Source organism: Anguilla rostrata, chromosome 5, assembly GCF_018555375.3.
Source record: "Anguilla rostrata isolate EN2019 chromosome 5, ASM1855537v3, whole genome shotgun sequence".
NCBI lineage: Eukaryota > Metazoa > Chordata > Actinopteri > Anguilliformes > Anguillidae > Anguilla > Anguilla rostrata.
The window spans coordinates 31,676,736-31,748,824 of NC_057937.1; the positions used below are offsets into that span (position 1 = coordinate 31,676,736).

The following is a 72,089-nucleotide window of genomic DNA, read 5'->3' on the forward strand; positions in this document are numbered from 1 at the left end:
TGCAAGTAAACCGTGGAACCAAACAAGAAATTTACTTGTCTAGTTTTTGGCATGGCAGGCCACTTGTGAATTTCTTTATTAGTCTGTGTCACAGATTTTTTTCTGTCCCAGAGTTGTGGGTAATGCAGTTTTGTTATGCCCCCGCTGTGTGCCATGCTTCTTGTGCCAGCTGTCATTGTCAATGCTGTCTTATTGTGATTCCCTGTCTGCCAGCTGAATTGCTAATTAAATTAGCCATTTTACATGCACAGATTGCTATAAATAATGGGACAACGGAGCTGGCAGCATGTAGCGTACATGCTCAACTGTAACCATTAATAATGACTTTAATTAACATGCATGTTTGGCACCATTGATTATGATGTTGCCTCCCTAAATGATGACCTATCCCTGCTGTTCCATTAAGAATGGCACAGGGTGGCGGTATGGATTGTTATTAATAAATTGCAGCTCCTGTGAAGAGAACCTTATCAGTAACACAAATTAGCAGGTCCTCGATAATCGACTTAAACCTTTATAATGTGCAATAATTGATCTAATTTTTACTGACATTTCCTGTTAGGTTTATTCAAGCACACCACAGAAGAGAAATGGCCTCATTAAGAAAAGTTTAATCTGGATCATAGCTCATAGCCCTGCTTTAAGGTCATATCAGAATGTCAGAACCACTTGAAATTGACTGGAGCTAAATTGAATCAGTGTGATGTTTAGGAAAACGATATGGCGAATAGATGGGGTCGTGCTTGCCCAAAATCAACTTGTTTTTCAGGAGGCTTAAAGCGAGATGGGAAACAGCCTGGTGACGCTTGTAACTCATCATGTCTATGAGAGGAGAAATGTCAGGAACTGGGCAATTAGTTATGTCAATGACCTGTTGCTCGTTAGACCTTAAAGTGAATAAGCTGTTATCCTGGGGCGATGAACAAGGTCAGGAACAGACAGAAAATACAATTTAAGGACTTTTAATATAAAATAATTACATCTAGCTGTTGACCATGACAACATATGTATTAGAGAGTGTATGTATTAGAGAATAAAGTGAGGAGTGTAAAAGAGGATACTTCTATTGCTACAAATCAGGGGGAAATTGTAATTAATTTCAAGCACATTATTTCATTGTCAAGACGTTCATTTGAAATGCTAATTCATAATTTAACAGGATTAAGCAGAGCACAAATTAAACACAATTATAATATAAAATACTGCTCTGAACTTAGGTCTCCTGTGACCAAAGGTCATTTTAAGCCATCTTTCCATCCTTTTTCCGCATTTCTCCAGGTAACTGGGGAGATGCAAGTGGAAGAGGAGTCATATTCCAGAAAGGGACCAAATGTTATCAGTTGAGAGTTAACACTATTACAGTTGTCTTAACACTGGACATTTTACTGTATAACTGAAAACAATGGAGTTCTAGAAATAACACTGACTTAGAAACAAGAAAAAAAAAACACTCCAAAAAATCTACTCTGCTAAGGGTTAACTACACCTCCTTGAATATACTCTGCACTTTATTTCAAAATGTATGCAATCCCTTTACTTCCATCCATAAACATAAATTTGAGTCATTTTGTAAAGAGGTGGTGGGGTGGGGGTAATGATCATTTTCATTGAACAATTCATTCCCCTAAGAGGGAAATTGCTTTCAATAGGCTATAACCTTTCTCTGAAAGATATTAACAAAAAGCTAGAAATGCAAAGACATTCTCTCTGTATATGATTAGCCAGAGTCAGGTTTTCATAGAATTTCAGTCAGACAACTCATGATCTGAATTATGCTGTATTTATTGAGATTTAATGTGGATTCAACGTAGGCCTCTTATCACTCCCTGTATATAACTTATCCAAAATGATAACAGGGAGTAATCACTACAACCCCCCCAAAACTACTCGACACAGCAGAGCCTGACCCGCTATGCAATGTGAATAGTGGAGCGCCCATTGTACAACTAAGTAGATATCCTCCCTCGTTTTGAGAGGGTATGACAAAATACAAAGGTATTGGATTTCTAGATCAACCTATTTATTCAGATTTTTTGTGAACCCTGCCATGTGAAGCCAGGCTGCTCTATGACTGTACGGATTTACTTAAGATGTGAGCTATTGGTGTTGACTTTGGTGTTAGAATTTTATTGCCATTGAATGCTTAGCGATTAATTCTTTGTCATTAGAAATGCTTGGCTGCTACAATAAGCGATTAACCCTGCAGTCCACCAGACATGCAATATGAAGCAGCAGGCTTTACAATAGCCTACATGGGCTCATGAGCCTTTGAGCATGCATGACTTCATTTTTGTTCATTCGAACACAGCATTAGACTTGCATGTGGAAGGCAGGGTTAACAAACCAGGCAATAATGGAGGGAACTATTTAACGAGAGTTGGGTTTGCTTTTGACAGGCCGTAAAATCACAAAAAAACAAGAAAGTTGCAGAATTAGCTAACTGCTTAAAGGAGGAAAAGTGGAAAATTCCCTCTCAGTCCCTTAATGGCAACATCTTAGGAGAAAATCCATCTTTGCTTGCTTATATATTGGATTTACAAACTCTAGAGCAGCAATTCTTTGTGCAGCAGCTGTTTTTTTTAGCAGCAATTCTTTGCGCAGCAGCAGCAAATTTTTTGAGCAGCAACAGCAGTAGCAATAGCCAGAGGAGTAATAGCAATTCTTTGAGCAGCAGAAGTAGCAGCAGCAATTCCTCTTTGGGCAGCAGCAACAGCAACAGCTGCAATTCTTCAGCAATTTCCACAAGTTGACTGCATAGCTTATTCCGATGTCAGAAATACAAAATGTTTAACATGAAATACTAAGTCTGCTAACAGTAGTAATGTGTGCGGTACAGTGTGAATGCAATTATACTAATAGCAGTATGCACCAAATTCAGTGCCATAAATACCTGTTAGCAGTAGTAGTCTCTACGTATACACATATCAAATACAAAATATGCAATCAGTAGTAATGCACAAATCCATGCCAAACTACAATTTGGCCAAAATAATGTACAAAATACAATACGCATATTCAACCTGTTAACTGTATTTGTGTACATATGTGTAGTCCCAGAGCAATTTTCTTGGCAATAACGTGCAAAATAACATGCGAGTCACAATCAAGCTAACAGTAATGAGTAAGATGTAAAATGCAGCTGGTCATCTTTGAGCAGCTGAAGTTCTTTGTACAGAAGCAATTCCTTCAAGCAGCAGCAGTTTTGATCATATACAGTAAACATCAGCAACACTGATAAGTTCACAAACGTCCCTCTCATTAAGCAGATCAGGCACTGCACTAAGGACTGCACCTTCTTGCCCAGAGCCCCGTCTTCCTTCTTGTCTTCCTTTTGCAGCAGAAGCATCAGAAGGTGCCAATATTTTGGGTGGGCCCCCAAATTATTTTTTTGCCAAGGGCCCCAAAAAGTCTAGGGAGGGCTCCGGATAGTTGACTAAGAGAGTTGGCGTCACTTAGCTTTGCACAGCAATTGCAGGATTCTGCTTCTGGAAAAATCTGAGAACCTCCACCTTGACAAGCATAAGACACAGAACAGGAACGCCATGCTCAACTACCCAACATGTACACAGGTTTTTAGAGCAGCAGTAAATAAAGCACAAAAAACTTTTCTGAAAGGGATAAATATGGAAGTAAGCAGAGCGAGCCTTGAAAATATCCCTCCAATTAGGCGTAAGCATTATGGCACCTGACGGTGATTTGGCACGCTTCTCGAGTTGTCTGCCCGAACTAGCTCCGCAAGCTTTGCATCATATTACTGGTGGCGGGAGTATCTTTAACAAATTGAGTCATGCTATATTGCTGCAAGTGAATGTTTTGATAGCAACAAATGAATTGCGCTTTGAACATTACAGGCTGCATTGTCTGAAAATGACTGTGGAACACAGCTCTTGTCAGATATTTTCTTGCTATCTTGATCTCTGATTGTCATTTATTATTTACTGTGCCTTCATGTGTCAGTTGCTGCTGACTGATTATATTGATTTCTGAGTATAGGGAAACAAAGGTCACTTTGATCGGCGCTATATGAAATGCAGGAATCACACCAATGTGACAGTCCACAATCTGGAAAAAAAGCTTCAACATAAATTAATATATGTTTGGGGAGACAAGGTTACAATATGGCAATATGACTATAATTAACCACAGAAATACTTGGTTTTGAATGTTGAATGCCCCAGATGTTGAATGCTCCAGTCCCTGTCTTCTCCCTTGTACCACTGCTTGCAGTAACCAAGTGTGATGTTCCTCCAATATTATATGGTTGACCTTTCTGGCCCTCCTTCCCCTTGCTGCTGTTGCAGGCTGAATTTATTGCTCCTTCAAATCAAATACACTTCTCTTCAGGGCTCAGAAAACTGAATGTGATTGGATGCATCGCAACTTAGAGGGTGGTCCAATGAAAATGCTTTGTTTTGTGTATTGTTCACTTTTATGATTCAAAATCATTTGATTCCTACAGGGGGATTTTGACCCACTAACAATGCAAATATTTTGTGTTCAAGCCTTTTTTTAATGTATCGACTAACAAATTGTAAAAAATTAATTAAGAGCACATTGCTTGAAAAAGCTTGCATTTTTGTTTGACACAAGAGATTGATTTTTTCTTTCTGTTGGACAAATAATCCAAACTCCTGCTGAAGTACGACATCATCTTGGATCAAACTGTCTCTGGAATTTTTTAAAATCACCATTAGATTAAAAAAAAATTAAGATAAAGTTATACTTCAATTCCAAACAGTTATAAAACAACAGTTCCATAAGAAACACACTGACAGGCTTAGCATATCATATCACTCTGTGCCGTTTGTGCTTCAGCTCTCTGGTGAACATGGTAATTTTTTGTTTTCCTGTAGTGTAGCCTAATGCAGTTATGAAAGTTGGCTGAGCAAAACATACACATTGTTGGACTTTTGCTAAACTGACATACTTCCATTTTGGTTGATTGATGATGCGGATTGAATCAACATTTGTGGTTAACTCTGAATAACAATTAACTGCAAGCAATAGTTCTTTGTGAAAAGAAACATTGTTTGGCTAGTTATTTTTAAGTGAAAGGACAAATGTTGATTGTATCGAGGTCAAATTGTAGAATACTATTGTATAAATAAATTTTCCCATAAAACCCGGAAGGTGTGCTGATGTCACCATATTTGCACATTATTTATCATGGCAGAAAAAAACTGTGCACAGAATGGGAAGAAATAGCACTCATATGGCAGTATGCCAAGTGTTTACTGCAAAGGATCACTTCTCAGCTTATCTAGGCACAGTAGGTCTTTCAGAAAGGAGTGACAGCAAAATTCCTGAGATGATGCTGAATAATGTATTCTTTGTGTTTCTTTTATTGGAATATATCTGCCTGACTTAATGTGTTTGTCATGCATGTCGGGAAAGAGACATTGCTGCTTGGTTTAGCTGTCCTGTCTGAATTAAGTGTGTGTCTTTGGAGCAGAAAGAAACAGTCTTTTATAAACAGTAGTTTATTAGTGGTGGCTATGGCTCCGTCTGTCGTGTTTGAAAAGATCACTTCATCATCATCTGTCTATGGGCTGTGTGTCACAGAGCAGACCTCATTTTTCTATAGGGCTGTGTCTGACATCCCCCCCCCCCCCAAACTTAATCCAGCCCAGTAGACTGATGCCTTCACTGTCCTAGAATACGACGGGTTCATCAGCACACTCCCACAGAAATGTGTGCCAATATGTGAGTCTTGTCTACCTTTTGGCATCTTAATAGCTATACTGTCTTTTGAGACCATTGTACTGCATTGTAGGGGCTTAATGAGTAATATTCTGCTCCTGGTTTGAAACTGTCCTGGACTTAATAATGTCGGTGTCTTTAAACAATAGATTTGAAGCAAGGACCAGACTAGGCTAGATATGGTGCAGTGCCTGTATTAGCATGTGTGTGTGCGTGTGTCCAAACATATATATGGAAAAACAAACAAACCAAAACCAAACAAACAAAACAAAAAAACAGACCAAAAAATTAAAATGACTGAACTTATATGTCATGATTTCATGATTTCTAGAAAAGGTGATTTTTAAATTTCTTTTTCTCCTCATATAATGATGTAGTAATTTCACAATCAAATGTATTCAAATAAAATAATTAATTTCACAATAATTGTAACACCACTGCTGATCATTTCCTTGCAGCATTTTGTTACCACTGGTGCACGATCTTGATACAAGATCAGATTTTTGTTGGTTACACAACACACAAGTATTCAGGAAAAAAGTCTTGAAAACAATTCCTTAGTCAATTCAAAGAGTATGAGTAAGAGCACCTAGCTGAATACCAAAAAAGGAAATCATATCAATTTCTTGACTAGATGACACATACCTACATTCAGTTAACAAGCAGTGATACAATTTTTATTAATAAATTATTGCAAATATTTATTTTTTCCAAGCAATTTAGAAAGTTAATTTTGGCTATCACTGAACTCTGTTTTGGATGAAAAGAATGCTTCCATTTATTTATGTATCAAAGTTAAAGACATTTTTGTTTAATTCAGGTGACAGTCACACACTGTAATTTTTAGATTTTTAAACCCCCCACTGGATATAATGCTTTACCACACAGCCAAAATAAGCTATACAATTCTTCAGTCCTTTACAACCAGAAGTGATAGCTTTTTAAATGAAAATTATTTATTTATTTATTTATTTAGACAAGAAACCAGAGCTGAGAGTTAATGTACCACCATTTCCCACTGAAAAATAAGCTTTTTGTTAGGTCTTCACGTCACCAACCAGAAAGGTGTTTTACAAAGTTGCTACAAAAAGTAAGATCCATTGTGATTAGCATTTATACAAATTAATTTGGTGAAAACATGTATAGAAAACATTACACTCTTCAGAACTTAGCACAGTGGGTTTATCACTACCTTTATTATTATTTTTATTATTATTATTATTATCATTATTTTATTATTATTACATGCATCCAAAATAATCTTCAGAACAAGTTTGAAAGTGGGGATTCTGTATTTTTTATGGTATGGTATGGTAGCATATGATTTCTTTGCTGAGCCAAATCTTTATATGAGTTTAAAAACAGTATGATTTTGTGATCAACCACAAAAATGATTAACATTTGGCTTTAGACTGACACATTAATGTTTGGCTAAAATTTCAGTTCAGATGAATACTATGCAATCCATAGCTGTGGCTATGTATCTTAGATTACAAGTTGAAAAAGTAAGAAAGTAAGAACAGCAAGTGAAGCAGTAAGAGCAATGAAAATAGTTTCAAATAAGTATCATTTCATCTTTAAAACACTATTAACTATAAATATGAGAAACATAAAAAAAACAAATAGCAAAATAATTTAATTCTGTGTTTTACTAAACTAGTCAATTGTTTCTTGTCTATGAGTATACTAGATCTGCTCATTTTTATAACCAAAACTGTAATTGCATACACTTTTTGGGTAGCAGGTGAGTCACTTGAGATACTGCTGCTTAGATAGAAAGGGGGAGGGGGAGGTGGTTGTGGTGGCAGTTACTGGACTTATACTCAAGAGTACAATATCTGCTTTATGTCCTTTATTCGTTGGAAAATAATGAAGGTTAAAATTGTATGCCTATGATAATTCTGAAGTTGTTTTGTTATTGAGGCTGCACACATATTTTGCAAAAACTAATGCCTCACTGACCTACACTTTAAAGTCACATTGCTAGTTAGCTAGATCAAAATCAAATCAGATTAGCTTGCTAAATTAAATGAATGTGACTCATCACAATGCATCCTGAAACACAAAATTGAACATTAAAAACTAATGAGCTGCATCTCTTAGCTGCTTAATTCTACTTAGCTACTTAATTATTTGCCATCTTTCTCTTGCGCCTTTGGGGATACAGCAAGTTAACTGATCATCTCAATGAGATGAAGACGACACAATCAACTTCAAAACTGCCATTATCTGTGAATGTCTTTACGATGTACCCAGCAGACCTGGATCAAATACGTATTTGTTTTCGATTCAAATACTTTTCTGTGCTTTATTGTTCTTGTTTGGTGTACTGAAACCAAAGAAATACTCTCAAAAACGGCAAACCCTGCCTTCTGGTCATATTGGCAGTCTCAATTACACCAGGCAAAATCAATAGAGCACAGAAAAGTATTTGAATCCAAAACAGATATGTATTTGACCCAGGTCTGGTGCGCAGGTAGCACACCTTTCTATATATTTTTTTCTTAGACGAATTATATGCTTTTTTCCACTTCTTTTAAATGTCATATTTCTTTTTTTTTTCCAACAGAATTCTCCAAAAATGGCTGTATGATAGTTACATTTTTATATCTTAGTTGGCAAACATTTATTAAATGCCTCCTGGCAGTAAGACAGAAGGGGGCCCAGTTAAGGATTATCAGACTTAACAGGGTTATGCTTACCAACAAATTGGACATCAGCATTACATAGTGATAATATGTACCACAATGTACCGTGTTTTTGCTTACTCGTCTAAGCTCAGCAGCTTAGTTTGTATTTAGATGGAAAATCTGCGGAAAGTACGATGCTGCTGGAAATAGTGTTGGTGGTCCAGTAGGAGCAGTCTACCCTCCGAACCAAAGAAACTCCAACATCCCACTCCAGTGATGGGCACACTGTAGACCTGACTCACTGTGTACATTAAAGATACCATGGCATTTATTGCTCAGATCGGCACAGGGCAAGAAGACCTCATCACATACCAGGGTTTTAAAAAAAAACATTTTTGCTACATATTAAACAGCTTTTTGTCTTTATAAAAACATTAGCACATATTATGGCTGTATTAGAGCTTTTCAGAGCTGTCCTTCTCTGAAAGGAAATAGAGATGATGATGAATTAAGGACCAATAAATTGACAATAAACAATGACTATGGACATAAAGGAACCATTACTTCAGTTCAGGGTAAATAGAAGAGACAGAAGCCAATTTGTAGAATTTATGTATTTTTCTGGCCTGGAAGATGAATAAAGAGTGCACAGATCCACAGTGATGATAGCGCTCAATCTAATCAGAGAGTGAAAAATTATTGTTAAAAGGCTTGGTATCATTTTAAGCTTATACAACGCCATCCCTCATTCTGAATCAAATCCTTTCCTTGGGAAAGCTGAAGCTTACTTGTATCTTATGAAGGGGCCCTTTGAAAAGTGTTTTTTTCCCTCTCTGCAGCTCGACTGAGAGAATTATGCTCTGTGACTATAATAAACAATGCAGAAATTGCATTATGGTTTCCCACAAAAATTGGGTTAAAGGAAAAATGCAAGCAACATAATAATAAACCATAAAAAAATGGATTGAAAGCAGTATGCTAGTCATTGGTGGAACAGAGTGTGGCCTGTGAGACTGTCTCTGTTATACGCTTTAGGGTGGGGCTCACTAAATCACTCACAGGCTGCCACGCACATGCTTATACAAACACAAAAACATACTCATACCTAAAACCACATATAAAGATACATGCCCAAACACAAACACACACACACACACTGGCATAGACACACAGACTGATTCATACACAGACTAAATATGGCAACAGTTAATTCACTTCATTAATGACGTTTAACGATGTTAAAAACATAAAAAGTTCTTGGAAATCATCCCTTTAAAGTAATCCTCCAATTACTAAAAGCATTTTCTTTTCTTTCTTATCTATATTGGCACTTTTTTAAAGCAAGTTAAGGCTTTCTTTCTGGGAAGAAATCTTTCTTTTTGTCAAATTTGAACTTATAACCTGGATCACATTGGGCCTCATTCACAAAACTTTTCTTAAATTATTCTTACTTTTGTTCATAAAATTTTTCCTACGAAAAACTAATATGGAGTTCATGACGCTTGTGTAGACCTTTATTTTGCGCACATCCCAGGTGTATGAGAGGATGAATGCTGACAGTAAATTTTATGCACAAACCTGTTCATGTGATTAGCATAAGGAAACAGCCATGAACACAGATGATGAATGATGAATGCCGTGGAAACGTTCTTACACACAGTTAAAATGTGATTGTACGCATGTTTCGCCAATGAGGCCCATTGATTGCTTAGGACTCTACTTTCTGGAATCACTGTCACATGGTGTATGGGCGCAGTCAGTGGTGCAGCATGCGGACACACTGGGCGTGGATAGTGAATGTTGGTATTTTCATGACCAGAGGCAAGGAGCACAAATCTCTGTGGGCACACTGGGCATGGCTAGTGAATGCTGCCATTTTCCTGACCAGAGGTGAGGAGCACATAGCTCAAAACGTGCGGCACAGGTGGCAAATGGGCTGGATTATTCTGAATATATTATCTGTGGTTGTGTTGCAGCTGGATAATAGAGTCCGTGCTCTGAGCAGGTGGGAGACAAGGGTGCAAATTGCAGACTAGACCAACACCAAAATTGCAATGCACCAAAATTCCAGTTCTCTTCTCAATCTTGACTGATACACCCCTAGCAGTGGCTCTCCTCCCACTTCAGTACATGGTAGGTCACAAAATTATCAAATGGCTCAGGTGTGTCAAAATCCATGAAGAAAACACCACCGACGGCTCGGAACACCCATGTGCCAACCAAAAAGTAGAGCAATGTTTCTTTATAGTGGCTTTGAATTCTAAATAAATATGATATGCATCTTGCAAAGACAGAAAATATGAGTAGTATATAATTAACAATATCTTCCATACAATAAATATTCAACCTTTCACTCTCTGTTCAGTATCTAATTTTATTTGTTGGACCTTTAGTAAAGACTGAGAATGGGAAACAAGCTTTTATGCACATTGATCATGGAACAAATTACAGAACACTCTTAAACTAGATAAACTGGTTTCTTCAAAGTCTTTTAAAATTCTTAAATGGTCAGATTGTGGATGATTGCAAGTGCTTCTGAAACTCTGAGAATATTTGGTATTGTAATACTCTATGTACTGTGTGTGGTGTGAATTTATATTAAATGTTGTGAAATTGTTCCGCTGCTCATCACGCCATGTCCCCCTTGCAAAAGACAATTTTTGTCAATGAAACTAACCTGGTAAAATAAAGGTTAAATAAAATAAAATATGCTTGTAGACTAGCACTAAATATGGAATTTTCAATTCAATCATTACAACCATTCAGTTTCAAGCATTGTGAGAGAATAAATCGATAGTGCAAACAGATTGCAACAGAAGCAATTAAATTACTTAACAGGATATTAAGTTGAGAAATGGTCAACACATTTGAAATGGCATAGCTGCCAACACATTTTACACTTACTAGACATGTGAGTGATATGAATTGATGCTGATTGAACTTTTACAAACAATTAAATATTCTAAAATGCCACAGAGCTCCAGCAGGATCTGCAGGTGCTCTCAGAATAGAATTACAAGGCTCACAAAATGGTGTGAGACAGCTGTGCTGTGTGCATCAGGAACAACTGCATTCTTGAAATCGGGGAAGGGTGGGGGACGGGGGTGAGGTTGCATGATCACTGCTAAACAAGAATTTCTTTTGTAAACAGTTGTGAATGAAACCCACTCTAAACATGCTCTCATAACCACACACACACACATGCACACAAACCCACAGACACCCAAGCATGTATAAGGACTGACCTTGTGCATTGGCGGTGGGTAGCAGCAGTCAATGGACTGGCGTGGAGGACATGCTCTACTTTGTTGTGTGTGGTGTAATGTGATAATATTAATCATAATTGTGTTAAATGAAATCTATCTGACTCTGTGCACTGGGGTCAGGGAAGAAGGCAATGCCCTACTTGCCATCAATTACCCAAAAAAAAGAGAGTGCTGGATTGAACTTCCCCTTTTAAAGTGTGCCTCTATAAATAATATTAAGAGGCCCAGGGCCGGCGATCGATGCAATACAGTTCTACTGTCGTGGCTTTAATGGCAGCTGGCTTTCTCAGGAGGCAGATCAATAGCGTGTCTCCTCGGCATGAGACAGGCTCCAGGTCAGCCTGGTGACACGGCCTAAAACGACACCTCTCGTGACTGAGAAACCACACACCACCTTTTTTGTTACGCGTTCATACTCCTAGCTGCCCTGTCCCCCAGCTCAGATCAGACCCTGTGTCAGAAACAGTCCCAACACCTCTTCTGAATAACTGATTGAATGGAGAACAGCATCTGATGAACATTCATGATTTTACATGTACTGCTGAGGCAAGTCTGCGTGAATGGGGTGTGAAAATAAGAACTCACAATGGATGAGTCACTGATTTTTCCAGGTGCCAAATAATGCTGCATAGAAAAAAAATTCCTTCATATCTGAAGAAATCCACAGGTGTTTCTGCAAATCCTTCCACTGTGAGAAGACAACTGAATGCTTTGGGTCTGAAAGGATGCATAGCTGTCAAAAAAAAAAAAAACAATACTGAGAATACAAAATAAACAAAAGAGAGAATATCATTTTCACTAGTACCCCAAAACTGGACACCTGAGATGTAAGGGATAATCTCCTCAGAGGCAGTAAGTTATTGGGTAAAAATGACCACCTGCGGAGGAAAAGAACCTCCGAGAAGGTCGCTATTTCCTGATAGCTGGAGGAGATTACCCTACTTATTACAAGGGTAATTACTTTATACAATGGTTACCAAGAATGATTATATATTAGTTACTTTTACCTTTATTGATTTTTATTGATTTAATCAGCTGAAATTGAAATATTTTTCTATGGCCCTTCGGACATATTGTTTTAGTGTTGTTAAGCAAAAGTCAAAAACCTCTGGTCGTTAATTCTATGATTCCATGAAAACAATGATTCTATCAAGAAAAAAATGTTCCTTCTCATTATACAAGCAACAATTTTGGTTATTTTTGTCATGAAATTATTTTTTTTAAACGGCATAACTCAATAAAATTTTGTAGTAAGCTACTTGGAAGTTTTGTTACATTTTATTACAAGAAAAACTGCAAAATGTTTTAGTTGTTAATTGTTATTTATCAGCTATTTAAAAACCCAGTTGGAACAACGGCAATTTTACATGTACATCTTCACAAAGATCTTGTCTACAGTGTGGTATCTAGGTGTCTACATTTTTACTTCAGGGGGTAATATTCAGGGAAATTATGACAATGTCATTTTCTTTATCACCGATCATGACATTCACCCACCAAAGTTATTCTTGTAAGTTACCCAAACCCCAACTAACAATTATAGCCTACCGTTTGACTTGTATGTATTTAATTATCTTTTGGTTCATACATTTACAGAGGTTACTGGTTTAATTTGGCGCTTCTGCCTCGAGAGATCTTCCCGGCAGAGTGAAATTTGCATATATTTTCTTTGTATTTCCACAGGAACTACTTTTGTTTGCAAAACCACCACCAGGCGGGAAATGTGAGCACTCAAAACCATATCTGACAGTTAATACTTAAACTGTGGGACTCATGAGCAAAGTAGAATAGTGTTACCACTGATCTTATTTTAACAGGAAAGGAGAGGACAATACATTTTAAAGACAAGCTAACAATAGGGACATGCTTGTTATTCATTGCTTTTTTTGCGTGTATTTGAGTGAAATGTACATCTATGAACAGTTATTAAACTACCTTTGTGGTCAGACTGTGAAACTTAAAAATAGTCAGATAGTTTTGAGCACAGTCTAACGTCATCCATGTTAGTTTCACTTAGGATATAGAGGATAAATGTAATGCATCATAAATGTAACACAGTAAATTACTTTTTGTTCACTGCTGCTACAGTCATCATTTGAGGATTGCATAGGTGCAATTCTGTCCTATACCAAATTATTAATGGAAAAGAAACAGCATTTATCATATGCATTTATTATAAGAAAACACCAGATTGGTCTGTATTAGTAGGCTTTTGCTATTTGGTTTTGTGTTTGTTTTTAATGCAAAATGAATTGTTTTAAATTAGAATTTATTCAAGGCAAATTAAGTGTTACAGTGATTATGTCTTTTTGTAGGCCAACTCGGGAGTTAGGGTTTCCTCAGCAAATTTCCCATTCATTTTTCCCATAGGCATTTAGTTTTCTGTCGAAAATAAGGTCTGTGGTTAACGTATGTCAAAGAGAGTTTCACGTTTTGTTCTACGAGATAAATTAATATCTCATGAATTTAGAAGCAGTTATGTGCTTTAAAAAAGTTGCTAACAAGTTCCTATGTTGAAATGAGACCAAGTTACAACATAAAATATCTTATAGCTATATAGCTCATACAAATTAAACAACCTCTAATCTGAAGCAATGCTACCCAATTTTTCCTCAAATATTTAATGTAACTAATTAATTGATTAATTATAAATATAATAATACAATAAATTAATTGTAACTTTTCTAATTAATGAATTGAATAATAATTAAAATATGTGCTTTTTGTTTGCTTTTTGTTTTTTTTGTTTACCTTTTGTCTGATATTACATTTTGTCTAAAGATCTGAAACCATTCTGTGTAACAAATATGCAATAATTGAATAAATCAGGAAGGGGGCAAATACTTTTTCACAGCTCTGTATTTTTTTGAGTGTAGATGTGACACTGTGAAAAACTACATTCAGTGTGCTATTTATTTATGCTAGTTTATTGGCAAGCTATGGGCTTGTAATGTCCAGTCCTAGTCTTTGATGGGAGAAATTTGGTTTGTAATGAATTTGCATGTGAATGCTTCCTGGTTCTGACGGTCAACCCTATATTACATTGAACCCGATATGAACCAATATCACCAATATACTACAGTAGTTGTGCTAGCCATTGAAAAAGTAGAATCGTGGGCACCCCTGATACAGACCGTATGGGGTTCTGTTTTTAAGTGGTGCTTCAAGAAAATCAAGGCAATTTGCTCCTGCCTCCCTGTCTGTGAGGGAGGCCTGGTGCTCCAGTGAGGCTCCAGGCCACACAGGCCTGGTCTTGCTCTGGAACTAATCGGGCCTCCCCTGGCTCTCTTTTCCCCTCATATGGGCACAGCTGGGGGGGCTCTGCCACCCAGCACAAGACTTTCATCCTCTACCCCACCCCCTGCCACATCATCCTGACTCCACATCATCAGAGCTCCTTCCCCTTTCCCTCATCTCCGCTCCCCCCCCCCGGCCCTGACTCCTTCCCAAGCCCACCACCACCAGCAGGCCTATTAACACCCAGACTGGGGTGGGGGGTGGACCAGTGCTCTAAATCAACAGACCACCGCAGTGAATTGACGTCTTTTGGTCAAAGAGGTGATTAAGGGCTCTTTATGAGTGTTTCCTCCTGAAATATCCTACAGTACACAAGCACAGCAAAGAGTGCCCCCAGGGGTACAGAGCCAGGTATGCTTTAATAACTGAATGATGGTTTAATAATTGAAGGCTGAAGAGGCCCAATAAAGGTGATTCAAATGGTCCACCTTCGAGCATAATTTCCCGCCATTGCATTTAAAAGGTAAGATAAGTTAAAGGTCGGGCATTTTTATTTCTACAGTTTATGTTCATGCGCAGGCAAACAAGGGTCTGACAAATAGCATTTCATGTCCCCAGACCCAGAATCCACAATCTTCATTTAACTCAGGTGGATATACAATTTACATCTCTTTGATTTTCATCATCAGCCCAACATTTAAAAATTGCAACAGATGCAAGTCAAACAAAACACACAAATCCTTCTCTTTGATTCACTTGCCCAAAAGTACACTCATGAGTAACATCCGTGATGCATAAGTTAAAACACTTATTTAATTATCCACAGTATTTCTGTGAATATATTTGAATACCATTGTATTTCCTTAAAATATATTAAAAGGTGATATATTAAAAGGCCAACTATTTAAGATGCAGTCTCCAAGGGGAATGACAGAACCGTGTGTCTGATGATTATGTGTTAAAATTAAAAAATCAGATTTCCAGGTCATGCAACACTTCAGACAAACCTCCAGGTTTTGTCTTGTGATGTGTTAGTGGTTCTAAAAATGCTTCCTCCTACTGTTGTTTGATGAGGTGTATGACAGTGAGTTTGACATACCACTTAAGAACAGCAGGATTTTATAAAACATTGCAACCTACATAATTGCTGCAGCCAAACAGCAGTTTTACATTAGCACTCTTATCTACTAATTATATTCCTTACACATCTGCATTCCACAGTCTAAGGCCGCTGTCTTTTTAGCATAACGAGCTCTTGAATTAAAAAGATTGCTCTGTAACTGAACCTCTTCACGGGTCCCTTGGCAAAGAAAATATGCTACGTTACCGGTGTATTAACAAAGCATCAATCATATTTGATCAAACTGTAAACACAGCCAATGATCTCCGGTGATTCTTTGTTACTCTGAGTAAACGGAGAATTAATTGCCCTAGAAGGGCAGGAGACTGATTGAGAAGGCAGGGCCTGGTGTGTTGTGGAGGCACATATTGAGAAGGCAAGGCCTAGTGTCTTGTGGAGGCTAGCATTTGGAACTCATGACCTGGCCATGTTTTGGATGCTTGTATAGGGCCACTATGGGGCACTGTGCTCCAATTCACAATCTCTCTCTTTCCCATGGCAGTGCAATTTCGACATATACCCTGCTGACAAGCCAAACAACCAGTGAAAATGTTCCCTCTGGCTGATGGCAAGAAAAGGAAGCAAAACAACTTAGGTGGATGTAATGACATGTCAAAATTCAAATCTAACGCACAGATGAGTTTCTCAAACGAAGGTTATTGATAATCACTTGAGCAGACCTTGACACGGAATGCCTAAATTAGGAAAATCAAATAAATGGAACACCAGCCCCTTTTGTGCTTTACTCATTGTTTATGAATGTCACCGCACAAGGACTTGTTCTGCCATCACCGGATTTCTCTTCTTTTTGCTAGCATGAACCACAAGGTGCACATTCTTATGCCTCTCTTAGTACCTTCCTTGTATTCATAAAGCATCTTGGAGTAGGAAAGGTTAGTTTTGCTGATACTTTATAAATACAGGCCAAGTTATACATTGAAGATTGTCCTAAGGTGTTTGCGTAGGGCTACTTAACAGTACCTACTTGGCTTTTGTTTTTATTTAATTACCAGTGTCCCAGTATATAGGCTCTATTTTCCGGCTGGCGTTAGGCCTATTGCAAGCCATCGCACTGGCAATATGGTCTTTATATTATGGAATTTAACTTGCCTGAGCCATTGCTAATTTTGTGACTTGCCCTGCACTGAAGTGGGAGGGGAGCCTCTGCTGGGAGTGTGCCAGTCAATATTGCATAATGCAGTGTAATTTTGGTGCGGCTAATTGGAATTTTCAGGTCAGTCAAGTCTGCCATTTGCAGCATTCACCGTGCACCTGCTCAGACCGCATCTACAGTGTAAGGCGCAGGCCATTATACAGTGAATTGTTAATTTTGGGAATTTCCCATGCAATGGGCCACATGATCATAGCCTATTCAAAAGCCAATCAAAGGTTTCTGTGGATCATATGCTGTCCAATTTGACTTTGATGTAAATCCCAGAAGCTGGAAAAATGTATATTCATTGTCTTCTCGCATTAAGTTTGAGGCCATCACAAATGGTTTGTGTGAAATTTAAACAAACATTAACATAGTTAAAGATGTTTACATCTGCAAAGTATTTGCGGGACCGTTGAAACAGAGGTGCGGTACCATTGTAACAATGAAAAATAACTGCATAGATCTGCAATATGTATGGGACAAAACACAGTTGGTTCAAATGAGCATACTTTGCTTGGATGGTTTTATTGCCAAAAACGGTGCATATGCAAAATTGGAGTTATGGTTTCATCAAGTTATAAATTCACTTATTTTGTCCAATCTTGATTTGCTGTAGGCTTTACGACATTTGTTGGCAAGTTACTAATCATATGAGGTGCAAATCACCTCTTCTATACCTGTCTATATGTATGTTCTATTTACAGTCTATATGTACATGTTAAAACCATGCTGCGTGGGAATAGACTTGATATTTTGTTGCTTAACAATGTCTGTGAGTAAGCAATACAAGTCAAACCTATGCTCATTTGGAACCGGGAGATAAATCATTTGCAATCATGTATTAAAACTAGGGCTGTCAATCGATTTAAATATTTAATCGCGATTAATCGCATGATTGTCCATAGTTAATCGTGATTAATCACAAATTAATCGCACATTTTTTATATGTTCAAAATGTACCTTAAAAGGATATTTTGCAAGTGTTTAATACTCTTATCAACATGGGAGTGGACAAATATGCTTGCTTTATGCAAATGTATGTTTATTTATTATTGGAAATCAATTAACAACCCAAAACAATGACAAATATTGTCCAGAAACCCTCAAAGGTACTGCATTTAGCATAACAAAATATACTCAAATCATAACATGGCAAACTCAAGCCCAACAGGCAACAACAGATGGGCATATTGACCTGCTAAATTTGAAGTAATAATCTCAAAAATTTTCATAAAAACAAATGTCTGTTAAGTCACTACTATCGCCGAATTAGGGAACACAATGTTGATTGAGCCTATTATTATATTAATTTATATTATTATTATTATTATTATTTATGATTAAAGAACTGGGTGTCTGTGGCGACATTCCCGGGAAAAAATCACAAGCGGCGCATAGTTAGTGACGCGTTTTCCATCACCCATCAGTGGTTGGTCCGCCTGAGAGGGTAGGCGGAACTAACGCAACAGGCTCGCTCTTCAACTCACTTGTGTGTGAGTGGTGTATTGTTTTTTCCGGTGTCTGCATGTGTTACAATAACAGAGAAGGGGGGGGGGGGAGGGGGTTATGGAACCCTAAAATGTTTTTGTGTAACATGAGAGGTCATATTATTTGTTGATGTAGATTTCGTATTACATTTAATGACAATGTAACTTTACTAAATTACATAGCTATTTGCACAGCTAACGCCAGCTACCGGACCATGTCTAGAAAGACACAACATTAGTTCAGACAACGTTGCACACAGTATCCATCTCTCATATCAGGTAACGTTGCGTTAGCTAGCTAGCTAATGTAATTAACACAATCTAATGTCAGCAAACAATTAGAAAAAACGCTAGCTAACGCTAGCGACCGGTACCGACCTCGCAAACCATCTCTCGAATGCAGTGCTACCTTGTTGCAATGTAGCTAACTAAAGGCCAGTTCAGATCAATGATTCGCAACGAGACTGGATGCAACTTGCAAAATTCCAAGACGTCTGATTGTAAACGTTCTAAAACTGCACTTGGCGATTTAACAAGGTCGGTCTTTTAAAACCTCAGGGCAGGCAATGGCTCTGCTACTAGCCAGTTCACACCGCTGCAATTTTCTCTGCAACATTCTAAAACCGTTTCGCCTCACTGTGAATCATTGATCTGAACTGGCCTTAACGTTACCGTTATTTACATTGCCATTGAGTTCATCAATATATTATAATGATCGGAATAAAGTTGGGGTATGTGGAGCAGAGCCGGGTCTGATTTCTGAAGACGTCACGCAGGAGAAAACTAAATAAAAGAATATGGCAGTATGGATTAGCATTATTATTTTATTACGCTTCCTCATATGTTCCATCAGCCTTAATTTAACACCCAGCTCAGCTTTATTCTCGAACAGTTTAACTAGCAAAACCAGAAACACCAGGGGTAACATTTTGCAAGGCAGTTGTTTCAAAAATACCACACAACAATCATTCACGAGAAAGACTGCTTATTGTGCACGAGATACATAATTGCACGAGCCACAGTGGATCCCGCAAATTCTTCTCTGCAGTGTAAAGATGTTCATACCGGGCAAAAGGTGGATAAAGAACGTTCGCAGAAATTGATCATCACTAATTCTACCCCAGGTTTGCTATGGCATTTTAACCCGGCCCGGCAGTGTAAAGACATCTTAAGTTATCCTAATGTTAGACAACGAATGAGTATGTACATAACGTTACTTTTATGACAACTGTTTTTTATTCAGTAAATAGTAAGTTGGCGTGCCAACTGACTGACGTCACACAGGCGACACTGGTTGGATCCGGTTGGATCTATGGGAAGTGAGGTCCAAAAACACACCTGCAATTACCGCTTCTCGCCATTGGTACCGCCAAAGAGAACGAAACGGAAATCTTTGAGATTGTAACTTTAACATTACTTAGTAATATGAGTACTCACACAATGCAGTGTGTCCAACTTTACGCTTATAAAGGTTCACTAAAACATCCCATTTGTTTAAGCATTAACACAAAACGATGGAACTCAATGCATCACAACCACTGACACATTGTACAACAGGTAAATTGGTCAGCCAAATTTTCCATTACTCAAAGATCATTCCCTGGATCCCTCGCACTTCTAAAGCAAATCACACAACATAATTGTTTCCAACCTCACATGGGGAAAATAAAGGCTCACAAAAACATCCCCTTCTACTATGTGTGATCAAAACAGGATGATACAAAATAAAACAAACAATAAATAAAGTGAGCATGAAACAGTGGAAAGGGAGTATAATACAGAACTAGGACTCGAACTAGGATATTGCAGTTAGGCTATACTTCCATTTCTTTGGATACAACAGTTAGGCTATACTTCTATTTCTTTGCACCGAGCCAGTTGCAACAGACAAGCCTGTTTACATTGTCGGATGACAGGGCAGCTCAATTCTTCTGAACAATATGCCCAGACAATTAAAAACTGCGTTTACGCTGTTTTATTCGGGAAAACATGGTTTCCCACAGAAAATGCTGCTTTATTTTATTGTTAAGGAGTGTATTAAATGAGTAAATAGAGTGAAAACGCGAAACTAGTTAGGCTGCAGTAGTACTGAAATGTAAATATGGTATCACTGTCAGGTGTTTTGTTATATCATTTGCAGCATTTATTTCTGAGCAAAATAACGTTTTCTAGCTAAGCTGGCTAGCGAAAAAAGTTTCTGATGGATATCGTAACTTTTAAATTTCACATATTGCTATAATGAATGGGAAACATAAACGATACTAACGCATATCACATAATCACACACCCAAATGAAAATGCATGAAAAGCCTAAATTTTTCTTTCTTACCACAAACTACAAATGTCGCCATTTATCTTAATGTGACGTCACCAATCCGGAAATCGGAAAAGTCGGAACTCAGAAATGATGCTCGAATTTCCGACCTGTAATTCCGAGTTCTATGACCCTTCAGTTGCTTTTTTCACAAGTCGGACCTCGTTTTTTTACTAGTTCCGAGTTGTCTTGAATGCAGCATAAGGGCCGGGAAAACGTTCATCATAACAGAATGTGCGTTAACTTGCGTTAAAAAAATGAGTGGTGTTAAAACGAATTTGCGTTAACGCGTTATTATCGCGTTAACTTTTACAACCCTAATTAAAACATAACAAAACCACAACTCATCCAATCCCGCTCAGTTCAGTTAAACCATGCCATTGTTATGAATAAATGACGCACTCGTGTGTTTTTATTTTTCATTCATTTGATCAACACCTGGTCATTTTACTGCTGTGAATAGGATCACTGACATTGTATGATCTTCTCTGGTTTTATTTTTTAATAAAACTACAAAATATTGTTTTTCTTATTTCTCATTTACAGCATGGTGCATTTAAGCTATTTAGCTACAGGTTTAACAGGAAATTGGCTCACAATAAACATTTAGCCAGTGTTTTCTTCTGATGTAAGAAAATTCAAACAAATGTCAACCAAATATCTCTTATATATGAGATTTGTTTGAACTCTAGAAAGATTTTCTCTGCGGGGTGCGTGGCCCTCTTTTCTGTGGTGGGAGGATCCTAAACGGCCAAAATCCTAAATGGCGAAGTACGGGAGAATATGGAAAAGGGACTGCCGTATTAGGCTGAGGTTAGCTATGTCTACCCAATCCCAGTGCACCTGGCTATCCTACATATACATGTTCATATATCTAATTGGCTGGACAATAGTGCAGGAGATTTTACATGCACAGATCTCAGTTAAAAGAAAGGTGGATATATATAGCAAACTAACAAGTAATGTGAAATGATCTAAACACAACATTAAATACAATCTATAACATACTTCTTTTTAAACAAAAAAACAAAGTTTCTTATGTCATGTTTCTTCTAGATGGCAAGCAGCAAAGAGAAGTGTATTTCAACCTGCTACTCTGACTAATCTTCTTATTATTATCTATGTATGATTTGGTCACCGCCATTTTGAATTGGTGGCCAGTTGGATTTTTTCACCTGGCTGATTTGCATACAAATTGCCACACTGATACATGGTACGTCCAGACCACTACTCATCAAATTGGTGCAGATTGCCCACATGCTGGCACTAAATTTGTCTCATAGACCCATTAACCTAGGACTGTGGATTTGCTGCCATTTTGAATAAATGAAAAAAAACAAAACATGAAAAACATCTCCTCCTAGATGGTTTGACAGATTTGTGCTATAATAACTTGAATTATAGCATGTACTCCCAAATATATTTATTAATCCTTCTATTCCAAGAGTCATTCAAGAGTATTAAAATACCAGAAAGTGAATGCACTGTACTGCATTCACTTCCATTGTGTTTAAAGCTTTCGTCATAAATATGATTTGATAATTAGCTAATGTAACCAGTATAATTAGTAACAACAAGAACCTGCATAGACACCAGCCTTGCAGGAATGGATTTGACCACCCCTGGTGTCTGCTTGGACACTGTGCAGCGCTGCTTATAGCTATTATTATTATTATTACTATTATTATTATTATCCCTAGCCTACTTTGAACTTTTACTCTTATAGCTTATCCTTCTAGTGCTTTTCCTTGTCAGTAGGCTTCATTCTTCATAACATTAACTTTGTTAATGTAACAAAATTGTGTTTTTAAGAATTCAAGATGAATGGCTGTTTTGTTTTACTTTTTGCTTAACTGTCAAATATAGACAAATTATTAGTATGCTGCGTCTTATTATACTGCCTCTTTTCAAATGCCTACATTGAAAAAAGAATGTTCAAATCAGCTTGTTTGATTGTTTGTTATTAATCGATCATTTGTAGCAACAAAATAATAGCAGCAAAATGGAAGAAACTATTCTAATGAATGTCTCAGATTAAAATTGGGTACTTCACTTTAAATGTTACAAATGATACTCATTCCCAAAGGGTCCATATCTCTGACATTATCTTTCAACATGTGTATTTCTAAAGGAGTCTTTCTTCCAGACTTTAAGCTATGGCCATAATGTATTCATTAAATTTGATGTCTGAGATTTTGAACTATAGAGTAACGCATAGGTTCCCCGTGGTGGTGCTGAGCACTGATTGCTGTTTACTGAGGGCAGCCTAAACAATCATGAAAATAATAATAATTACTGTCCACCTAATTATAACATGCTACCTTGTTCATTCTTACACATAACAACGCAACAGGGTGGTATGCTTGCTGCATTGCTACAGGGAAAGAAAGATTATCCACTGTGTTACAGAACTGATTGAGTCTGTTTCCTCCACCCTCAAATTATCTTCTCAAATTATTAGAGCCATTTCACAGGCTTATAATAATCATCAGATATGTTCAAGAAAAAATAAAAACAAACCCACAATGTCTGTTGACACCAAAAGGTTTTAAGATTGTCATACTGCCGTTCATGATTGCAAAGCATTGTACGTCCAGTTAGGAATTTTAGCAGCTTCTGCATATGGGGCAACATTTCATTACATTACATTACATTACAGGCATTTAGCAGACGCTCTTATCCAGAGCGACGTACAACAAGTGCATTAGTTCAAGGTGCAGAGGTGCAAAAGAAACACACTAGAGTGAAGTAAAGATCGTAGTGCCAGAAGTGACCACATAGATCAGGACTCCAACCCTGTAGAGTAACCTGTTCAGCAAACAACAATCCTGCCAAGTACAAACTAGCACTGAAATCACATTTGCCTAATCAGAATCAGACAAAAACAAAAACAATCCTGCCAAATAAAAACTAACATAATCGTATTAGCCTAACTAGGTACATTGAGCTAAACTATAGGCTAGGGAGGGGTGGGGAGAGGTGCAGCCTGAAGAGAAGAGTCTTTAGTCTGCGTTTGAAGGTAGTCAGGTTCTCTGCTGTTCTGACCGCCACAGGGAGGTCATTCCACCAGCGAGGGGCCAGGACAGACAGCAGACGGGAGCAGACTTTTCAACAAAGTTCTAAAACATAAGTAAAGTTGCTTATTTACTGGGGGCAAAAATGTATAAAACATGAAAGAACTATCACTATACTGACCTATTAATATCGCAAGTGATAGTAAGTACCATCATGCTTAGCTTGAATGTAGTATTAAATGCCATGGTAAATAAATGTTTGAGGATATAGTGCTTTAAGTAGTATGATTTTTGAGCCTCTTCCCTCTTGGGTTTGGTTATACACTTCGTTGTACGTCACTCTGGATGAGTGTCTGCCAAATGCCTGTAATGTAATGTAATGTTTTACCTACAGTTGAGGCCAAAAATGTAGATACACCTAGGCTAAAGATATTCAAACTTTACAACTCTGCACATTTCATGTTACCATACATTTCTTTTGGCAAGTAAGTTAGGGCATCTTCTTTATTCACATCAGAGGTAATTTTAAAACAATCAGTTAGAGACAGATTTATTTCAGCTTTAATTCACTATATCAGAATTCCAGTGGGTCAAAATTTTACATACACCAAGTTGACTGTCTCTTTAAACAGTCTGGAAGATTCCAGAAATTGATGTAATGACTTTTTAGAATCTACTGATTGACTAATTGTCATAATTAGGAGTTAATTGGGAGTTAATTGGCACATCTGGCTGTATTTAAGGGCCTACCTTTAGAGCTACTGCCTTTTTGCCCTTGATACCATGGGGAAATCCAAGAAACTCAGCCAAGACTGAGTCCAGTTCCTCCTAAGGAGCAATTTCCAAACAACTAAGGTTACCACAAGCATCTGTACAAACAACTGTATGCAAATATAAAAATCTTGGGACCGCACAGACACTGCATCGTTCAGGAAGGAGCCACAAATTAACTCCCAGGGCTCTACGACCTTTGGAAGGTTCAACTGAACCCCAAGACAACAGCAAAGGAACTGGTGAAGGAGTTGGAGGCATCAAGTACCAAAATATCTACATCCGCCATTAAGAGAATCCTACATCGCCATGGCCTGAAAGGCTGTTGTGCAAGGATGAAGCCCCTACTGCAAGACAGGCATACACAAGCCAGAATGAAGTTTGCATGTGATCACCAGAACAAAGACCTAGCCTTTTGAAGGAGTGTTCTTCAGTCAGATCAAACAAAAATGTAACTATTTGGCCATAATGATAGCGCTATGTATGGAGGAAAAAGGGTGAGGCTTTTAATCCGAAGAACACCATTTCAACCGTGAAGCATGGTGGGGGCAGAATCCTGTTATGGGGGTGTTTTGCTGGAAAAGGGACTGGTGCAATTCAGAAAATAGATGGTATCATGAGGAAGGAGGATTATCTAGAAATACTGAAGCAACACCTCATGACATCAATTAGAAATTTTAAACTTGGTAGCAACTGGGTCTTCCAGCAGGACAATGATCCTAAGCATACCTCCAAAGTTGAAACAAAATGGCTTAAAGACAACAAAGTGAAAGTACTGGAGTGGTGATCGCAAAGCCCAGACCTGAATCCCATAGACAATTTGTGGACTGAACTGAAAAAGCATGTCCGAGCAAGGAGACCCTCAAACCTGACTGAGTTACACCAGTTTTATCAGGAGGAGTGGGCAAAAATTCAAGAAAAGTATTGTGAGACGCTTGTGGAAGGCTACCCCAAGCATTTGATTCAAGTTAAGCAATTAAAAGGCAATGCCACCAAATACTAACAAGGTGTATGTAAACTTTTGACCGACTGAAAATCTGATATAGTACATAAAAGCTGAAATAAATCTGTCTCTTAGCTATTACTTTGAAATGACCTCTTATGGAAATAAAGTTGATACCCTAATTGGCTTGACACAAAAAATGCATGCTAACATAAAATGTGTGGAGAAATGAGTTTGAGAAATTGAGTTTGAATGTCTTTAGTTAATGTAACTTTTGGCCTCAACTGTAAGTCTGAAATGAGGTGTGAAATTGATTTGACTTCTGGTTGGTTGAAGACCATACCTTAGATGTTACAGCAGGGGCGTGTCTACGGATGGGCTGGGGTGGACACTGCCCACCCAGAGATAAGCCTTGCCCACCCAGGGGAATCATCTGCCCATCCAATGAAAAAAACACCGTTATACCTATTTTTTAGCGTCCATTGAGCTTGTAAGTCAAATTGCCTCCAGGGGGCGCCTGGTTCGTGACGTCACAGCCCAATGTTAAAATCCTATTGACTTTTAAAAAATCGTTGATTGTAAAATATCTATAGCGATTAAAAATAAAAGATTTCTCATGTTTTTTGGGAGTCTTTCTACGTAGCAATCTTGGTAGCTATATTTATTCAATCCTGGAGAAACAGATTTGCATTACGGTGCGTGGTCTGACTACACTAAATCAATCAGTCGCACGATCCCGCACAACCACATTCTACGCAAAGTGCGGTGCTGGCCTAACTGCTGGTCTGGGATCAGAATTCCCTTCCCAGGTCCTAACTTTAACCATTAGTAGGAGAAGAAAATAACTGACTCTGGACCAGTAGATAGGGCCAACTGCACCCAACACCGGTGGCCAGCGCTATACCCACGACAAATGCGGCGTCACTGGTTAGCTTAATGCATTTTTTCAATGATCAGGACAATAATGTTAAGAAAGGAGAAAATCATTCCAAATCCAACCATGTAGAGCAGGTCATATACAGCCAGGGTAGATTAGCGGGTCTGTCAGTGCCAGCATGAAAGATATCGTTTATAAAGTTTTGGTTAGCTAACGTTAACGTTAGGAAGGGCTGGATCAGCAGGTAGCTAGCTAGCTGTCAAAGTCAGGTTTATTTGTCATTACAAACCATATGCTGTACAGTACACGATGTAACGATACTTCGTTTCGCAAGGCTTCGGTGTAACATAGACTTTCAGTCTGCTCACAAAACTTACAAAGGAACACACACATTGTGAAAATCAGAATCACAGTGCACTTAGGCAAGACAGGTGCAGTAGGCAAGAGATAGACAATTTCTATTAAATAGTTTTATTAAAACATAGTAAGTAGTAAATATATTGTCGGTAATTTATCGAAAACCATGCTGGCTAGCTATATTGTTGTTGTGTTGTTATAAAAATATATATGACGTTATATTCCATTTGAAATTATGTCTTAAGTTAGTTAGGTTAGGTTGTACTCTTTTATATGGTCTATGGTTGTACTTTATAGATCCCTGAAAGGAAATCCTGTTGTCATCACGACCGTACAATTATGATGTGAAATAAACAATATAACTTAATAGTAACAAATCTGTTATTTCCAGTAATTTTAAATTGAAATACGATATCAAAGTGACACTAGAAGTAGAAGGGCGCAAGCGTGTTCCAGCTGAGCTGTGACGATTTAAGCGTGCGTCGTGAGCACAGTACCGGTATGTGTAGTTCCTAAGCGTACTAAACGTACACAACGTTGTACCTTGTACATCTCATGGGTCAATCGTGCTGCTGATATTATATTTCATGAGTCATATATGTCATGAGTACCGCATAGCAATAGCTAACTGGTTCCCGACTTGTAACTAAAAATATTTCTTATTGAAAATTGCCCCATTCATTTTCCCATTGACAAATTTGCGGGAAAACGAGGGGAGTGGCTTGGTGACATTTTCACTTACAGGCGCTATAGTTTTCTGTAATTTTGTCATTGGTCATCAAAAATGCACTGCTTTCCTATTGGCTATTTTGAAGGTGTGGGTGTGCTTAGTCAATGCTGCTCCTTTACATTATCGCCAAACCACGCCACTTCTTCGCACATGTGGTACAGACATGATTGAGTGAACTGAAAAACCTGTTTGTAGCTAGCTGCTATCAGAAATCCAATTAAAACTGTTAATACCTTTTTATTTCTTGTTTATTATTTTCTCTGATTCTTATAAGTTATATTAGTGTTCTTGTATTGTTTCACAGATGAGTTTGCACGTTTTGCAAGCTGCGTATTTCTTCAAGTTACCAGCTCACTTGGTGGCTGGTTTAGTGATTAGCCAGCTTGCTAGCCAGCATTTTTGTATAGCCGTTTCCGTGGATAAAATCGCATTTATAATTGTTATTTTCTGTTAAAAACATTTAATTCATATTCAGGGAGATAGCCAACTACTCGCAAGTTAGATGACACCTGTAGCCGTTTACTAATACCATCGCCCGGTTTCAGACTGGAAAATAACCCGTTAAACCTGAGAATTTGCCGAGTTGTCTTAGCATCTTTATGGCAGCAGAATGCAGCAGGGCTGGGAGCGTCGGCATAGGAACGGACGCCGCAATGAAACTTCAAGCATGTCACAACGGGCGCAACAGCTGTTTTAGAATGTCATTGCATAGTTTTTGCAGCCCGGATCAAAATCGGCGTAACAGTAACAAATGAGACATTTGCATTGGCGTAGGAACCAGGTGGGACGTGTCTCCCTCAATGTTTATAAAGAATCGAATTGTCCCCTCCAGCCATAACTCATAATCCCTCTCTCATGTAAAGCTTTCATAAAATAAAGGCTGCAACAGCAATAAAAGACTACTTCAAAATTATGCGGAAAGGTCTGTAACGCCTGTAAACATAACATGAATTATTGACTCCCCTCTTCACACAGTAGCAATGGTTTACCCCACGAAAAGTTTGAGTTTACGAAAGCACTAATGGGATATGTAGTCAACAATTAGAGATGGTTGCTCAAGTCGATCATATTATGGACTTCACTTCCCATAACCCTTATAGAAATAAAAATGGTAGGAAGAAATTTTTGCTTGTGCCGAAAGTTCTGCCACTGAAACAGCGATAGATTTACCCTCTAGCATCTGTCCAAAATGTAAACAAGCCAGGCAGTTTTCATGGTCGGGAAAACTTTTATGACAACGTCAGTTAAAGTCAGTGACTCACAGCGGTTGAAAAGAATGGTACCGGTAATCTTATATTTGTAACGTTACCTATCAATATGCCAGCTAACACCAATGTTAGCTATCAAATTGTCAATGAATAAACTATGATATCTGATAGTATGATAAGTAGCTAGCTAGTTAATAGCTGTCGGTACACTGACTGAATGTGATGTTCACTTAACTTACAAAACTAGGCTACCTGGCGATAGCTGCACTCGGTTGCTAAAAGCAGGGAATTAACGTGACTCCCCATGTTGCAGTGTTAGTATTTTAGCCAATGTTTTGTGTAACGTGGACACGTCTTGTAAAATTACAAGTTTGTTTTAGCGATCGATATCTCTTTTTAACGTTAGCTCCCCCTCATTACATGTGCATTTGTCCCCCTGAATTTTGTGTTTTCCTTTACATTTTCACCATAAATTGATGCAGAAAAGGCACAAATTGGTGAATAAAAATTCACCAGAAATGCAGGAAATGAAGTGTTTGACACTCAAAATGTCCTGGGGAAGAACCCCGAGACCCCCGCTTTTTGTCCCCCCCCCCCCCCCTTTCCTCAAAATTAAACTACAGCCTTGTAGTTTCCCTATAGGAAAAGCAACATTTCCGTTGTTGCCCGGCCAAATAATCCAAATGCCCACCCAAAGATGACATCCTAGTAACACCTCTGTGTTACAGTCTCCTTCCAGGTCAACCAAGTCATATTTACCAAACAACTAAAAATCTTAATGTTTAAAAAAACAATATGGGTTATTATGAGTTAAATAATGTCAAATGTATCGCCCATTATTTCTAATTTGAGCACACATTATAAAAAAATTGAGGAAATGCCTACAGTATGCCGATAGTATACTACTATACCTCTGAATCCAGTGTTCCGAGTTCAAATCTCGGTGGACCCTGGGCTTTAAAAACTTTTGATGCACAAATGAAATACTTTGATGAGTTGTATTGTGATGTCACTATGTCGCTGAGCAATGTGCATGTATGTCACAGTATGAAGTCCTTCTTGGGTACTAATATACAGGCAATATCTTCCTGTATCGTTATGTGTGAGGAGAGGTTATAAGAAGGCCCGTATTTGTGCGCCCAGGCCCATTTCTTCTCAGAGTCTCCGTTTGAAGCACATTGGTTGCTATGGGTGTTTCAGGCCTCAAACTCTGCTTGTGGCTAACATTTTTGGGATCCAGGTTTTTTTTCTTTAATCGGTTATGCGAAGTCTACTCTAAAATGAAACTATTGATATTTTCATTCTAGTTTGTTTCAGGTGCTCTGCATGGTCATCACCACCTCCATACATGACATTGTCTTTGAAATTGTTGATCATAGAAACACGGATCATAAACAAATGCTGCTCTTGGAAAACACTAATCCTTCGAGCCGGAGTCGAAGCCAGCGACCTAAGGATTTCAACACGGTTTCCTACAGTCCTCCGCTCTTCCAACTGAGCTATCGAAGGGTACAAGCAAGGTTGTAAGCGCTGCTTTTCACAGCACCCTCCATTAGTATCCAATCCTGTCCATTCCGATTGTTCGCTGTTGACGTAGCGCAGTCTTGCTATTTATATGTCATGCGAAGAGGCCATTTTGTGACCGGTCAGATGACTGGGGAATGGTTTTAGGAAGGCCCATATTTGAGTGCCCTGACCTGTTTCTGTTAGAGATTCAGTTAGGAGCACATTGGGTGCTTTGGTTGTACAGGCCTCAAATGTTGCTTGGAAGCTAACAATTTTTGGCATTGGGATTGCTTTTTCCTTAAGACCAACGACTAATTCAGACCCTGGAAAACAGGTGAACTGAGTTAACTCTGTAATCTAGTGCTGTAACTGATCAATTGCTGTGCTACTCAAGTGTATACAAATTGTTTCTTGTTGGCATCAGTTGTTTAATTGGGTATGTAATATGTATGCTAAAATGGCTGTTGTTTCAGTGTCTAGTGTCTTTTGAACAGAATAGGGTAAAGTAACTTCTTTATCTAGCTACAGTTCCACAGATATTTGTGAACAAATCTCCCTCTGCCACTCTTGTCAATTTAGGCAGATGTGGGGTTCCATGGTGTAATGGTTAGCACTCTGGGCTCTGAATCCAGCGATCTGATTTCAAATCTCGGTGGGACCTGAGCTTTAAGAACTTGTTGATGCACAAATGAAATACTTTGATGAGTTGTATTGTGATGTCACTATGTCGCTGAGCAATGTGCATGTATGTCACAGTATGAAGTCCTTCTTGGGTACTAATATACAGGCAATATCTTCCTGTATCGTTATGTGTGAGGAGAGGTTATAAGAAGGCCCGTATTTGAGCGCCCAGGCCCATTTCTTCTCAGAGTCTCCGTTTGAAGCACATTGGTTGCTATGGGTGCTTCAGGCCTCAAACTCCGCTTGTGGCTAACATTTTTGGGATCCAGGTTTTTTTTCTTTAATCGGTTATGCGAAGTCTACTCTAAAATGAAACTATTGATATTTTCATTCTAGTTTGTTTCAGGTGCTCTGCATGGTCATCACCACCTCCATACATGACATTGTCTTTGAAATTGTTGATCATAGAAACACGGATCATAAACAAATGCTGCTCTTGGAAAACACTAATCCTTCGAGCCGGAGTCGAACCAGCGACCTAAGGATTTCAACACGGGTTTCCTACAGTCCTCCGCTCTTCCAACTGAGCTATCGAAGGGTACGAAGCAAGGTTTAAGCGCTGCTTTTCACAGCACCCTCCATTAGTATCCAATCCTGTCCATTCCGATTGTTCGCTGTTGACGTAGCGCAGTCTTGCTATTTATATGTCATGCGAAGAGGCCATTTTGTGACCGGTCAGGTGACTGGGGAATGGTTTTAGGAAGGCCCATATTTGAGTGCCCTGACCTGTTTCTGTTAGAGATTCAGTTAGGAGCACATTGGGTGCTTTGGTTGTACAGGCCTCAAATGTTGCTTGGAAGCTAACAATTTTTGGCATTGGGATTGCTTTTTCCTTAAGACCAACGACTAATTCAGACCCTGGAAAACAGGTGAACTGAGTTAACTCTGTAATCTAGTGCTGTAACTGATCAATTGCTGTGCTACTCAAGTGTATACAAATTGTTTCTTGTTGGCATCAGTTGTTTAATTGGGTATGTAATATGTATGCTAAAATGGCTGTTGTTTCAGTGTCTAGTGTCTTTAGAACAGAATCGGATAAAGTAACTTCTTTATCTAGCTACAGTTCCACAGATATTTGTGAACAAATCTCCCTCTGCCACTCTTGTCAATTTAGGCAGATGTGGGGTTCCATGGTGTAATGGTTAGCACTCTGGGCTCTGAATCCAGCGATCCGAGTTCAAATCTCGTGGGACCTGAGCTTTAGAACTTGTTGATGCACAAATGAAATACTTTGATGAGTTGTATTGTGATGTCACTATGTCGCTGAGCAATGTGCATGTATGTCACAGTATGAAGTCCTTCTTGGGTACTAATATACAGGCAATATCTTCCTGTATCGTTATGTGTGAGGAGAGGTTATAAGAAGGCCCGTATTTGAGCGCCCAGGCCCATTTCTTCTCAGAGTCTCCGTTTGAAGCACATTGGTTGCTATGGGTGCTTCAGGCCTCAAACTCCGCTTGTGGCTAACATTTTTGGGATCCAGGTTTTTTTTCTTTAATCGGTTATGCGAAGTCTACTCTAAAATGAATCTATTGATATTTTCATTCTAGTTTGTTTCAGGTGCTCTGCATGGTCATCACCACCTCCATACATGACATTGTCTTTGAAATTGTTGATCATAGAAACACGGATCATAAACAAATGCTGCTCTTGGAAAACACTAATCCTTCGAGCCGGAGTCGAACCAGCGACCTAAGGATTTCAACACGGGTTTCCTACAGTCCTCCGCTCTTCCAACTGAGCTATCGAAGGGTACGAAGCAAGGTTTAGCTAAGCGCTGCTTTTCACAGCACCCTCCATTAGTATCCAATCCTGTCCATTCCGATTGTTCGCTGTTGACGTAGCGCAGTCTTGCTATTTATATGTCATGCGAAGAGGCCATTTTGTGACCGGTCAGGTGACTGGGGAATGGTTTTAGGAAGGCCCATATTTGAGTGCCCTGACCTGTTTCTGTTAGAGATTCAGTTAGGAGCACATTGGGTGCTTTGGTTGTACAGGCCTCAAATGTTGCTTGGAAGCTAACAATTTTTGGCATTGGGATTGCTTTTTCCTTAAGACCAACGACTAATTCAGACCCTGGAAAACAGGTGAACTGAGTTAACTCTGTAATCTAGTGCTGTAACTGATCAATTGCTGTGCTACTCAAGTGTATACAAATTGTTTCTTGTTGGCATCAGTTGTTTAATTGGGTATGTAATATGTATGCTAAAATGGCTGTTGTTTCAGTGTCTAGTGTCTTTTGAACAGAATAGGATAAAGTAACTTCTTTATCTAGCTACAGTTCCACAGATATTTGTGAACAAATCTCCCTCTGCCACTCTTGTCAATTTAGGCAGATGTGGGGTTCCATGGTGTAATGGTTAGCACTCTGGGCTCTGAATCCAGCGATCCGAGTTCAAATCTCGGTGGGACCTGAGCTTTAAGAACTTGTTGATGCACAAATGAAATACTTTGATGAGTTGTATTGTGATGTCACTATGTCGCTGAGCAATGTGCATGTATGTCACAGTATGAAGTCCTTTTGGGTACTAATATACAGGCAATATCTTCCTGTATCGTTATGTGTGAGGAGAGGTTATAAGAAGGCCCGTATTTGAGCGCCCAGGCCCATTTCTTCTCAGAGTCTCCGTTTGAAGCACATTGGTTGCTATGGGTGCTTCAGGCCTCAAACTCCGCTTGTGGCTAACATTTTTGGGATCCAGGTTTTTTTTCTTTAATCGGTTATGCGAAGTCTACTCTAAAATGAAACTATTGATATTTTCATTCTAGTTTGTTTCAGGTGCTCTGCATGTCATCACCCCTCCATACATGACATTGTCTTTGAAATTGTTGATCATAGAAACACGGATCATAAAAATGCTGCTCTTGGAAAACACTAATCCTTCGAGCCGAGTCGAACCAGCGACCTAAGGATTTCAACACGGGTTTCCTACAGTCCTCCGCTCTTCCAACTGAGCTATCGAAGGGTACGAAGCAAGGTTTAAGCGCTGCTTTTCACAGCACCCTCCATTAGTATCCAATCCTGTCCATTCCGATTGTTCGCTGTTGACGTAGCGCAGTCTTGCTATTTATATGTCATGCGAAGAGGCCATTTTGTGACCGGTCAGGTGACTGGGGAATGGTTTTAGGAAGGCCCATATTTGAGTGCCCTGACCTGTTTCTGTTAGAGATTCAGTTAGGAGCACATTGGGTGCTTTGGTTGTACAGGCCTCATGTGTTGCTTGGAAGCTAACAATTTTTGGCATTGGGATTGCTTTTTCCTTTAGACCAACGACTAATTCAGACCCTGGAAAACAGGTGAACTGAGTTAACTCTGTAATCTAGTGCTGTAACTGATCAATTGCTGTGCTACTCAAGTGTATACAAATTGTTTCTTGTTGGCATCAGTTGTTTAATTGGGTATGTAATATGTATGCTAAAATGGCTGTTGTTTCAGTGTCTAGTGTCTTTTGAACAGAATAGGATAAAGTAACTTCTTTATCTAGCTACAGTTCCACAGATATTTGTGAACAAATCTCCCTCTGCCACTCTTGTCAATTTAGGCAGATGTGGGGTTCCATGGTGTAATGGTTAGCACTCTGGGCTCTGAATCCAGCGATCCGAGTTCAAATCTCGGTGGGACCTGAGCTTTAAGAACTTGTTGATGCACAAATGAAATACTTTGATGAGTTGTATTGTGATGTCACTATGTCGTGAGCAATGTGCATGTATGTCACAGTATGAAGTCCTTTTGGGTACTAATATACAGGCAATATCTTCCTGTATCGTTATGTGTGAGGAGAGGTTATAAGAAGGCCCGTATTTGAGCGCCCAGGCCCATTTCTTCTCAGAGTCTCCGTTTGAAGCACATTGGTTGCTATGGGTGCTTCAGGCCTCAAACTCCGCTTGTGGCTAACATTTTTGGGATCCAGGTTTTTTTTCTTTAATCGGTTATGCGAAGTCTACTCTAAAATGAAACTATTGATATTTCATTCTAGTTTGTTTCAGGTGCTCTGCATGGTCATCACCACCTCCATACATGACATTGTCTTTGAAATTGTTGATCATAGAAACACGGATCATAAACAAATGCTGCTCTTGGAAAACACTAATCCTTCGAGCCGGAGTCGAACCAGCGACCTAAGGATTCAACACGGTTTCCTACAGTCCTCCGCTCTTCCAACTGAGCTATCGAAGTGTACGAAGCAAGGTTTAAGCGCTGCTTTTCACAGCACCCTCCATTAGTATCCAATCCTGTCCATTCCGATTGTTCGCTGTTGACGTAGCGCAGTCTTGCTATTTATATGTCATGCGAAGAGGCCATTTTGTGACCGGTCAGGTGACTGGGGAATGGTTTTAGGAAGGCCCATATTTGAGTGCCCTGACCTGTTTCTGTTAGAGATTCAGTTAGGAGCACATTGGGTGCTTTGGTTGTACAGGCCTCAAATGTTGCTTGGAAGCTAACAATTTTTGGCATTGGGATTGCTTTTTCCTTAAGACCAACGACTAATTCAGACCCTGGAAAACAGGTGAACTGAGTTAACTCTGTAATCTAGTGCTGTAACTGATCAATTGCTGTGCTACTCAAGTGTATACAAATTGTTTCTTGTTGGCATCAGTTGTTTAATTGGGTATGTAATATGTATGCTAAAATGGCTGTTGTTTCAGTGTCTAGTGTCTTTTGAACAGAATAGGATAAAGTAACTTCTTTATCTAGCTACAGTTCCACAGATATTTGTGAACAAATCTCCCTCTGCCACTCTTGTCAATTTAGGCAGATGTGGGGTTCCATGGTGTAATGGTTAGCACTCTGGGCTCTGAATCCAGCGATCCGAGTTCAAATCTCGGTGGGACCTGAGCTTTAAGAACTTGTTGATGCACAAATGAAATACTTTGATGAGTTGTATTGTGATGTCACTATGTCGCTGAGCAATGTGCATGTATGTCACAGTATGAAGTCCTTCTTGGGTACTAATATACAGGCAATATCTTCCTGTATCGTTATGTGTGAGGAGAGGTTATAAGAAGGCCCGTATTTGAGCGCCCAGGCCCATTTCTTCTCAGAGTCTCCGTTTGAAGCACATTGGTTGCTATGGGTGTTTCAGGCCTCAAACTCTGCTTGTGGCTAACATTTTTGGGATCCAGGTTTTTTTTCTTTAATCGGTTATGCGAAGTCTACTCTAAAATGAAACTATTGATATTTTCATTCTAGTTTGTTTCAGGTGCTCTGCATGGTCATCACCACCTCCATACATGACATTGTCTTTGAAATTGTTGATCATAGAAACACGGATCATAAACAAATGCTGCTCTTGGAAAACACTAATCCTTCGAGCCGGAGTCGAACCAGCGACCTAAGGATTTCAACACGGGTTTCCTACAGTCCTCCGCTCTTCCAACTGAGCTATCGAAGGGTATGAAGCAAGGTTTAGCTAAGCGCTGCTTTTCACAGCACCCTCCATTAGTATCCAATCCTGTCCATTCCGATTGTTCGCTGTTGACGTAGCGCAGTCTTGCTATTTATATGTCATGCGAAGAGGCTATTTTGTGACCGGTCAGGTGACTTGGGAATGGTTTTAGGAAGGCCCATATTTGAGTGCCCTGACCTGTTTCTGTTAGAGATTCAGTTAGGAGCACATTGGGTGCTTTGGTTGTACAGGCCTCAAATGTTGCTTGGAAGCTAACAATTTCTGGCATTGGGATTGCTTTTTCCTTAAGACCAACGACTAATTCAGACCCTGGAAAACAGGTGAACTGAGTTAACTCTGTAATCTAGTGCTGTAACTGATCAATTGCTGTGCTACTCAAGTGTATACAAATTGTTTCTTGTTGGCATCAGTTGTTTAATTGGGTATGTAATATGTATGCTAAAATGGCTGTTGTTTCAGTGTCTAGTGTCTTTTGAACAGAATAGGATAAAGTAACTTCTTTATCTAGCTACAGTTCCACAGATATTTGTGAACAAATCTCCCTCTGCCACTCTTGTCAATTTAGGCAGATGTGGGGATCCATGGTGTAATGGTTAGCACTCTGGGCTCTGAATCCAGCGATCTGATTTCAAATCTCCGTGGGACCTGAGCTTTAAGAACTTGTTGATGCACAAATGAAATACTTTGATGAGTTGTATTGTGATGTCACTATGTCGCTGAGCAATGTGCATGTATGTCACAGTATGAAGTCCTTCTTGGGTACTAATATACAGGCAATATCTTCCTGTATCGTTATGTGTGAGGAGAGGTTATAAGAAGGCCCGTATTTGAGCGCCCAGGCCCATTTCTTCTCAGAGTCTCCGTTTGAAGCACATTGGTTGCTATGGGTGCTTCAGGCCTCAAACTCCGCTTGTGGCTAACATTTTTGGGATCCAGGTTTTTTTTCTTTAATCGGTTATGCGAAGTCTACTCTAAAATGAAACTATTGATATTTTCATTCTAGTTTGTTTCAGGTGCTCTGCATGGTCATCACCACCTCCATACATGACATTGTCTTTGAAATTGTTGATCATAGAAACACGGATCATAAACAAATGCTGCTCTTGGAAAACACTAATCCTTCGAGCCGGAGTCGAACCAGCGACCTAAGGATTTCATTACATTACATTACATTATAGGCATTTAGCTGACGCTCTTATCCAGAGCGACTTACAACAGTGTAACCAAACTCAGGATCAAGTCCACTTAAGTCCATTGAACAACATGCAGATAAAAAGCCTTTACTATGATGCATACATTAAGGAGAAACAAGATAGTCTGAACCAAAAATTTTTTTTTTTTTTTTTTTTTATAGTTATGGGAGGGGGTTTAGGGAAGAGGAGAGAGGTACACAGAGAAGAGGTGCGTCTTGAGTTTCCGTTTGAAGGTGCTCAGACACTCTGCTGTTCTGACCTCCACTGGAAGATCGTTCCACCATCGTGGGGCCAGAACTGCAAAGAGTCGAGACCTTGTTGCTGCTCGTGTTGGGGGAGGAATCAGCCGCCCTGTAGTAGCCGATCGGAGCGATCTGGCCGGCTTGTAGGGTCTGATCATCTTCTGCAGATAACCAGGAGCTGACCCCTTGACTGCTTGGAAAGCAAGCACCAGTGTCTTAAACCGGGTGCGAGCTTGCACTGGTAGCCAGTGGAGGGAGATGAGGAGGGGAGTGACGTGGGAGTCACGAGGGAGGTTGTAAACCACGCTGCTGCTGCATTCTGGATGAGCTGAAGGGGTCTGGTGGCTGATGCTGGGAGGCCAGCCAGGAGGGAGTTGCAGTAGTCCAGACGTGACAGTATCATGGCCTGGACCAGGAGCTGTGTGGAATAATTGGTGAGGAGTGGTCTTATTCTGCGGATATTGTACAGGATGAACCTGCACGACCGGGTGGTTGCCGCGATATTCTCAGAGAGTGACAGCCTGTTGTCCAGCACAACTCCAAGATTTCGGGCACTCTGTGAAGGGTGTAGGGGAGTGTCTCCTAAAGAAATGGGCAGATGAGAAGTGGGAGAGGTAAGAGAAGGAATATGGAGAAGTTCCGTTTTGCTTGTGTTGAGCTTGAGCTGGTGTTTGGTCATCCAGCTCTGGATGTCACTCAGGCAGGCGGATATGCGATCGGAGACCTGAGTGTCTGTGGGAGAGAAAGTGTAGAAAAGTTGAATATCATCTGCATAGAGATGATATGACATGCCATGGGCGGCAATAACAGGGCCAAGGGACCTAGTATACAGAGAAAAGAGGAGGGGACCAAGGACAGAGCCCTGAGGGACCCCAGTTGTGAGGGGACGAGGAGCTGATACTGCACCGGCCCAGGCAACCTGGAAGGAGCGGCCGGAGAGATAGGACGCAATCCAGTTGAGGGCTGGTCCGCAAATTCCCAATTCTGTCAGGGAAGACAGAAGTGTAGGATGGTCAACGGTGTCGAAGGCAGCTGAGAGGTCAAGAAGAATTAGGACAGATGAACGGGATGCTGCGTGTGCTGCGTGGAGAGACTCAGTGACCTGAGGGTTTCCTACAGTCCTCCGCTCTTCCAACTGAGCTATCGAAGGGTACGAAGCAAGGTTTAAGCGCTGCTTTTCACAGCACCCGCCATTAGTATCCAATCCTGTCCATTCCGATTGTTCACTGTTGACGTAGCGCAGTCTTGCTATTTATATGTCATGCGAAGAGGCCATTTTGTGACCGGTCAGGTGACTGGGGAATGGTTTTAGGAAGGCCCATATTTGAGTGCCCTGACCTGTTTCTGTTAGAGATTCAGTTAGTAGCACATTGGGTGCTTTGGTTGTACAGGCCTCAAATGTTGCTTGGAAGCTAACAATTTTTGGCATTGGGATTGCTTTTTCCTTAAGACCAACGACTAATTCAGACCCTGGAAAACAGGTGAACATAGTTAACTCTGTAATCTAGTGCTGTAACTGATCAATTGCTGTGCTACTCAAGTGTATACAAATTGTTTCTTGTTGGCATCAGTTGTTTAATTGGGTATGCAATATGTATGCTAAAATGGCTGTTGTTTCAGTGTCTAGTGTCTTTTGAACAGAATAGGGTAAAGTAACTTCTTTATCTAGCTACTAGCTACAGCTACAGCTACAGTACGGGGGCGACATAGCTCAGGAGGTAAGACCGATTGTCTGGCAGTTGGAGGGTTGCTGGTTCAAACCCCGCCCTGGGCATGTCGAAGTGTTCTTGAGCAAGACACCTAACCCCTAACTGCTCTGGCGAATGAGAGGCATCAATTGTAAAGTGCTTTGGATAAAAGCGCTATATAAATGCAGTCCATTTGCCATTTACCATTTACAGTTCCACAGATATTTGTGAACAAATCTCCCTCTGCCACTCTTGTCAATTTAGGCAGATGTGGGGTTCCATGGTGTAATGGTTAGCACTCTGGGCTCTGAATCCAGCGATTCGAGTTCAAATCTCGGTGGGACCTGAGCTTTAAGAACTTGTTGATGCACAAATGAAATACTTTGATGAGTTGTATTGTGATGTCACTATGTCGCTGAGCAATGTGCATGTATGTCACAGTATGAAGTCCTTCTTGGGTACTAATATACAGGCAATATCTTCCTGTATCGTTATGTGTGAGGAGAGGTTATAAGAAGGCCCGTATTTGAGCGCCCAGGCCCATTTCTTCTCAGAGTCTCCGTTTGAAGCACATTGGTTGCTATGGGTGCTTCAGGCCTCAAACTCCGCTTGTGGCTAACATTTTTGGGATCCAGGTTTTTTTTCTTTAATCGGTTATGCGAAGTCTACTCTAAAATGAAACTATTGATATTTTCATTCTAGTTTGTTTCAGGTGCTCTGCATGGTCATCACCACCTCCATACATGACATTGTCTTTGAAATTGTTGATCATAGAAACACGGATCATAAACAAATGCTGCTCTTGGAAAACACTAATCCTTCGAGCCGGAGTCGAACCAGCGACCTAAGGATTTCAACACGGGTTTCCTACAGTCCTCCGCTCTTCCAACTGAGCTATCGAAGGGTACGAAGCAAGTTTTAAGCGCTGCTTTTCACAGCACCCATTATTAGTATCCAATCCTGTCCATTCCGATTGTTCACTGTTGACGTAGCGCAGTCTTGCTATTTATATGTCATGCGAAGAGGCCATTTTGTGACCGGTCAGGTGACTGGGGAATGGTTTTAGGAAGGCCCATATTTGAGTGCCCTGACCTGTTTCTGTTAGAGATTCAGTTAGTAGCACATTGGGTGCTTTGGTTGTACAGGCCTCAAATGTTGCTTGGAAGCTAACAATTTTTGGCATTGGGATTGCTTTTTCCTTAAGACCAACGACTAATTCAGACCCTGGAAAACAGGTGAACTGAGTTAACTCTGTAATCTAGTGCTGTAACTGATCAATTGCTGTGCTACTCAAGTGTATACAAATTGTTTCTTGTTGGCATCAGTTGTTTAATTGGGTATGTAATATGTATGCTAAAATGGCTGTTGTTTCAGTGTCTAGTGTCTTTTGAACAGAATAGGATAAAGTAACTTCTTTATCTAGCTACAGTTCCACAGATATTTGTGAACAAATCTCCCTCTGCCACTCTTGTCAATTTAGGCAGATGTGGGGTTCCATGGTGTAATGGTTAGCACTCTGGGCTCTGAATCCAGCGATCCGAGTTCAAATCTCGGTGGGACCTGAGCTTTAAGAACTTGTTGATGCACAAATGAAATACTTTGATGAGTTGTATTGTGATGTCACTATGTCGCTGAGCAATGTGCATGTATGTCACAGTATGAAGTCCTTCTTGGGTACTAATATACAGGCAATATCTTCCTGTATCATTATGTGTGAGGAGAGGTTATAAGAAGGCCCGTATTTGAGCGCCCAGGCCCATTTCTTCTCAGAGTCTCCGTTTGAAGCACATTGGTTGCTATGGGTGTTTCAGGCCTCAAACTCCGCTTGTGGCTAACATTTTTGGGATCCAGGTTTTTTTTCTTTAATCGGTTATGCGAAGTCTACTCTAAAATGAAACTATTGATATTTTCATTCTAGTTTGTTTCAGGTGCTCTGCATGGTCATCACCACCTCCATACATGACATTGTCTTTGAAATTGTTGATCATAGAAACACGGATCATAAACAAATGCTGCTCTTGGAAAACACTAATCCTTCGAGCCGGAGTCGAACCAGCGACCTAAGGATTTCAACACGGGTTTCCTACAGTCCTCCGCTCTTCCAACTGAGCTATCGAAGGGTACGAAGCAAGGTTTAAGCGCTGCTTTTCACAGCACCCTCCATTAGTATCCAATCCTGTCCATTCCGATTGTTCGCTGTTGACGTAGCGCAGTCTTGCTATTTATATGTCATGCGAAGAGGCCATTTTGTGACCGGTCAGGTGACTGGGGAATGGTTTTAGGAAGGCCCATATTTGAGTGCCCTGACCTGTTTCTGTTAGAGATTCAGTTAGGAGCACATTGGGTGCTTTGGTTGTACAGGCCTCAAATGTTGCTTGGAAGCTAACAATTTTTGGTATTGGGATTGTTTTTTCCTCAAGACCAACGACTAATTCAGACCCTGGAAAACAGGTGAACTGAGTTAACTCTGTAATCTAGTGCTGTAACTGATCAATTGCTGTGCTACTCAAGTGTATACAAATTGTTTCTTGTTGGCATCAGTTGTTTAATTGGGTATGTAATATGTATGCTAAAATGGCTGTTGTTTCAGTGTCTAGTGTCTTTTGAACAGAATAGGATAAAGTAACTTCTTTATCTAGCTACAGTTCCACAGATATTTGTGAACAAATCTCCCTCTGCCACTCTTGTCAATTTAGGCAGATGTGGGGTTCCATGGTGTAATGGTTAGCACTCTGGGCTCTGAATCCAGCGATCCGAGTTCAAATCTCGGTGGGACCTGAGCTTTAAGAACTTGTTGATGCACAAATGAAATACTTTTGGTTGTTTTCAGACCACTATCAGCTGGAAAGGACATTACTCTAATGCGACGACAATTTGCTCTAGATAATGTTTTGGCATTTTTATGTATGATTCAAGTTTATTATGTCTTACGAGATACTCTTTGTACTCATTTGAATTCCCTCCCTTGTCATTGAATGTGGTCAGTGTAGTACCGGGTGATCGCGTCAGTTCAACGTGGCTGCTAGATTGTTATCATGATCTTCATGTGTTGGAAGCTACAATTTGATTGGGATTGTTTTCCTAGACCAGACTATTCAGACCCTGGAAACGGTGAAGAGTTAACCTGTATTAGTGCAACGATCATTGCTGTCTCTCAAGTTTAATTGTTCTTTGGCTCATTGTTTGGTATGTTATGTATGCAGGTGTTGTTTCAGGTTAGGTCTTTTAAAGAAGGATAGTACTTCTTATTTCAGTTCCACATATTGACATCTCCCTCTGCCACTCTTGTCAATTTAGCAGATGTGGGGTTCATGGTGAATGTTGCACTCTGGGCTAATCAGCGATCCGAGTCAATCTCGTGGGACCGAGTTTAAGAACTTGTTTCCAAATGAATACTTGGAGTTTATGGTGTCAATTCCGAGCATCATGTAGCAATGTCCTCTTGGGTAATATACAGCATTCTCTTATGTTATGGTGAGGAGAGGTTTAAAAGGGTATTTGAGGCCCGGCCCATTCTTTCAGAGTTCCGTTGAAGCACATTGGTGCTTGGTGTAGGCCTCAAATCGCTTGGGCTAACATTTGGATCCGGTTTTTTTCTTAACGGTTATGCAATCATAAATGAACTATGTATTTTCATCTATTGTTCAGGTGCTCTGCAGTATCACCACCTCATACACATTGTCTTTGAAATTGTTGATATAGAAACGGATCATAACAATGCTGTTTGAACTAATCTTCGAGCCGAGTGAACCAGCACTAAGATTTCAAAGGTTCCTCCAGTCCTCGCTTTCCACTGAGTTCGAAGGTCGACAAGGTTTAGCACGCTGCTTTTCAGCACTCCGGGTAGTTAAATCCTTCCTTGATGTTCGCTGTTGATACGCATCGTTGTAGTATATGTCTGCGGTAAGGCCATTTGTGACCGGGTACTTTGGGAGTTTTTTAGAGGCCCATATTTGAGTGCCCTGACCTGTTTCTGTTAGAGATTCAGTTAGGAGCACATTGGGTGCTTTGGTTGTACAGGCCTCAAATGTTGCTTGGAAGCTAACAGTTTTTGGTATTGGGATTGTTTTTTCCTCAAGACCAACGACTAATTCAGACCCTGGAAAACAGGTGAACTGAGTTAACTCTGTAATCTAGTGCTGTAACTGATCAATTGCTGTGCTACTCAAGTGTATAAAATTGTTTCTTTTTGGCATCAGTTGTTTAATTGGGTATGTAATATGTATGCTGAAATGGCTGTTGTTTCAGTGTCTAGTGTCTTTTGAACAGAATAGGATAAAGTAACTTCTTTATCTAGCTACAGTTCCACAGATATTTGTGAACAAATCTCCCTCTGCCACTCTTGTCAATTTAGGCAGATGTGGGGTTCCATGGTGTAATGGTTAGCACTCTGGGCTCTGAATCCAGCGATCCGAGTTCAAATCTCGGTGGGACCTGAGCTTTAAGAACTTGTTGATGCACAAATGAAATACTTTGATGAGTTGTATTGTGATGTCACTATGTCGCTGAGCAATGTGCATGTATGTCACAGTATGAAGTCCTGCTTGGGTACTAATATACAGGCAATATCTTCTTGTATTGTTATGTGTGAGGAGAGGTTATAAGAAGGCCCGTATTTGAGCGCCCAGGCCCATTTCTTCTCAGAGTCTCCGTTTGAAGCACATTGGTTGCTATGGGTGCTTCAGGCCTCAAACTCCGCTTGTGGCTAACATTTTTGGGATCCAGGTTTTTTTTCTTTAATCGGTTATGCGAAGTCTACTCTAAAATGAAACTATTGATATTTTCATTCTAGTTTGTTTCAGGTGCTCTGCATGGTCATCACCACCTCCATACATGACATTGTCTTTGAAATTGTTGATCATAGAAACACGGATCATAAACAAATGCTGCTCTTGGAAAACACTAATCCTTCGAGCCGGAGTCGAACCAGCGACCTAAGGATTTCAACACGGGTTTCCTACAGTCCTCCGCTCTTCCAACTGAGCTATCGAAGGGTACGAAGCAAGGTTTAGCTAAGCGCTGCTTTTCACAGCACCCTCCATTAGTATCCAATCCTGTCCATTCCGATTGTTCGCTGTTGACGTAGCGCAGTCTTGCTATTTATATGTCATGCGAAGAGGCCATTTTGTGACCGGTCAGGTGACTGGGGAATGGTTTTAGGAAGGCCCATATTTGAGTGCCCTGACCTGTTTCTGTTAGAGATTCAGTTAGGAGCACATTGGGTGCTTTGGTTGTACAGGCCTCAAATGTTGCTTGGAAGCTAACAATTTTTGGTATTGGGATTGTTTTTTCCTCAAGACCAACGACTAATTCAGACCCTGGAAAACAGGTGACCTGAGTTAACTCTGTAATCTAGTGCTGTAACTGATCAATTGCTGTGCTACTCAAGTGTATAAAATTGTTTCTTTTTGGCATCAGTTGTTTAATTGGGTATGTAATATGTATGCTAAAATGGCTGTTGTTTCAGTGTCTAGTGTCTTTTGAACAGAATAGGATAAAGTAACTTCTTTATCTAGCTACAGTTCCACAGATATTTGTGAACAAATCTCCCTCTGCCACTCTTGTCAATTTAGGCAGATGTGGGGTTCCATGGTGTAATGGTTAGCACTCTGGGCTCTGAATCCAGCGATCCAAGTTCAAATCTCGGTGGGACCTGAGCTTTAAGAACTTGTTGATGCACAAATGAAATACTTTGATGAGTTGTATTGTGATGTCACTATGTCGCTGAGCAATGTGCATGTATGTCACAGTATGAAGTCCTTCTTGGGTACTAATATACAGGCAATATCTTCCTGTATCGTTATGTGTGAGGAGAGGTTATAAGAAGGCCCGTATTTGAGCGCCCAGGCACATTTCTTCTCAGTGTCTCCGTTTGAAGCACATTGGGTGCTGAAGCATATTTCTCTATTTTAACATTTAACTATGGAATCTCAAAAAACGTATGATAGCCAAAATGATCTGTAAACGATAATGGATAATCTGTATTGCTCAATTTTTGAATTATGGCGGTAAATTGGGAATACACAGTAGAAACGGAAATAATGAACAGTTACGTGCATTAGGCTAGATGAATCTTGGCGGTTTTTCTCTTATGACAAGGACCTTCAGACGTGGTCACGTCATCTCATGCTGGGCAGATATAAGAATCAGCAGTGTGAACTCAGCCTTTTATACACTCCTACCACTTACAGGGATAGGAATACAACTGTGATACACTGTCTGTTAAGCAAGACCTTGGCTCCCGCACATACTAGCCAAGAGTGGGATGCTGGATTTTGGCATCAAACTCATGCTATACCTTTGAGAGTTTGCCAAACCAAAGCCCACCTCTCAAGTTCTGGGGACTGAAAGTGTCATGTTTAATCCTGGATTTGTTTTCTTTCATTCAAACAGATGAATCCAGACCACAGTGGAGACACTTTTGGTGGGGAGTCGGGTGCAAAGCTATTTGTTGTGTATATGTGTGACTTTGCCTAATCACAATATCGATGGCACACATAAAAGTGTGGACACCAGTCAGAGGTGCCCTCAAGCTCCTGATTATAAAATATTGTGTGAAGCACATTTTCACTGCTTCTTTTTATAACATCATGCCGTTCTGCATGTTTATTCCCGTCTCCTTGCTTCAAGGGTGACTAATATTTTTCTCTGATATATTACATATATTTTGATATGTCTTCTGTTGTGGGGCCATCTATTTACTAATGCTGAATAATAAATATAAGCAAACAAACAATGGTAAATTGATTGTTGTGAAAAAGGAGGATACCTGCCCTGATCAAATGCTATCACAAGCAGCATCCTTTCAATCAGAGGAATGCCATTTAGCATGCAAAGTTAATGGAAATGCAAGCCTTCTTCCAAATGGCATGCTAAACAAATAGCATTTGGGTAAAGGAAAGATTCAGCCACATTCAATTCTCTGACGGAGGTATTCCTGAATGGAGGTTTGTTTGTAATCCATAAACAGAATAGGCATGGCTTTTCGGAATGCAGATGGCACTTGGTGTTCTCAGTGCAGAGGGATACTGCTGTTTAAATGACATATTTTCCTGTAACTTGAGAGGTGACATGACATAATAGAATTGCCATTAAAACCTATTAAAGTCAGAAGCAGTGGCACTTACAATGGCACGAACACAACGATATGCAAGTAGAAGAGAAACCTTTGGGGAAACTGAGTAAGTTAGGACATGCTCACCGATCGCCATTATCTGTTCAATTATAATTGTAAGGGATTACCATATTGTCAGATAGCATTGTGAAGTCAAAGGGCGGCTGCAACTTTGAAATGTCAGGGTAAATCATTCAATACTGGATTAAAGTAAATCCCAGCTGTAGGAGAGTGCTGCAGTCTGGTTTAGGGAGATGATGTCTTTAAAATGCTACCCACTGAAGAATGGAAGATGTGGTTATTTAAATAAATGTTGGTGCGCTTCACGTGCGCCCAGTTACGGTATGCATGTTGCGTTGTGCTTGATGTTCTTTATCAGTGACCTGTAATGGTGAAGTGCTACAAGAATAATACCCGTGGACTGGTGGCTGATGGACAGAGACATGGTCTCTCTGTCACCTTATACCTGTCAACACCAGGGTGAGGCACATACCTGATAATCATTAAATTAAACACATAGAACCTTTTTACTTATTTCTGGTCTCTTGGGACCCATTTGTTCATGAAAAGAAAGGAAGGGAGGAAAAAAGGAAAACATCACACCTCACTGGCTTCCAGTACCTCACAGATTCTTAAGAGAGCCAGAGTGAGAGGATACAATTTCATCCAATGAGGCAGGTGGCAGAGGCAGCAATGAAATCAGTCAGCTATTGCAATCTGCGGGTCATTGACACTGTTCCTGCTATTACAGATACACTTCCTTTAGAACATTTCCTAATAAACTTCCCACTCCCCCCTACCCTTCCCACATTTATAAATTAGTATGAGCAATGGAACTATTGTGCAAGCAATGACTCACTTCATTAACACAAGGTCAGGCTTTCAAAAGAGGAGCCCAAGTTCAGGCACCTTACCATGTCCTGAATGGAAGACGTTATTTGGTCTACATCTCTGTCACTCAAGCTACCCTCATAGACTGGGTGAAGCAAGCTGTTAAAACTCAGGTAGCATGAAGCAACATTCTGTCAAGGGTTCAAATTCATTAAAGTGAACATTGTTTCATCGGGGCATGGGCCACCCTCTTGAATACGTGCACTGTTTTTGGTTGGGTGAAAGACAAATCTTGACACCCTCACAGACACAGACCAGGCCAAGAACACTCAGCCGGGTACAGAGTGCCCCCCTTGCCTTGGAGCTGTGAAATGGTTCCTGGCTGGGCAATCCTGCATGGTTAGTTCATGCTTTAATGTGGATTTTTCTGCATACCTCCAAGCCACAAGGCCTCAAGCTTGAATTTAGACCTCACTGCATTCATAGAGCATCCAGGATCTGATACCTGATGTACAGTATTTGACTTGGGCCAACCATTTTTGCTACCTCTATTTCTAATTCAGTTATTGTGTTTTGTAATTTTCATTTATGTTTCAAAAACACTATTAAAATCCTGTCTGTGAATGTGTGTGTTTATTTTTCTTGCTATGATTTATTGAAATTGTTTTATTTTTTTCTTTCTTTTGAATACCAGGTAAAATCACATGTATGACACCACTTTCACTCAGGAAGGAAAAAGTACTTTACTGTAGTTCTTCATTTTTCTGAAATTGTAAACCAACAATATTCAAGAGGGATGTATGGCAACATCATTCACTTATGTGTAAGGTGTAAACTTAATGTAATCTAAACGCTCCATTACTTGTTTTAGATAACAAAAAGTAACTAACTAAACAATTTTGTTATTTTTAGCTCACTTTAGCAAAGATGTATGATTGATGTTTTTCATCCAGGGCATTTATGTAGCATGCTGTGTTTAGTTGAAACTGTGTTTCTTTGGGTTAGACACCAAAATACAGAATGCTTTGTGAGCTTGGAACTAGTAATATTCTGTAATGCTCAGTTAAGTAATAGGCTTATAGATTCCAGCTGACATTTCTCATTCATTACAGATTATTTTAAATATACATTTTTTAATTATAAAGAAAAATAAAATTGATTTTTGGAAATGCCAGATGTCCTGACAAAATGCACTTCCCGACCAAATTAGTTTTACTGTTCAGATTAGAGATTATGCAACATGCGCCCATGTACATTGTCATACCCACACCTTTGGTGAGAGTCTGTGGGCACCAAATTACTACTGTCCAACAGATGATGCAGCTGCACATAGCACTGTAGTGCATGGATGTTTATTTGTGATTACCCAACACACAAAAAAACAAACATACATGCAACAAAAATAACAAACAACAGGAGCCAAACATTTCACTGGGTTCAGACAGACTGCCACCTACTCTATGGCTCTATCTGAACCACATTAGCTCTACAGAAGCACATAGGCGGTTTTACCATAGGCCATAGGTAGGCAATTGCTTGGGGCCTCGTCCGCCGAAGCGGCCTCATGAATTTGTGTTTCTTTTTTTTTTAATTTATAAAACATTTTTCTTTTCTTGTCACTCCAAATGAATGATAATCTGTAATAGATAAAAATAAGTCTGTCTACATGTAAATGTGGGCCTATCCAATTAAATGTCTATATTTGCCAATATTTATTATCACCCACATTTTACATTTAATGGACTATTCCACCTTGACCTTCCTGCATTTGTGCCTACTCAATGACGTAGAAATTCGAGTTGCCATAAGAGACAGAGAGTCACGATGTTTGTTACCATAAAGCGTTTTCAAAATGGATTTGAGAAGAGCAAGAGGAAGAAGGAAGATGCCCAGTTTAAAGAAAGTTTGCCTAAAGTTTAACGAAATTCTTTAATAAAACAGCCAGAGACTCCATGACTGAGGAGCAACAAGTAGAATGAGAGCACCTATTATCGACCACCCTAACCGCTAGTGTGTTTACTTAGTATTTATTAAAGAGGACTGGACATTGTTACCTATTTAAATGTAAGTCCTGTAAAAATACACATAGTAAATTGTCTAAATGTAAAAAACTAACTTCATACATATACATTTAGTTAGATTTTGATATAGTAATACAGCCTTATTTACTACATCAACTTTAAGACAAGCAACACGCTCGAAATTATCTCATCGCGACCCATTAAATCCAATGGCGCAGACGTTGCTTCATAATTTCATACTGCTTTCCTAACGGTTATTTTGCATCCTGCGACTTGGGTTACACCAGTGAATATGTACGGATTCCTAGACATGCTGATAGTGACCACCCTTTCTCATATTAACCTCAAATACGCAAGACAGGACACTTATACAGTATGCTAGCAAATTTATGTCAAGTTGCATTCGTTTATATGGGGTGGTCAATACACGTCCCCTTAGCAACCAACATCTAGCGCTGGGCCACCTCTGAGTTATTTGCACATAAAAAAATTGCAAAATTACTTTAAAAAAATAACTACTGGAGGATAACGAGGACATTTTTCCTACATAACTAGGTACAGGTTGTTAACGATATTTTGCCTATTTTTTCATATATAGTTGCAAATCAGTTTACGTTTTCCTGTCTGTCGAACGAAGTTGGTTGATAATAGGTGCTCACTCTAGCTGATGTTAAAACAGGTGTAACATTAGTTGAAGAAGCTGAGCTAGCTAACGTTAGCAGCCTTACTGGTGCCTCAGCCTGTTGTGCACCAACCGCACCTACTACAACTTCTAGCGTTACTGCCTCTGCTCGTTGAAGTGAACCAGCTACAGTGTGGGAGGAAAGTGTCAGAGGCGACACAGACAGACAGCAGCAGCCCACCACAAACCAGACACCCGCTCCGACCGGGACTTTTACCCCTAGAGAATAGTGGATGTTCAAATGCTTTATCAAAAAGCATGTACTATACTTTTGTCTCGAAAGAATGAAAGATTATATACTTATAATCTTTTTCTTGCCATATTGTCTTCTTCTAACTGACTGAAGGTCATTTGAAGTTCTTCAGTTAGAATTCTCATTTGGGTCTGTCCTTTAGTTCTGTGGCTTTGTTAACTGAAAAGAGCTGCCTTCAAATAGTGTTTGTCCACTAGCTATGATCGCGTTAAGCAAAATGGAGAGGGGCCGCACATTGGTCTTTGCCTGGGGCCTCCAAATCACTAAAACCGCCCCTGCAGAAGCAGAGACCCTTTTGGCAATGCCTATTTCTCATTTTCATTAATTAACAGTTTGCCTGGACTAAACCATCCCTGGTTTCTTCTGTGATGTTATTATATTTTTCCCTATCACATAATATACAGTCAGAATATTGTCCACCTTCCTGTATATTTACATTTACTTATTACAATTACAAATAGATGCTCCTTACCACGGAGCAACTGTGAAACTGAGAGTTTCGGGCATTTTGAAAGTCACCTAAGGGCTTGTCCTCGGTATGGATCCTTGCACTGAGGAAATCCGCAAGTTGCAGAGAAATACGGAACATGTGGAATGTAGGCAACAAACAACACCACTGCCCAGGACAAACAAAACCCTTTGCTGTGATAAGTAAAGTAAAATGTGAACTTGAGTTAAATAGTGTGCATATTTTGTTTCTAAGATGGTGACTTGTGATATGGTTATTATGTGTGGAAACTATACTGTAGACAAATGAGCCCAGGATGTGTTTTTGTGTTAGTTAGTGTGTCCATATACTAACTAAAGCAAACACAGCATCACAGCTAAATAAACTAAAATGAAATAAAATTTAAATAACCCACGGCCACTGTCCACACACACACACACACACCACACACACACACTACATTCGTGCTGTATGTGTGTATGTAAGTATTCATGCGAGTGTTGCTAGTGGATTATGCATGCTTAAGAGTGCTGCTGGAGGCCAGCGTCCAAGGCCTCGGTCACATCACGCTCCTCTTCTTCCAGATTAACTGAGTTGGTACCACTAGTCCCAGTTTACCTCCTAAACATTTGTCCTCTGTTTTGAGTTATGCTTAATTATAAGTGTCACTTAAGGGCCACTGACAAGCAAGGGCAGGCATCAAGGTGATTGGGAGCAATAAAAGCAGTGCGGGATGCACTTTTGGTCTGCTCTGACAAATCTGAATTTACAGCTCAAAATTTACAAAGAATTTGTCCCAAATATTACGGTGCCCTGAAATGGGGCGACTACATCTAAAATGTTATGCAATTTCTACATGGTGAAACCAAAATGTATTTAAAAAATACCCTTTAATATATAAATAATAGTTGACAATCTGCATTTTAACCAAATGTGAATTGTTTGATTACAAATTTTTAATTGTGGAGTGAAATCAAGAGCCAAATCAAGATTTCCTTGAAGATGAATCAATTGCCATATTATAGTGAGAACGCGCAAGGTCCCTTGATGTTGCCAAACACCTCGCCAGCACTTCATAGCTGTCCACCGGCATTGATGCTGAGATTGATCACTAAAAGGAAGTGACTGGAAAAAGAAAGGGATTACACTTGTCAAATGCGGTCAATAAATGTGGACCGGGTGATCAAATGTTTGCAGTAAATCTTACACAGTGTCTGTCTAGCTGCAGCAGAAAACAGAGTAATGAAAAGTGCCCCTGATGGAAGAGGGCTGTGAGCTGGAATCTCTTTTGGCATCAATTCTGGGCTTAAAGGACCAGAAGTACCTTTTCTGCAGTGTTGTTTTATCATTTTAAGAGATCAGCAATATTTTCAACAGTATTTTTTCCCCCAAGCTTCTACACACTACAAAGATATGTTCAATTTAGATGCTCAATCCAAGATATCTTTGCAGATATGTTCAAACATGTGGAATTGCTAATTACTGTGTGTTTAATTATAAAATTAACTTGATATAGAGAGCAAAGTTAATTATTTCTTTTAAAGACATATTGCCTTGCTATTCAACATATTTTAAGTTATTACTTTGAAAAACTTACCTGTGCTCTTTGCAAAAGAAAAAAATACTATACATATTTATCTGTCAAATACCCAGAAGTGCAGAATTCTTCAGAGAGTGATGAACCTTTCAGTCCTTCACCTACAAATGCCACACACGTTCCAGTCATGCATCCCATTGTTGCTGGAATGTACTAGTAGTGAGTAATAAATAGAGACAAGGTGAAGCCCGGTGGAGATATTACAGAGGTTTATGTTATCCGTCTGCTAACAGCAGAGTGTTATTTACAGCTGAGTTTTCCTTTATGGAAAAATCATGCCGTGATTGATTTGGGATAATGTGATGCTGTGGTAGTTTGAAGCTGCTGTTGAGGGTTCAGGTTAACAGAAAAACACTAACTTCTATAAACCATGATGGAGATAAATCATAGTTTTGCCGATGACTCTGACAGCAGCTTAAGCAGTGGCAATCATCAAAAGCTCCTTGGGATATTCTGTGCCACGCACCAAGCATGGGGTAAGAGGGCATTTTCGGTGGGGGATGGGAGGGGGTGGTTATGTGGGTTGTCTGGAGGCATGCGGAATCAGCCATATGAACGACCCATCAGTAGGCAGGTGTTTTACATAAATATGTGAGAGTAAATTCTATTGACAAAAAATGCAATAAACCAGACTTTCAAACGTGACTGCACCCCTACACGTTCATTTGGCATGCGCCACTTGCTTATGCTGTCTAGTGATATTATAATGTTTGCTTTTGTCTGTAAGAAGATTGATGTTTCAAATGTCCGATGAAAAGGAAGAGGAAATTGAACTGGGAATAGCCTGAAGTGCTGTAAAAAGTACCAGGCACAATTATTAAAAAACACTTAAAGAGTCAAATAGGATGCACATATAAAAAATGTTCAAAAGAGCGTCTGCAAGCCGTAATGAGATCTTTTTCTTCTGTCTTCTTTGATGCCATTTGATCACTGCGCAATGCCCACTGAACAGTGGTTCTGTGGTCAATATGCTTTGCAATATACATGAAGCCTAGTACATTAACACAGCAGTATTTTGCATGATGGGTTGATTTGCATTATTGGTATACACTCAGCAGTGGACCCAAATGGCTTTTATCCTGAAGGCAAAAACAAGACACAATGAAATCTGCAAGAAAAGGTAGATTAAAAAAACCCTTCCTTTTCAGTTTTTCTGGTTTCGCTGTCTTCAGAACCACAACCTCTTACTCTCCCTCTTATCTCCTTCGTAGTCCCCATGACCCTACTCTTCCTATACCTTTCCTTCACCCACCAGCTGGGAACAGTGCAGCAGAAGCTTTCTCATCACATCCAAACTTGTCTGATTATATCCTCAAGGCTCACATTAACTCAGCAGACTTCTTTTCTGCGTATTTGATTTACCTTCAGCAGCTATTTCATGACAGTGGTGAATACAATAATGAGTGCCTCTATGCAACTTTAGTTATTTGGTCTTTCTGTTATAAGAACAGTAAGAAAAAGCAGTACTATTGTTTGAACTACATAAAGTTCCTGTTGCTCTGTCTTGGTGTGTCATCCGAAAGTTTCTGTAAAATCATTATTTACTGTAATTGTTAATAGCTTAAGTTGAAGGAAAGGTGATCTGACCAATCAAATGGGATCTTTTGATGTTGCCACAGTTTCAAATACAATAAATATTATTTATAATAGGTTTCAAAATTCTTGATTTACAACAAACATGTGGTTTATAATACATGTACTGTATTACAGGGTTTATGGGTTGGCAAATTTAGAAAATTTCCTGGTGTAAGTTTCAGAAGTAAAATATTTGAGTTATTGGTACTGTTGATGGTACTGAGGGAGGGAAAGGAGGGGGGGATGGAGGGCCCTTAAAAATTTGTTGCGGGGGCAATACATGTTTTGATAAATTCTGGAGTTCAATTAAATTACATTTAAATATTTCATAACTGAATTGTTCCATTTAGTGTCCCTCATAGGCAGTGGATAAACATTGTAGTCAAAGATCTGAGAGATGAAAGCTTAAACAGGGCTGTGGCCTTTGTACTGTGATAGGTACCTATGACATGCCTTTACAAGTCAGCATCTAGGAACTCAGCCAGTTAAAATTTCACATCTCCAATTCCAGTGCCTTTATTGAAACATGTAGGGTGTGTCATAGAAACTAGGAAGAAACTATGAAAAACAGTGCCGCCTTGCAGTGCTACTAAAAAACACTGGGGAAACTGCACTATGACTATGGTCAGCACACTCAGCAGGGAACATGGTGGCAGAATCTAAGCACATTTCAGGACGAAGGGGAGAGACAGCTGGCTATCGCTATTCTACTGAGGCTGCTCATTAGTTAATGAGATGAGCTGTTTTTCCACTGGGAGCGGGCAGAAAGAAGGCAGGGTGTGGCATAGAGAGGTGAGAGCCCCTCCCCTTCTCCCAGCCCTGTCACTCCAGGGAACTGCTGGTCGACCAGCCCCCCAGCAGAGTTATTCAGGATGTTCGCCAAACCCTGTGCAGGTTAAGCGGGGCTGTATTACACCTGCTTCTCCAGAGATCATGTTCAGTGAGGCGAACAGCCACCGGACAACCCCAGCAGCCGCTGTACTGTGTGCAGGCTGTCAGCACTTCCCACCCCCTGGAGAGGCTCCCGGGCGGGCTTCTGCTGACAGAGATCCATTCTCCATGGCCACACAGGCATATCCCCGCGCTTACTGTCGGATGCTGTGCTTAATAATGCCAACTACATTCACTCTTCTGGGAAAACAATGAACCCACACACACACAAACACAAAACAATTTATTTTGAAGCAATGCTCACTTTATATTGTAAAAGCAATATAAAATCAAATCCTTTATATGTCCTTATTTTGATGAACAATCCATCAATATAATTAGAAAAGGTAATAACATCACACAAAACTTAAATTTCACTCAAGCAATTAAGAAACAAAATCTGAACATGGACCACTGTCTCAGTGCCCTGGGGTACTTTTATGTCAATGAGAGACATGAAAGTGACATAAAAGTGCACGCGTCTGGGAAGGGCCTCAATATGCGGCATCTTCTTAGAGGCTAACACCATGTTTCCCAGTGTCCTAATTACTGCTTTTCTCATTAGATGTGTCAAACCTGAGCCTCCCGCAAAGAGACGTGGACCAGCAAAACCAATCCTCAGAGGCATGCCAGGACTGCTGGGAAATGAAGAGAAAAAGAGAATTGCTAATAGCGCATCTTATGTAGTTCCAAATGGAAGGCTGGGCCCTGGAACAAAAGTGACTGCACTTTTGTCCTCTCCCCATTATTATTTTCAGCCACTTATTGATTATTGTCTTGGCAGCATGGGAGCAAGGTTACGTTTAAATAAAATATAATGGTACAATGGTACCTGTTTATGGAAGCTTCTTTATTGAGTCACCTCTCTTTTTTTAAAGATAAATGACACAATATTGCATCAAATCTTAGTCTAGTTCATTTATTCATTCCAGATTACTCCAGAGAATCTTTTAACCTCTTCGCGTAAGCCCTCTAGTAGCCAGGATGTCGGTATCCTGAGATTGCTCAACTCAGACATTCTGTGCTCCTGCAACCAAAATGTGAGTAGAAACAAACCCTGTGTTCTAATTTTATTAGTTGACAGTACACGACAACTATGCCAAATATGAAGTTTCTAAGTCCCACCATTGTTGCGTAGGTCATCCATTTAACAAGCAGCCCCTACCTCGCTCGCAGCCATACCACCACACACTCTGATCCTGCTGTCTGGCTGAAGCTAAGCAGGTGTCGGCTTGGTTAGTATGTGGATGGGAGACCACCAGGGAATACTGAGTTGCTGTTGGAAGTGCTTTTGGTGGGCCAGCAGGGGGAAATCTTCCCTCTGGTCAAATAAACCCCAATTCCCCAGTCCAGTGAGGGGGACACTGTGCTGTAGGAGATGCCGTCTTTCGGATGAGACGTTAAACTGTGGTCATTAAAGATCCCATGACACTATTCGCAAAGAGTAGGGGGGTTCCCCGGTGTCCTGGCTAAAATCCCAGATCTGGCTCTCACAAAAACTCGCCACCTAATCATCCTCTGATTTAATTGGCTAAAAAAAATGTTCTCTCCCTCCAGTGGAGCTGCTCAGTGGCCAAAAATAGAGGGTTGTGGTTGTACTGGGCAGCTCCCAGGTATGAGTGTGAAGCAGGGCGTTCCTGCAAAAGAGCATCTGTGCTCAGTGAACCTACCCTGGGTAAATAAAGGTTAAATAATAAATAAATAAAACCTGCAGTCTCATCTGCAACTACCGTCTCTAAGCATGACACAGTGGACAATACTGTCTATCTGGATGTTCCACCACCAAAAATTTGTATTCTGTCACACCAACAGTCCAAAGGTATGCCAACATATTAGTGAAAAACACGCTGACAGAATAGTGAAATAAACGAGTAATTTTTGTTAAATTATCCCATGTCATTCTACTAGCAATATATGCAACTAAATATGGAATAAATATACAATCATACGATTGGTTTTACATGTAAACATGTCCCTTTCAACATTCAGTGGTCATTCATAGTCCTGAACAATCAAATTGAGAAATAAATATGCACATAGAAAGCAGGGGTAAGTATTTACAACGGTCACAGCAAAAGACAACTCACAATTTATACCAGTGTACCTCAGTAATTGTCTTTTCCTTTGGTTTGTAGAAGATTGTACTTGTTTTGCCAACTCATCCGGGTGGCTAAGCAAATTCCCTGGGGTGTGGGTCAAAAGAGGAGGAATCATGAAATCTAGACGAACATATTACTGCATGTAACATTTCAATGATTTATGTTGTGTCATATTTTGAATATTGGGATGGCAGGTATATTGTACCATCCTGCCAAGTTATGCCTTGCCAGGGTGGGATGCCCCACACCTATACAGCACAAAGAGTTTGGCACTTTTCAGGGTGTCCTACTGAAATAACAACAATGACCACAGACCCTTAAAAACACAAATTTATCTACCTTCTGACTTCACGTCAACAGGCAGAATTCACTAAGAACTTCACACATCCACACAATAAAGCCCCAAATTTAGGGGATTTCACATTCTTCCTCCTTTTTGCTGCTGATGACATCATCATAAATGCTCTCTCCCATTGTACATTTAACTACATCAACCAATAAAAACATTGAATACACTAACAAAATGGACATATATATAGACATGCACACATTTTTAAAAACAAAAACTACTTCACTAGTGGCATGCTGGGTAGCGCATTTGCGTGTACGCAATACCCCTTTAAAACACTTCCATTTAAAAATATAACACTTTTAATTCATTTGTCATTCATGGTAAAGGAAAAATGACTGATTCCATGCCTATGTATTTCTTTCAGCTAGAACGTGTGAGTGTTTGCTTGTATTTGTGTATGCACATCTCTCTCGTAGCCTGCATGTCTATGCATTACTATTATAACTTAGTCATAACACAGTACAAAAATAAATTGTATCTGAAGAAAAACATGTCTTCAATGACAAAATGCAATACAAAATAAGCACTGTCTTATAACTGATACTAGAAATGACCAGACAAAAGCCACTGTACAATATTTATGTGTAACGCATGCTGGAGTTAGCTAGCTATATTGTGTAGTTGCTTGGTGTTGTCGTAGAGAAATGCAGTTAGCCCAGGAGCCATGAATAATCTCTCATGAACTCTTCCACGTATATGTCTGTTACAAAAACATGGAATACAACGGATTCCTCCGGTCAATCATGCACATTAGTTTGAGCTCCTCTCCCATGTAGCACAATAAATGAAAAGCGGGAAGCGGGGAGGGACGGAGACAAGGCGAAAGAAAGAAAAAGCGCGCAAGCTGTATTACAAGGAGCCATAGAAAAACAGAAACATACCTGTTCAAAAATATAATAACGGATTCCTCCAGTCAATCATGCACATTAGTTTGAGCTCCTACACAAATTAAATGACACAGGAAAAATATTAGCATACTACACAGTGCATTTAGCTAACACATAACCTTATACATATCATTTAATAAAGAGACCATAATGTTGCTTACCTCTCCCATGCAGTACAATAAATGAAAAGGGAGAGGTAGAAGCGGAAGACCTCATTTATAGGGGGAAGTGCACGTAGGAGCACAGAAACCGAGTCTCAGTCATTCCACATGTTGACTCTGGAGGCTTAACATCAGATAACTATTTACACAAATTTTATTTTTGTAATAATGTACATTTGAGATATTACTGCTGTACAATTTACCCTGTTACATTCAATTTAACAAGTCATTAATTCAAACCTGCAAAATCTAGGCCTGCCATTAAAAGTATTAATATCAACATTGGGCCAAGTTACAAGAAACCATATCTTAGCTCACACAAATTAAACAAGCTGAATTCCAGAGCTATGCTACCCAATGCTTCCTACATTATTTCAAGTAACTTGGCCCTGTGTGTACACGCATACAGTACATTAAGGGGGCAAACATATTTATTTCTTATTCTTATTTTAATCAGCCCATTATTTGTGTGATCCTCCCTCAATTGCGTATGCATTAAGGAGAGAAGCACACCTTGCAACAACTCAGGTAGATGACATACTTACCTCACATCCAGCCCTGTGCGCTTTGGTACATAAGACGCGTGTTTCTGGGGCAGAATGTGTCATATCAGCACTTGAAACTAGCCGCAAAAGGCTTGGTGAATTTGGCCCTTTGTATCTTGAACAGAGATTACGGCAGGATCCTTCTGCTAAGTGATGGGAATGGCTCAGTAAAATACACACAGGAGGTCGAAAGAGGGGGAATGAAAACCCTTTTTGACAATGTTAATCCTCACAGCTGCTTTGAGGTAACAAAGGCTTTTTACCAGTTTTTCAGATGTTGGATTGTAGGGTGCGAAGGCTCGACAATGTCAGAGGCTCCTGCACTGTCTGCGAAACATCTGTCTGCTTCATGAACATACTGTGATATAGTCCCTCGCAATGGAGTGAAATATCAGCAGAGAAGCAGCCCCTCACTGTTAAACAGGCCTCACCTACTTGCAGCTCACAGCCAAGGCCATCAGCAAACAATCACTTAGTCTTTCTGCCATTCACTTTCTCTAACCTGTACTGGATAGAAACGCCATCTTTGCTAAATATATATTATACATTACAGGTATATGATATATAAATATATATACATGATTTTTCATTTGGGTATAAGCAATAGATGGATCATGTCAACAATTATATACAGTGTCATTTGGGTTTGATGAGACGTTTAAGGCCCAACATATCTCATCTTTGATTCAGCAAAATTAGACTTTAAAAATATTTATGTTACATTTTTTTTCTGAGATCGGTCATGCTAACAAACCCCAGTATGTGAGTAAGCAATATATAATAAATGCATTATATATATTGCACCACAATGGATTGCTGACCTGTCCAGGGTGTATTCCTACCTCTTGCCCAGTGAATGGTGGGATAGGCTCCAGTCCCCCGCAACCCTGACTAGGAATAATTGGGTATAGATAATGGATGGACTATATATAAGTAAAATATTATTATGTTTAATATGTTTTCTTTGTAATATAATATAGAAAATAGAAAATAGATTTTCCATCTGGGCACTTGAAACACTTGGAATAATTCCATTCCAGAGACGGAGCGGGTTGACCCCAATGGACAGGTGAGAAAGACAGAACAATGTGCATAGGTCTCTGTCGTCATCATTGATTACAACTGAGCAAAGGTGCCCCTTGTACTGTCAGTATGTCAATATATATGTAATATATATTGGGTCTTGATAGAGACATTTTGTGGATATCCATCTATTGCTAGAAATGGTATTTCTAATTAAATTACAGTAATTGTCAGGACAAACACTGCTCTCGGTTTTTAATTGCTGCAAATTAGAATCTAAATGATAAAAAAAAAAAAAATTGAAGTGAAAGAGGATTGTGACCTAGGAACTAGTATGTCAGGAGCACCCAGCCACACTATTACCAGCATAGGTGAGATTAGATGAGATAGGTTACTACCGGTCTAGGAATGTAGTTTCTGGAAACCAGTACAATGTACAGAGCCTGGCCAATACTGGATTTGTGTTGGTCTGATACTGATACAGATATTTAGGTAGCTAAATTTACAGAATGCTGATATACCTGCTGGTAGAAAACATACAATTTCATGCAACTTAGTTCTGTAAAAATAACAAAGAGGTACTTGAACAAATGTACAATTCACATGCCTTCTAAGAGTGGCAGGTGTTAGTTTTTCCATTTATTCCACATTATAACCACTGGACCCACCTTGGTGTACTGTATGTCCACCGGGAACAATCAAATTTGTTTAGCTAACAGCCTGCAGAGGCCTGGGGAAATTATGAAAACCTTTAAGTTACAATGAGACATGAGTGCATTACATTATCTGTGCATAAAAGCAATGAACTGAAATCATGAATAACATTGGCTAGTTAGCTAAGTTAGCTAAAGGAGTTAGGATTGCAGGACGTTGAAATAATTTCAGGACCAGATATGTTTTACAGAGTTTTTTGTTTGCTTTCAAGCGTTTAATGAACTGCCAAGAAAATTGCCATATAATCAGCACCATGGGTTCGGCTGCTTTATATGGTACAGTTACAGCAGCAGAAATATAATGAGCTTGTGGGTAAACAGCATGCTGCGAGGATGTTTTACTGATACAATTACATTACACAGACAAATTCTCAAAGCAATCACAAATGCTTAGGTCTCATTAATATACATTTTTAAAATTGTTGTGTAGGTGCTTCTATAAAAGGTCTATATCGACAGATAATATTGATCAATTTAACAGACATATTGGTTGGACTTACTGGGAAACTGCTGTAGTTTCTGTATTTTAGATTAAATGAAGAGCCTAGCTCATGTCTCACTGCAGTAGCTTTGACTTCTATGAGGCAGCTGAGGCAGCAGCTGGAGGAAACACCAGGCAGAAATGCAGTTTTAGGCACTTTTAATGTCATTTTATAGGAGAACTCCCTGTCCCTTCGAACCTCCCCCTCACTTCCCCTCTTCCGCATGGTCTGAAGACACATCTCTTCAGTCTATACCTGGACTAACTGGCACTACTCTAAATCATTTCACTTTAAATCCCCCCTTTCATGACACTCATGTTACATGTACCCACATTCCAGCACTGTGTAATTTGTGTCCAAATATTGTAGCTTGTTCTTCTCCCTAGTTTGGCCTGGCATAAGTTAGGTCAGAATAATGTTCACTGCGTGAACTGAACTGTGTTTTTGGCTATAAATAGCTGTACTAAATGAGTATTGTACCTTATTGAACCTGTGTTTTGTAGTTGTCCAATGACCATGATATGCACTTTTGTACGTTGCTTTGTATAAAAGCGTCTGCTAAATAAATGTAATGTAATGTAATGAGAAGCCGATAGTTGTACAGAGTTTTAAAGTTTTGGTCAGGATGCTAATCTTCATAAAGATTATATAAGTTGCAGTGTGTTTTTATAAGAGGTTTTAAAACTTTTTTTAAAAATTTAATTGTATTTTTCTTGATTGTTGGGATGGTGTCATTTGATGTTGCAGTTGGTTGGTTACAAGATAAGTTGATAAATGTTTATGCATAGTACTTTTATATTTAAAACATGATATAACGTAGAATAAAAAGTTATTGTCCTCCTCCTGGCCATCTGCATCTATTATTTCCAGTGCCCCCTTCTCCTTCCTGTTCAAGGCCTGGAGGAGTGCAAAACAGGCACAAAAACAACCTGGGCACAAGGGGCCCCTTAATGAGCAATGGAAAAGGATGAAAGGGGGAGAGATGGAAGAAAGGGCATTGCTACAAACCTGCAAAATAATACTGTACAGTAAAATGAGGTTTTAGTCACATGCAGTGTTTTAGTAAAGTGAGTGTTCAATGGTTAGTCCAGTGAATATGTAATGCTATGCATGTGAGTGTTTGTGTATGTGCAAAGCTTCTGTCTGTCCTTTGCTCACGACTGTTTGTGGAAAGGAATGTATGGAATTTGTAAGTTGTTCAGGCACAGAGCTGGAGTAAAGAGTTAGTCATCAAAGTGATCACAGGCATCACATACATAGAATTAAATTATTTATGTGAGAAATACTGAAAAAATAATATATACCATACATGCAAACATGCATGAGGTATTAAATACACGCCTTTAAATGGTTGATAGATTTCTGAAAACACAATGTGTATTTGTCAGAGTGAAAACACCTTCAGGCTTCTAGCTAATTGCATAACCATTTCTTCGATGTTCTTTCTGTGTTGTTCCTCCTCCCATTGGCAGATTTATGTTCTCTGCATCATTTCCTTTCTGACGCTGAGACAGTCAGCATCCGTGAGGGATTCTGGGAGGTCAGGCATTTAAAGCTAAAAATGATGATATTGCATCACGGTGATAAATAAATTGATATCCGGACGGAATCAGAATGACAAATACCAGTACTTGAGGAGGCCCATTAGCTGTTGACAGCTTCTGCAAGCGATGCCGCACGGAGCGAAGGACCATAATTCTGTCTTATTACAATACCAATCTGTGCCTTCGTCTCTGTTGAATTCATTCATTTCTTATAGTCTGTCCTGTCTCTGCTTCTTGTTTTATTACCAACTAACTTGCACGTTATGGACTTAATTTATGGCAGGAAATTGAGCAGCAGCAAATCACAGAATATTTCCATTGATTAGCTCAAATTGTCTAATCTGCAGTGTGTTCTTAGCTCTTGATTGGGTGGTACTTACTGATTGCCTTCCATAACATAAAAATCAATCACCCCAGAAGCAAGAAGGTCAGCTTGATAAATTACATCTAATGCAGCTCTCTGTCCTCAATCAAATATGTGGCTAGTTTTATTCCATAAAATTTATAGTGAATTCAAATTTGTTTAACATGCACTAATGCAAATTTAGTTTGTGATTCCTATATGGTGGTCTTACTGCATTAATATTATGCTTTATATTGTGCTTTAAACCCTTGGAAGACATACCATGCAGGATTTTACCCTGAAAATATTATAAAATAGCCATGCTAAGGCGTATCCATGATGATGCACTGGCAATATCTGTCTTTTTGCACTTACGCTGAATTTGTGCACCTTTACCTTTACTTGTTATTCTAAAATGTGGTTGGGACATTTCTGGGTGTGGCACTCTTTTCTGTTTGAAGAGATATGGGTGCAGCTACCGAGCCTGTGGTTTGTGATCAGTGTTTGTTGCTAGCTTGCTAGCTACTGCAATGGCGGAGGTAAAGAAGCAGAAGTACAGCAAACTTAAACAACAATCATACTGGGCTCGTTAAAAAACCAGAGAAAACCTTGGAAATACTTTTCAGCGACAGCTGAAGTTCACAAAATGGATGAAAATCAATGTAGAGTTGGAGTGTTTTCTTTTGGACCTGTAAGTAATGTTACTTCTAGCTACTCAGGTTAGGTACTCGGCATGAGTGCGCAGGGTTGAATAAACAAAAATTTAATTCATCAAATAATTATCTTCCTAAAGAAACAGGCTGAAAGAGTTAACAAAGATAATTAAATTGGTATTGTAATGACAATGAAAAAGACCACAACACCGCTGTTCACATGAAGGGCTAGCTGCTGTGTGCTACTGGCCAATGAATTTGACTCTGACTTCCTGAAACCAATGAGTTGAAAGCACCTTTGCTTGTGGAGGGAAACAGATCAGGTGTTATATCTGAGATCTGAAGCTATGATGACCAGGGCTGATTTTTATTCAATGAGACAAGAACTCTTACTGGTCTCACGAGTGGACACCTGTACGCATTACTGTCACTGTCAAGAAAGGAGAAAATCAACTTCTGCATTTCATGCCAAAAGGCAGGGGATTCATCTTGCTGCTCTTTAACATACTGGATGACCATTGCTGAACTCTGCGTGGCAATGCAAAATGTATCTTTGTCAAAATGCCTTTATCAAATAATGCTCCTGAACTTTCAGTGTTTTCAATGTCATTTTGTACCAGGTGCTTCATCAAGAACTTATTGAACTGAATTATTTTTAATGCATGTGTTTCAATGTCACTCATAAAATGCATAAAATATGAATTGCCATTGGCCAATGTATTCTCAGCTTAAATCAAAAGGTCTGAGTTTAATGAAGTTCAATGAAGAGACTAATGTGTTATTTCATTTAAATCCAAGTAGCTCACAAACTTAAGAGATGCTTCAGCAAAAACATGTCTTCAGAATTTTCAGGCAGTGGAAAGAAAGAACCTGTACAGTAACTGCTCTCATTTGCTGAACTATGTTCACATTGACTCAGAGCTTGCTGTACTAAAAATAAATAAAAGATATAAATAAAAAATATTTTTAAAATGAATGGCTCATTTAAAACAAATAGAGAGGAGCACACGTTAGGATCATATGGGAAAGCACTTTACATTTAACAAACATAAGTAAGCAAAATGTTTAATCTTGTTTAAGGTTTGATGTCTTCAAGATGTAAATGAAATATATGTTAAATACATGGTAAATACATGCAAAACGTGAAATTATAATTTTATATTATATTAAATATTCACTGTGTCATTATTTTATGTTGATGTATCAAACACATGCTTTGAAAAATGGATTAAATCTATATTTATACAACACGTTTTCTAAAATCTAAGTAGAATAAAAGGGCATATTCGTATTCGGTCATACACTGGAAATGTAATTATTTTTGGTATGGGTTCTTATCCCAATATCAGTAGTGTGGGTAAATATATGCACAAGCACAATCAGTAGCACACATGTGGGAAAGAGACAGACAAGGCAGTGTGGAAGGAGAGAACAGTGTAATTACCATTCTGTAATTCCATCCCTTGCCATATGGATAGTTGGTTTCTGTTTTAAAACTCCATGTCCACAATGGAAAATTTTTACTTCATGATTACACAATAAGTATTCATATAACTCCCTCCAATCATTGTTTTAGAGTTCAAGATACTGATGACGTTGGAAGACAAAAGGACTTAATGAAAAATGCTCCATAGGAACATATGTACAGCAGAAGCTGAAACATGACACAGGGGCAGTCATAGAGTGTAGTTCAGTGTAAAAGGAACAGTACATTTTTATAATGGATCTGGGGTTTTCGGGATCTCGTCTTCTCCAAACATCTGAAGCAGCAAAAAGACAGATTTGATTCTCATACAGAGTTGGTCCATGTGCAGCATGTGGGTACAGTGCTTTTCCCAGATCCCAGTAAATCATTGTTAAACCCCTCAGTTAAATAGCCCGCCATACAGGAAAATACACTTATTTCAGTGTGCACTGTATGTTCTGTACGATATAACATTGCTGGGTTTCTTCCTAGTCATAAGGAAATATAGGGAAGCATGTCAGTCAACAGAGAGCTGGTCTGCAGGAAACTATGCCTTGGATACAGTCCTATAGCTTTCCTAAACAAATGTATTGAACATTATTATATCATTTTACTATCAACATTGCGTAAGGAAATAAAGTTAACACTTACTAATGGCCATGAACGATAAAATTTACCATCATTATCCTGTGCCGGTTCCCATATGACCGGCAATGTTACCGAATCGTATTTCCCTGCTTGATTTCACTTGTCTGTACTAATGTTATACACGTGCTCTGTAAACTCGTTAGCAAGCTAGTTAACATTAAACTCGGCCAAATGGCAAACGCGAAACTAAAGTGTGGCTGTATTTTATACCCATAAGGATTCAAGCAATAGGACGTACCTTTGCAAAAAAATTCTTTAAATCGTCATTTACTCCTTCTTTTAAAGAAGGTAGATGAATGATTCAGGTTTGAAGAGTGTGAAAGTGATAGAGAATGAATTTCAGAAATATAAATGAGTTTGCGACAAAGATTGAACTGTTACTAAAGCAACAGCTTTAAATTAAAAAAAGCTATTATTAGCTAGCAACCAGTGTAACCACTAATAAGTGATTTGCCCGAGCCCAAAGTGGAATTTGAACCCTCGTCACTTATTTGTCTGAAGGTGTCATATGCAATTGTGTTACCAGTGAGCGATACTAGCTGTGGGGGCTGCATATTTTTATTTTTTAAGTGTGTGTACTTTTATATTCAATTTTGTGTGTGTGTCCAATGTATTTATTGGTTGATGTAAGCTAAATGTTTAATGGGGAAAAAAACCTTTGTGGGCCTGGAGCATTTGTGATGATGTAGGCATAAAAAAGAAGAATGAAAAAAGGCAATATCCTTCTCCCAAAAAGTTTGGGGCTTTATTGTGTGTATGTGTGAAGTTGTTTGTGAATTCTGTTAGTTGACATGAGGTCAGAAGGTACCAAACTTAATGTTTATAAGGGCTGAGAGTCTGTGGTCATTGTGGTTAGGAAGAAAACCCTGAAAAGTGGCTAACAACTTGGTGCTGTATAGGTATGGGGCATGCAGGCCCCACCAAGTTGTAAGTCGTAACACTGGGATGTCATACACTGGTGGACACACGTTATCCCACCAGATTTAAAAAAAAAAAAAAAAAAAAACAGGAGTTACAACCTTGCTTTCTAGCTAGTTGATTGCCTTTGCAATCTCACAGCACTGGAGTTATGCAAGCCAGTTGGAGTTTGCAAGGTTTGTTATGAAGTAGCGCTAGCTAGCTTTCTGCTAACATTAGTGTAAGCAAGCAAGAAAGCCATGCAGCTAAGTTTTTGTAGGACTGTCAGTCGTATGTTTCAGAGACTAGCTTTAAAATGAAGCGGCTCCCTACAGTAGTACATCAGTATATTTCAATGTTTACATTAGTTATTGGTATATACAGGTATACAACAGAAACCCCTCACAAAACTAATGGTTTCTTGTAATGCACTGTCACATGGCCTGTCTCTCTGCTGTTATTTTAATGCCCTGTACAGGTTTACATGGTTTTGCTGTTTACATAACAAAAACACAGTTTCCAGTGTGAAATACGTTTAACGTCAGATCATTTCATTTTAAAAACGTTAGCAATGTGTGAATTACCAGCAAAACATGCATGCCAGTCAAAATTGCAATTGAGGTTGGCTGTGAAGAGATTTCAAGATAGTATTGAAATATAAATCAATGTGTCTACAAGATCATAGTTAATCTGTCAATTTCTTAACAGTGACAGTCTGGACATGCTATGCAAATGAGGCTACCATTTTCACCGACAGCCATATGTGCAAAGCAAAGCTGGCCCACAGAAGCCTGCGACAGTGGTTGGGACTAGACATGTAAGTGGTGGATAGTTTTATTATTATTATTATTATTATTATTATGTATAATTAAATAAAAAAATAATTTAATTAAAAAAATTTAAAAATATATCATTAAAAAAAAATCATGTGATGTCAGTCTGTTTTAATGTATATGTTGCTTAATGCCCAGACTATTACAATACAGACAAGCTCGTCAAGGTGGAAGGCCTGGGAAACCTAATGACAGAGAAAATCATGTATTTTTATGTGTCTTTATTTGTGTGCTTTTTATTAATGCAATCATATTAATTCTGCAGCAGTAGCTAAATGAACAAACAGACAGGAGACAAATCCATAGCCCCCTCCCCCTCAGATTTCATTGGGTGGGAGGACAGCTAGCTGCTCTACCACAACTCTGTGGGTAGCCGTGAAGGGAAAGGAGCTGCGTCTTTATACTAAGTTATAGCTGATGACTTCAATAGAAGTCTTTGCAAAGATAATTTAATATTATATCTGATAATAAATTAGAAGTGACAAGTAGAAACATGTGTGAAACAAATTTTAGACTCTGATATTCCAGAGTGATATACATCGTAGAGGATGCATTCACTCATCTCCACCCCATGCAGGCCACAATAGAAAGTGATTTGAGAATGTGTATAAACTTTTCCAACAATTTAAATATGAAAAGGAGAGAATGGTAAAGAATTGATAAAATTGTTAATTGAATTTAATAAATGCAATAAATTGGAAATGGGATTTAAGTAGGATTTAATAAATTATTTAATTTCTAAAAGATTATTATTACTGTCAGTCAGGACCTCAGTGTAACACTTTAGTTGAAGGGATGTTCACAACCATGGTATTTTTGTACAGGACCATGCCCTCATCACTGTACCATGGCATTGGAGTTTGTACAGAGCAAAAAAATGCACACTATTGGCCTAATAGCAAAACTTCCGGAAGCCCAGTCTGTTCCCTAGTAGCTATTCCAAGAGTTCACTGGGTGGGAAGGCTACAGAATGGTCTACCTGCTGGCATCTAGCTGCGGGTTGCACTCGTATATTCTTAGTGAATCTCTGAATCTGGTGTGTTCAGCTGCTGTTCTGTATCCAAGGTTTAAAGAGGTAAGTTCCTGTGCCTGTCATGCTTTAGTGGCTCTTCTCCATCTGTCAATAAATCCATCAAAGCTATTGATGCTTAAGCAAATCACTAAAAGTTATCAACTGAAGCCCTCTCAAATCTGCAAACACAATCACTATTTAAATCCTGATGCACCAATGCCGCTAACAGAGCATTAAGATGAGGGGACACACACACACACACACACACAAAGACAATGTAAAGAAGTCATGCATAATAAATTGTTGGAAAATGGCACAAGCACACACATATTAATAGTTCCTTCTTGTTTTACACCGTGAAATTAGCACCAATTTTGCCATTTTTGTCATTACATTATTGAGGAAAATTCCATTTATGTCCTTAGCTCTGTCTTGCTTTTTTAAATTGTGTGGTCATGCAGTGTGGGCACAGTGTCTTCCAAGACCCTCTGAAACCAGATTAGAATTCAAGATAGCTTCATGCTATGTTTGCCGTCACTCGTTATCTAGCCAATATTAAAATTCAGATGGCTTTTTGGTCAAAATGGTCTCACGGCATGCTTGTTATCCTGGCTAGCTAGCTTGCTAATTATATTCAAAACAGTGGTTTAACTGTAAACACAATTGTTCAGAATGATATGGCAGAAAATGCATCCCTTGGCCATGAGTTAATACGGAACATCTATTCTACTGTCCAAATAAGGGACGATTCTGTATTTTTCAGGATGGTTGAAAACTCAAAATCAAGCTACTATAAGCTTAAGTCACTAAAAATGTGATTCAATGTTGCTGTTAATTGTGAAACTGGACATTGAAAAGGGGAGGGGATGTAATTAATAAAAAATAGAAGAAAAATAATGACATTGCTGTTTACCTGCTTGACAATGTTGGATTTTGTAGAAAGTTGATTTTAGAGCTGTTGAAAGGCTGAGGTGTCCCCACACCTTTGGACCAATCAGAATTGTTTTGTGTGTGTGTGTGTGTGTATATATATATATATATATATATATATATACTGAAGGCTTTCTTTGTTCCTGCACTAAGGATCCAAAAATGTCCTAATCAGAAACACCTATGACGCCATAATATATTTTATTTAATGCACTTTTCGATGTGAAGACACAAAACAGAGTAAAAGAATAGCATACAATTAAAGTCATGTAGTCATGTAAACAGGTGAGTTTTTAATCTGGATTTAAATACGGTCAGTGACTGTGGGGGGAGGAGGGGGGGGGGGGGGGTTTCCAGAGCACAGGGGCCGCAACCCTGACTGGACCATCCCCCATAGAGCAGAGTTTAGTATGAGGGAAAAGGAGGCTGGAGTGAGCTGAATGGAGGGAACGTGAAGCAAAATAATGATGCAGTAGGTCCATAAGTTTGAAGGGCACTAATCTGTTTAGTGCTTCCTCTTTGAAAGATAGGTGTTATGTGTTCCCAGAATTCAGAATTTACTGTAGCCTATCAAGAAAAGTGGATGAAAGGCTGAACAGAATGGAATTATAGTAATCTAAAATGGTGAACAAAAATGATCTGGGTTTCTGCAACAGGATTGGAGAGGAAGGGTCTAAGTCTGGATATATTTTTCAGGTGGAAAAAGGCTTTGAATGTGGGACTGGACAGAGAGGGTGGGGTCAAAGGTGACTCCAAGCTTCTTAACTGTGGGGCTCGATTTTATTATTGACACATCAATGGGCATACTGAAATACTTGGAGGTATTTAGCAAGGCCTTTGGACCCAGCAACAAGATCTCTGTATTGTCGCTATTGAGTTTTAAAAAGTTGTGGTTCATCCAGATTTTGATTTCTGTAAGTCACTCAGTAACATTTGTGGAATCATGGTGGATAACTAGGGCCCGATGAAATCCGTTTTACTTTTTTTCTAAATTTGTTTTCTGGAGAAATATGCTTCCTGTAGTTACTGACCAGCAGTTTTCTACATGAATTTCAATGTGTTCCATGAGGCAATTCGAAATATTTGACACATCCGTGTTTACTGTTAAATTCTTTCTGGATTCTGTGTTGTTTTATGGTTTAATCCCATTTTATCATCAAAAATAGCATCTAATCACATGGATTCATAAAACATTAACAATTTAATAACAATTTATTATCCTTAATCAAATGGAAATATGACAATAAATATAAAACAATGAACACAACAACGCAAAAAATAGCTTAATCCAAAACATAACATTTTGGTCAAATAAAGTGCTACACAAAAGAGCTTCACAATGAAAACATCTGAAAAAAAAAAATCTGTTGTAGCAATGAACAAAACTTAAAGAACTGCTTAATGAACAGAGCTGTCTGTGTCTAAGTTTTCCATCTCTCAGAGACATCTCCATTGAAATATATGATTGTCAGCCTCTTTGTGTTCAGCTCAGTGAGTGTTGTAACTTAATAGGTTACACGGTTAATTTATTGTAATTCATTGAAAGCTGTTAAAAGTATATTAGAAAGAGTTAAAAAGAAATACATTTCATTTGTATTACGTTTGATTGATATAGATTTATGATGCATTTTCTGTTGTATTGGCTAACGAATTGTTAAAAAACTGCAAGTACCAGAATGACTTGCGGCTGGAAAATAGGAAGAAAAAGCGACCGTTTCTTTTCTTTTTTTTTGTGATTTTATATGCGACTGAGACGTAAATGCCAAGTGAATAGCCTAGTGCTTGTTTATTGTTTGTAAGTACAAAATGTACATCAACTGTTTTTCAATATAAAGAAAGCGTTTGTTTTCATATCCGACGTACTGCTATTATTTTGAAGGTAGTTATACTACAGTGAGTGCCTCACGCTTGTCTGTGAGGAGTTTATTTTTCTAGATTCATTGATGTGTTGAACATAGTCGCGCGCACGTATAAAATCCCGCCACACACACGCGACCCCACCACACACACAACTCCCCAAAACTCGTCATTTTATTTAAGCAATATCACACGAGAGGGAGTGCTGTTATACTGTTTACAATAATTTATAATGGCTTTTGATTAATTTAATCAGAAACATGTTAAATTCCATGAGATTTCGCGTTTTACCGTTAATTCCATTTTTATGACTGGATTCTGCGATTCCGTCTGCGTTTTCCACATCGCGGAAATCATAGGGCCCTAGATAAGGGAATGGCATGGGTATGAAATTTTGTTTTGTCTGCATAACAGTGAGAATTAAGGCTAAAACAACAAAGAATCTGACCTAGAGGAAGCATGTAAATCCTCGGTATTCAAACTCGGTCCTCTGGAACCCCCTGTGTGTGCTGGTTATCATTCAAACCACAATTGCAATCCATTTTTTAATATCAAATATTTAGAGTTGTCTAGCAAGAGAAACTGTCGTAAAACTGCACCACTACAACAGGACGAAATCAGTTAAACTAGACAAACCAGTTCCCCTGACTACAGTGGGACAACAAC

At 39.2% G+C, this 72,089-nt stretch overlaps 17 non-coding genes across 17 annotated transcripts; 8 read left to right on the plus strand and 9 right to left on the minus strand.

Moving 5' to 3' along the window:
• Nucleotides 1–30,231: 30,231 nt before the first annotated feature.
• trnay-gua (transfer RNA tyrosine (anticodon GUA)) lies at nt 30,232–30,319 on the minus strand. The gene is given in 2 exon segments: nt 30,232–30,268; nt 30,283–30,319. It is a non-coding gene; the product is annotated as a tRNA-Tyr (tRNA).
• A 1,128-nt stretch (nt 30,320–31,447) lies between these two features.
• Nucleotides 31,448–31,535, minus strand: trnay-gua (transfer RNA tyrosine (anticodon GUA)). Its single transcript is given in 2 exon segments — nt 31,448–31,483; nt 31,499–31,535. It is a non-coding gene; the product is annotated as a tRNA-Tyr (tRNA).
• A 1,126-nt stretch (nt 31,536–32,661) lies between these two features.
• Nucleotides 32,662–32,749, minus strand: trnay-gua (transfer RNA tyrosine (anticodon GUA)). Its single transcript is given in 2 exon segments — nt 32,662–32,697; nt 32,713–32,749. It is a non-coding gene; the product is annotated as a tRNA-Tyr (tRNA).
• A 590-nt stretch (nt 32,750–33,339) lies between these two features.
• Nucleotides 33,340–33,411, plus strand: trnaq-cug (transfer RNA glutamine (anticodon CUG)). Its single transcript has one exon. It is a non-coding gene; the product is annotated as a tRNA-Gln (tRNA).
• A 465-nt stretch (nt 33,412–33,876) lies between these two features.
• trnay-gua (transfer RNA tyrosine (anticodon GUA)) lies at nt 33,877–33,963 on the minus strand. Its single transcript is given in 2 exon segments — nt 33,877–33,911; nt 33,927–33,963. It is a non-coding gene; the product is annotated as a tRNA-Tyr (tRNA).
• A 586-nt stretch (nt 33,964–34,549) lies between these two features.
• Nucleotides 34,550–34,621, plus strand: trnaq-cug (transfer RNA glutamine (anticodon CUG)). The gene has a single exon. It is a non-coding gene; the product is annotated as a tRNA-Gln (tRNA).
• A 467-nt stretch (nt 34,622–35,088) lies between these two features.
• On the minus strand, nt 35,089–35,174 carry trnay-gua (transfer RNA tyrosine (anticodon GUA)). Its single transcript is given in 2 exon segments — nt 35,089–35,124; nt 35,138–35,174. It is a non-coding gene; the product is annotated as a tRNA-Tyr (tRNA).
• A 586-nt stretch (nt 35,175–35,760) lies between these two features.
• trnaq-cug (transfer RNA glutamine (anticodon CUG)) lies at nt 35,761–35,832 on the plus strand. Its single transcript has one exon. It is a non-coding gene; the product is annotated as a tRNA-Gln (tRNA).
• A 470-nt stretch (nt 35,833–36,302) lies between these two features.
• trnay-gua (transfer RNA tyrosine (anticodon GUA)) lies at nt 36,303–36,390 on the minus strand. The gene is given in 2 exon segments: nt 36,303–36,338; nt 36,354–36,390. It is a non-coding gene; the product is annotated as a tRNA-Tyr (tRNA).
• Nucleotides 36,391–39,802: 3,412 nt separating this feature from the next.
• On the plus strand, nt 39,803–39,874 carry trnaq-cug (transfer RNA glutamine (anticodon CUG)). The gene has a single exon. It is a non-coding gene; the product is annotated as a tRNA-Gln (tRNA).
• A 470-nt stretch (nt 39,875–40,344) lies between these two features.
• On the minus strand, nt 40,345–40,432 carry trnay-gua (transfer RNA tyrosine (anticodon GUA)). The gene is given in 2 exon segments: nt 40,345–40,380; nt 40,396–40,432. It is a non-coding gene; the product is annotated as a tRNA-Tyr (tRNA).
• A 586-nt stretch (nt 40,433–41,018) lies between these two features.
• On the plus strand, nt 41,019–41,090 carry trnaq-cug (transfer RNA glutamine (anticodon CUG)). Its single transcript has one exon. It is a non-coding gene; the product is annotated as a tRNA-Gln (tRNA).
• A 470-nt stretch (nt 41,091–41,560) lies between these two features.
• Nucleotides 41,561–41,648, minus strand: trnay-gua (transfer RNA tyrosine (anticodon GUA)). The gene is given in 2 exon segments: nt 41,561–41,596; nt 41,612–41,648. It is a non-coding gene; the product is annotated as a tRNA-Tyr (tRNA).
• A 586-nt stretch (nt 41,649–42,234) lies between these two features.
• On the plus strand, nt 42,235–42,306 carry trnaq-cug (transfer RNA glutamine (anticodon CUG)). Its single transcript has one exon. It is a non-coding gene; the product is annotated as a tRNA-Gln (tRNA).
• A 1,586-nt stretch (nt 42,307–43,892) lies between these two features.
• Nucleotides 43,893–43,964, plus strand: trnaq-cug (transfer RNA glutamine (anticodon CUG)). Its single transcript has one exon. It is a non-coding gene; the product is annotated as a tRNA-Gln (tRNA).
• A 470-nt stretch (nt 43,965–44,434) lies between these two features.
• On the minus strand, nt 44,435–44,522 carry trnay-gua (transfer RNA tyrosine (anticodon GUA)). The gene is given in 2 exon segments: nt 44,435–44,470; nt 44,486–44,522. It is a non-coding gene; the product is annotated as a tRNA-Tyr (tRNA).
• A 589-nt stretch (nt 44,523–45,111) lies between these two features.
• On the plus strand, nt 45,112–45,183 carry trnaq-cug (transfer RNA glutamine (anticodon CUG)). Its single transcript has one exon. It is a non-coding gene; the product is annotated as a tRNA-Gln (tRNA).
• Nucleotides 45,184–72,089: the final 26,906 nt, after the last annotated feature.